This window comes from Castanea sativa, chromosome 11 (assembly GCF_040712315.1).
Source record: "Castanea sativa cultivar Marrone di Chiusa Pesio chromosome 11, ASM4071231v1".
NCBI classification, from domain to species: Eukaryota; Viridiplantae; Streptophyta; class Magnoliopsida; order Fagales; family Fagaceae; genus Castanea; species Castanea sativa.
Window position 1 is genome coordinate 62,460,878 of NC_134023.1, and position 72,089 is coordinate 62,532,966.

The 72,089-nt window shown below is 32.5% G+C and overlaps 4 protein-coding genes and 2 long non-coding RNA genes across 6 annotated transcripts; 4 read left to right on the top strand and 2 right to left on the bottom strand.

Annotated features, from left to right (window-relative positions):
- Positions 1-4,444: 4,444 nt before the first annotated feature.
- Positions 4,445-11,217, bottom strand: LOC142614536 (uncharacterized). Its single transcript, XR_012840469.1, has 3 exons — positions 10,659-11,217; positions 6,210-6,288; positions 4,445-4,589 (listed from the first exon to the last, which is right to left on the bottom strand). It is a non-coding gene; the product is annotated as an uncharacterized LOC142614536 (long non-coding RNA).
- Positions 11,218-15,858: 4,641 nt separating this feature from the next.
- Positions 15,859-16,972, top strand: LOC142616888 (uncharacterized). Its single transcript, XM_075789642.1, has 2 exons — positions 15,859-16,189; positions 16,929-16,972. Exons 1-2 carry the CDS (start codon positions 15,859-15,861, stop codon positions 16,970-16,972), a joined length of 375 nt encoding a protein of 124 aa, XP_075645757.1.
- A 6,730-nt stretch (positions 16,973-23,702) lies between these two features.
- Positions 23,703-26,079, top strand: LOC142614953 (uncharacterized). The gene is made up of 3 exons (XR_012840613.1): positions 23,703-23,902; positions 24,826-24,893; positions 25,746-26,079. It is a non-coding gene; the product is annotated as an uncharacterized LOC142614953 (long non-coding RNA).
- A 5,205-nt stretch (positions 26,080-31,284) lies between these two features.
- LOC142616889 (uncharacterized) lies at positions 31,285-32,076 on the bottom strand. Its single transcript, XM_075789644.1, has one exon. The coding sequence runs from the start codon at positions 32,074-32,076 to the stop codon at positions 31,285-31,287; it is 792 nt and encodes a 263-aa protein (XP_075645759.1).
- A 17,514-nt stretch (positions 32,077-49,590) lies between these two features.
- LOC142616890 (uncharacterized) lies at positions 49,591-51,510 on the top strand. The gene is made up of 2 exons (XM_075789645.1): positions 49,591-49,915; positions 51,476-51,510. Exons 1-2 carry the CDS (start codon positions 49,591-49,593, stop codon positions 51,508-51,510), a joined length of 360 nt encoding a protein of 119 aa, XP_075645760.1.
- Positions 51,511-58,281: 6,771 nt separating this feature from the next.
- LOC142616891 (uncharacterized) lies at positions 58,282-59,017 on the top strand. The gene is made up of 2 exons (XM_075789646.1): positions 58,282-58,609; positions 58,983-59,017. The coding sequence occupies exons 1-2, from the start codon at positions 58,282-58,284 to the stop codon at positions 59,015-59,017; spliced, it is 363 nt and encodes a 120-aa protein (XP_075645761.1).
- Positions 59,018-72,089: the final 13,072 nt, after the last annotated feature.

Sequence of the window (72,089 nt, forward strand, 5' to 3'; positions counted from 1 at the left end):
ATCATCGATTTGGTACGTAATCGCATAGCTCCGATTAGGTACGAGATCATCTCGGTTTTGTGACTCTTCATCTCTCTACCGATTTAGACGATCACCGTTTCTCAGCTCCGATTAGGTACGAATCACAAACCCTAATTTCGTCTTTGATTTTTTTGTTTTTTTGGTTTACCCACACTTTTTCATCGATTTCCCCATGGTTTACCCAACCCTCCTCATATTTCATAACTTGTTTTTTATCGTTTTTGTAAGATTTTCTATTCGGAACCGATTGCGATGTTATTTTTCAGTATGTCTATGATTGCTTTCAGAGATTCAGGTTTTCTTTGTTACGAATCTGAGATTTGCTTTCTTTGTTACGAATCAGAGATTCAGGTTTTCTTTGTTACGAATCGGATATGATTTATACGTCCATGATTGCTTTCAGAGATTCAGGTTTTCTTTGTTACAAATCGGATATGATTTTGTTGATGCTACCTTGTAGAAAAGAGCTTTAAGCTTTCAGAGTTACATGGATTTATGTTTATACTTGCAAATTAGGGTTTTGATTTTTTCAATACCTGGCGATTTTCTAGGTTTTCTTTCAATAAATTGCAAAGGGATTTCAGACTTATATGGATTTATCTTGTATATGTTCGCAATCAGTGATTGCTCTGTTTTTCTTTGCTTTGGTTTTATAGGGCTTACCTTGGTTTCATTCAAGAAGTTGGTCATCATTTTTTTGAGAATTTTCAGAGGGAGACGGTATTGATTTATTTGCTTTATTGTGTATGACTCTTGTGGAAGGGAGTTTTCCTTTCAGAACCATATGGATTTATCTCCTATTCTGAGTTCAAGTTAAAAATTTCAACTGCAAGAAAATTTCTGAGTCTGTGGCAGGGGTTTGATTTGGCGATAAGCTTCTTTTTTTGTTATTATGGTATAATATTATTGATATGTATATTAACCTTTGATGATGCTTAATTAGTTTTTAAATTTTGATCATTTTGTGTATTTGGATGGATTGCAAAATGGTAACTTGATTGTTACTCCGTATGCGTTGTCAAAATGGGAATTGATGCTACGTTTTGTTCTAGAATTTGAATCTTTAAAAAGTTATGACAAATGACAATTCATTGATAGTAGCATATCCGGGGTTTTACGGAGCTGGAGTGCATTGACAAAACTGTTGTGGAAAATTTCACTAAATTAATTTAAATTTTGTCAAAAGGAAAAAAAAAATCCAAGAAAGGTATAATAAAATATGGCACTGTTGTAGCAACTTAAAAAGAAAATATTATGAAATTTATTTGGATATATGAATTTTGATGATTGGATCTCGCAAATTGTCACTTGAAATTATAATTTAAATAAAATCTTGATAACCATTAGTTTTTAATTTCATGCAAGCTTTGAGGTTGATAAAATATATGAAAACCTTATGTGAAGTTCAAGAGAGAAATGCAGAGACATTCATTGGCCATTTTCCAATTATTTTACTAAGACTTTGTAGGACACTACTCATGCACTTCATAAGACTTTGTATGAAATATGTGGTGATAAGAATGATATTTTATTACAGTATTCTATACATGTTTTATGTTGAATGAATATATGATTCTTTATTTTCATTGGAAATGTGCAGTATCATGTACTTTATTTATACTGCAAATGTGTTTTATTATTTTCTCTACTATTTTGAGTCATAGCAAAAGAAGTTAATTTTGATAACGGTAAGACTACTTTATTTTATTCATTTATGATAAAAACAAGCTCCAGAATCCAGATCTCTATTGCAACTTGTTTATTTGCCGTATACATGTATCATATATGAGATATAAGGTGTAACTATGAAAATATTTTCATTTTCAATGGGCCTATGGTAGTGGTAGTAATCTTTTGTGCATGTATGTATTTTCATGAAGCTACTGTATAGATTACTCTATCTCTTATATTTTAATTTTCATTTTGGCATAAGCATACTGTATCCTAAGTTTGACAGTCGTGTTTAATATTTGAATTTTACATGAACTCATACTTATTTTGTTATCAATATTGATTAAAATTTTTAAGATTAATTTTATTTTTAATTTCCCCCCCCCTAAATTGAAGTCTAGGATTCTGGCACCGTGTAATAATAGTAACTTTACTTCACCAACTGCTACAGCAGTTAGAATTGTTTGGTTAAAAAGCACTGATTTATGTCTATAATGGGCTATAATAACAGCGGACGAAGGTGTTAGATTTTGGGTTTTGAAGCATAAATAAAATTGTCGTTGTCTAGTTTCCTTTTGGTGTTCATTTGGCTCCATGTGGTGTTGATCCCTGCTAAAAGTATAAACCAAACAGTGATGATATAGTATTTTTAATTTCTTATCCTTTTGGCAGTTGACTAGATTCTATTATTTCTTCTTTTGCAGCTTGCTTGGACCTGCTACAACTTCTATCAGTCAACACCAACAAAATTGGCCGGGAAGAATCATTTCTTTCATTTTGGGTAGGTGAGTTTCTTGACAACCTGATAACAGAATTACACATGCCATTCCCTACTAAATACAATAGGTTCTGAAAGATCCATACCAAAAATGAAAAAGTCCAGGCTCTTATTTGGCATGAATTCATACACTAGCTTTGATCAAATTAGTAGTATTTAGCAGTTTGCAATGAATTTTTCTTTTGTAGCAAATATGCCTGTGTTTCTGATATTCATTGTGGTTGTGATGCATAAGCCTTTTTGGGTAAAAGTTTCTTTAGTATCACTAATTTTTGTATCACCAAGCTCGTTTGTGTTATTTGAAATCTCTGTTCATCATACCAGGTAACTTTAATCATGTTTGTGTGGCTGATGATGCTGACATAAAAATTTAATGTGGCCTGGTGGTTTAAAGAGGGTTTCATTTAGTCTTGATTCTATCTGCTTGCACATCTAGTTTGATGTTTGAATCCTTTTCATGAAAGGATTCAAAATGGCAAATCTGATTATATGACTTGTCAAAATGGCAAAACTTGTTCATTTACTATGTTAGTATTGGTGGGCAGCAGTAGCTATTTTGCATCATGGGGAGGTTTATGTTCAAAATTCGAAGACATGGTTGTATATGGTGTTATCTTTTTTAATTACAATTAAATTTAATTCAATTATGTGTTGAATTTAATGAATTTAATTGTGAAACCCAATGTACTAACCTAACTTTTATTCTTACCATGTCCATCTGTTTGCTTTAATTTAATCAATCTTTTTATCTGCTTTGAAGTTGGAAACATAGAAAACAGAGCACTCTTTTGCATTGACTCTGGCAGTTTGCAATGGATCTCTTTGTAAATGTGGAGAATGGTGAATTCAACTGAACTCTACGGATCTATAAATGTAGTGTGATATTTCTTATTTAAGTTTCTAATGGCTTTTTAGCTGTTAATGCTGCAATGACTGTCCATTTTTTGGGATTAATGTGTATATGCACATTGACATGCATTGCATTTGCATGTTCACTTTCATATATGAGTTTTTCTTGCTGATCGATTTGCACAGTATTGGAGTAGTTTTACGCTATGGTCATCTTTTTCACATTCATATGGTTTTCTTCAAGGGCATTCTTGTTTTGAAAGAAACTTTCATTTTGGATTTTAATGTGTTTTTTTTTTTTTTCCTGAATGTGTATGCAGGTTTCATCTTGTACATTGTGAAATTGCATTTGGATCTTAAAAATCTGTTGGTAAGTTTTTTTTTTTTTTTTTTTTTTTTTTGATGTTTGTGATTGTGAAAGCAAATTTTTTGGTTTCATAAGAGTAAATAAGTGTTTTGTGGAATTTTGTTTCAGAGTGAAGAGGTCTGTGATGCAACTTTTCGACGAATTAACTATTGCCTTTGAATAAGTAAAATTACATTTGAAAGCTCTAATTACTGAGGTTGATTTTGGGATTAGAAATTTTTCATTTGGAGAAAAAAAAACACATATGAGCTAAAGAATTTTGATAATTTATATATATATTACAAATGACTACATATGAGCAAGATCTTGAGTAAGGATAAAGCAAGTCACTTCTTGAAAAGTTTCTGCTCAGCTTGTTGGAACTTTGGGTTTCCACAAAGACTTCCAAGGAAAAGATAACTGAGTTGTAGAATGCACACCTTATAATAGGAGTTAACTTCAAAGATCCCCCATGAGGGAGGCTTCCAATATAGCTACTCCACTCCACCTGGATTCAATGAAGTTGAATAAGTCAGGTCCATAAAGGAGGGAACCGACTCTAATTCCCAATCTTGCACTGATCTATTAAAACTGAGATTTTGTTAAGATTATTGATGAGAATTAGCTATAACTTGTTCTACATTGTCCAAAGGTTTTTTTAAAACTCTGGTTATCTATGTTTATTGCTTCCTCTATTGGATGATAGGATAAGTGCTAATCTGATGGAATTGTTGAATACAGTGGTGAGTACCTTTTTCCCCCAATCAGGTTCAACTTCACCGATCATGTCCCTTCACTTGTCTTAACCAGTGTTGATAAATTTTCTTCATCATCCACAGTCCACATGAATGAGTTATGTCTTGAAGTTGTAACTTATTTGGTGACGCTGCTTTGAAATTATTTCTTTGGACTTTGAAAGGAACTCTACAAATTAAGAAAAAAAAGAAAGATAAATGATTTATTGGAATTGTGCCAGATATATTTGTTTCTGCATTACTCTATTAATGATTGAGAAATAATGATCATCTATCATATGCTTAATGACTTAATCACATAATTTTTAAAGTTTTTTGTAAAAATCTGACTTCTTTCTTTTTCTTTTTTTGAATTCCCGTATTCATATTGTAGCTGGTTAGAGAGTAGAAGATTTTTTTAAGTTGCTAATAAAGTATCTTCTTTTGATTTATTTTTTTTTTCCCCTTTTGCAGCATGGTCATTTTCAAGGCCATACTTATGATATTGTATCTGCCTTTCAGGTATGCACACTAATTTACTGTTATTTATTTTCTTTTTTCTGCCTTTTGTGAAACCTTTAGCACCTATAAAAGAACCAACGGAGAGTTTTGACATTGCCACTTTAGTCCAATAGATATATGGAATGCTTTATTCTTTTGTCATTCTGGTATGCTGATGATGAAGCTTGGGACTACAACTCTTGTTGAACAAGATTTTCACTTTTCACATAAACAAATAGACCAAAACACATACAAATGCTCTTCTTTTCCTTTTATGAGCATCTGAATATGAATGCAATACTTTCTGTATATGAAAGATTCATGCTCTACTATTAACTTAGATATCATCTCACCCAGTGGCTGGCTGCCATGGTTCCCTAATCAAATCATCATTATATTCAAATTCATATTCATAGATGTGATTTCTTTGCAAATTTAGAAAACAATAACAGAGAGAGAGAACCTCGTGAGGAGGAAGTTGGGGAGCGGCAGAGATGAAAGATTGAGAATGGGAGAAGATGAGACGATGAAGGAGTTGGTGAATGGAGGAGGAGGAGTTTTATTTATGGAATCTTCTTTTGTATTGTCAATATAGCTGTTGTAAGTTCTGTTTGTATGATCTTCTTTGGTAGTGTCAATCTTCTTTGATAGTCTCAGGATATTGTATATATATAGTCCTTTAATTTCTTGTTTTAAGCTTTCTTAATCAATTGCCAGGTTTATGGTTGGCATCAATTTGCCACCACTTGCTACCATGTCTAACTTCATGAATGTATATATATAGTGCATGATAGTATGGTACATTCCTGTACAGTGACATCTGACATTGAATAATATGGTAGTTTCAACATGAATGTATATATATATATATATATATATAGTGCATGATTGTGGTTTTTTTAAAAAAATAAAATAAAATCTTATTTTGAGGGTCAAGAGACCCCTTAAATAACCTTATTTATCAAGGGTTGTAAATATAAATCTTTTAAACCTTGGTAAAAGGTTATTTAAGGGTCTCTTGACCCTCAAAATAATATTAGAGCACTTATTTTGAGGGGCACGAAGGCTCTCAAAATTTCTTTTTCGACGGTATATGTTTCAAAGGTTATCAATGGTCGGTTGGACTCTTAAAATAACTTCTTTCGAGGTTTTTTAATACTTTTTTTAGGGGTTTTGACCCTTGAAAAAAGTCTGATTTGTTGTAGTGCCATTTGTAGTCCCCCTAACCAAAAAAGTATATATTTCAAAAATTCTGCATCTAGGGGAACAAAATAGACCACCCAAGAAACCAAAATATTATCCAGTTTACCTGTAAAGGGAAATCAACAACACATTTGCCACAAAATTCTTTTCTGCTACATAGCGTTTCATTCCTTCCCTTGTCTTGCCTAAATGAGAATTGAATTGGAGTATCAATGAACTTTTCCATGTACACCAATAAACAAAAATTGTGAAATTCCAAGCATCACTATGGCACAGTGTAAGTCATTCCATAAGTTTTAGGATCCATTTTCCCACACCCCCATGGCACAATGCAAGTCATTCCATAGAAAAATATATATTATACACATAAAATAACAGAAAGAAAATGAAACAAGCTTTTGAAACATTTAATCATTCTTAAAGTTCATAATTTTTATAATTAAAAAAAAAACGAAATTTTAAGTGGGCGAATTTCTTTCTATCTTTACCTTTTTTATTTGGCAAATTTTGTCAGAAACCAAAGTCAAAGGAAACTCAGAACTGTTACTACTCAATATTGACTCAAAATAGAAACTTTTACAATGAGAACTCAAGCCCTTCAGGTCATAAAACTGAAGCCCTTTATGTCATTTTGTTTTAAAGAGGATTCCTAGAAAAAAAATGTAAATCTATTTTCTTATGAATCCAACATCCTGACCTACACCATAATCCATAACATGTCCTCAAATGGTTCAGGGAATTAAAAGCCAAAAAAAAAAAAAAAACTGCAAAATTTAACTTCTTTGCCAAGAAAAACTTACTAATTACTATAGGAACAAATAACCCAACTATACTGGTATTAATTTTTAAATTTTACCAATACAAAAAAACCACAACCACAACCCCCCAAAAAAAAAAAAAATTGAATTTACATCGATGGATATTCAGCAATCAAAAACAAATATTTCCCACATTCATAATTTGCAAAAAGAAAAAAGAAACCGAATTTGAAGCAAATTTTTCCTAGAAAACCTAGTTTAGAATTCCCACTGACGTTAAAGAGTAGTAGTTCTAGGACCACAAATTATTCCACAACTTTTTTATCACAATTCTGATCATGTGGCAGATTATAAGTGGATAAACATTACTTGCACATAAACTCTTCATTTTTTTTCACTAATCACAACCTGCCACATCACAATTGTGACAAGAAGTTGTGAATAATTTTATTGTCTACACTTTTTCCACAATTAAATCCCCCAATTCTCAATTTCTTCACAACAAAAATAGGAAATGTCATTTCAAGCTCAACATTTTCTAGCTAACTCGAAAGTTACATTCCATGAAAACAAAACAGAAACTCATTCGAATTTCTTTCATTGATTGTTTGAAATTTCTATGGGTTTATTTGTTTAGGGTTCTTGATTTTGGCGCCAGGTGAGTGAGTCACTCTGAGTTGTGAATGAAATGATGATTTTGACCTTTTATGTGGGATGATGTGGTAGAAGTTGATCTTGTTAAAACAAAGGCTTGTGAACGACGACGTTTCCAATCGACAACACAAAAGTGTGGACCAAAATGCTGTCGTCTCTCACTTAAAGAAGGAATGTGTATAAGTGCTTGTGAGGTGTGGGGGGTAAGGGCCGGAGTTCAAGTCTCCAGGAGGGAGCTTTACACACATATACACTTAGATTAGGTTAGAGTAAAAATTCTATCTTATATATAAAAAATATAAAAAAATAAAATAAAAAACGAAGAAGGAACGCGTGTTAGTCGCACGTGTTCATAAGGTGCCATTTCGCATGTGTGATCACTAAACGTTGTCGTATGGCTCTTAGCCATTGAGTTCAATTTCCCATATTCTTTTTTGTTAAGAGGGAGTTTCAACCTATGACATCCGTTCTTGATGAACTTCTCATATTCTGTATTTTCTTTTGTTAGAAAAAATATAATTTTGATCCCTAAACATTTCTAAAAATTTGTGATTTATTACCAAACTTTAAAAATTCCATTTTTCATCCTTATTTACTATTGAAAAGTCCATTTTCAATTTCTAAACTATTATAATGTTTTATTTTCTATTCTTTAAATTTTACCAAAAGTTAGTTTTTTGTCCTCAAATTATTGAAAATGTTATTTTTTTTCATCTTTATACATGTGAAGAATGTGATCCAAACAAGTATTATGTTCACCAGTCACCATGATATCATCATTTCAGCAAATCCACATTGTACTGATTGTCTACTTAAAGGTGGAGAAAAAGGTTTGATGTAGACTGATTTTGCTTTTATTTTTCAAGCATGCATGTTCATCCAAAAGCACTGATGCACTTGAATTTCACTCTTGTATTTCATCTACTTTGTTTTACTAATTCCTTCCTATTCTAATAAACACATAGCTATCGCGTTCAATGGGGTTGGTCAGGATTCAAATTCGATAAAAATTCATATCCAATGTTTGTATTTAGACTTGAGCAGATCAAATCTCATCTCCTTTCGCTGTTCTGTAATTACTAATCACACAAGTATGTGCATGGTATAATAAGAAGTCTCTAAATCCCATGCCACACTATTGTTTCTTTTTTTAATCCGAACTTGGTTGGGTCCATCAAATATAGATTTGAGTTTTAATTCCAGTTATATATTTAATCAGTTTTGGACTAAATTATATCTAATCCAGGCTTCTTGACAGCCCTTTCATAGAGCACAAAAAAGAATTTCAGAAATCTTTGAAAATGTTTCCCAATACTTACTCAAATAAATTATAAAAATAATATGATTGATCCGAAGAGAAAACTATTACAAACAATGCAGCATATCAATCATTTTTTTTTTCTTAACATTAGCTTTCTTTTGGATGAAGTTAATCATTCACATCATAAACGATGGTCTTATAGCAACATATTTTACACTCGAAGTGTCACGCCCCAAACCCAAAAAAAGGTCCAAAGCTTGAGGAAACTACAACCCAAAAGTACATGTAAATTTTTTTGCAATTCAATCCAAAGAATTTCCACCAACGTCAAGAAATTTTGATGATAATTTCGTTAAGGGTGCTTCCAAAGTAAGTCAAAGCTTTATAAATATTTATAAGAACCACTAACTACAAAAGAATGGAGGTTTGATAAATTGTAATTACACATCAATAACTTGTCCCACCAAGGATAAAAGTCATCACTACTATTAGTTACAAAAGAATGTGTCAAGTATCCTCTAGAATGTATTACACCTAAGGATCATTACCACAAAAGTCCAGCCACCATTAGTAGTTATCTAACTATTGCTAGCCACAAAAACCTATTACAAAAGGGTCGATGCCTACTTTGAAATGGTTGGTGAAAGAATGGAATGAGACAAAAGCTAGTAAGTAGCATAATTAATGGAAGTGAGTGAAATACAAGTTCCATTATGTTGATCATAGCCACAAAGACGTCATCGTAAAGACAAGGTAATCACACGTCACAAAGACGTCGTTACAAAAACAGGGCAATCACACATTACACAAAAGCTGTCACAAAGACAGGGCAATCACCAATATCATTGTATAATGGAAAAATCACATCAAAAGCTCACAAGTTAAATGTATTCAAAACACATAGTTTACTTCAAGTAATTTCATAAAATTGTCCAATAACCAAGAGATCCATAAAATTCTCAAGGTCTTTAAAACCGTTTATTGTCAATAATATTTTCTATTAATTTCCCAAATATTACTAGTCAAGGTAAAGCATCCTTAGAAATTGTAACAATACAATAATTTCATGAAATCCATTATCAAAAGAATTCAAAGATGCTTGTCTTTGCCATGCCAAATATTCATATATTTCCCTATATGCAATATTAAACATGATGCATTTTTCAAATATAATCATATATAATAAGGTCACAACATGACACTTTTTAGAAAACATAGTTTCACAAATAATTTTCCAAAATTTGTTACCTAAAACCAACGTTTTATACAATATGATTATTTTTCTAAAAAAATCTCATTAAGAAGCCACTTATTTTGTAATTCGCAAAAAACCAAACTTTCAAAGCTTAAAAAAGACAGTCAACTAAGACCTAAACAATGTCAAGCAAACGTCACACGATAAGTATCAAGCTTGAAATGGAAAGTTACTAACTATGGAACTAAGTAAGCAAACCTAAATATTTAAAACGTCTTGGATTCCATCCTACTTACTCCTTTTATAATAAAGTCCTAATACTTTATAAGTTGCTTCCTTAAGATTTACCGAACATAACTAATAGAGAGTTAGAGACCCATGAAACAAGATATATCACAAAATTCACCGTTACAAGCCAAATCTAAACTTTCAACTAGCTCCAAAATAAACTCAATAGAAATAAAAATTAGATTTACCAAATATTTCACTTTAGAAGGCCAAAGTCAAATTTACCATCGGTAAACCTCAACTGGCCACGATTTTCCAAAAAAATATCCACAACCATTCACAAAAAAAGTACACAAAAACAAAATCCTAAATTTAATCACATAGATATTACCTAAGAAGCTCATATTAGAAAGAAATCTAACCACAACGTGAAAATCCACCAAAACGTTCAGAGTTTACCTTAAAAGAAAGAGAGATAGTGGAGCCTAAGAGTTTCCTATATATGGTGTTTTCGGATGAATCCCGTCAGAAAAACAATGGTGGAGTGAGCACCGGTGAGACAGAGGTGTTTGTGTTTGTGTTTGTGCTTAGTTGGCCAGCCAAGAGAGAGATATGAGATGATATTTGTGCGGTGGGGGAAATAGTCAAATATATAGATGGGAGAGGTGGGTCTCCAAAGAAATCTGATGCTTTTTTTTTCAAAGCTCGGTGAAAGTTGTTGGCTCAATGGAACCTTGACCTTCTAACGAAATATGGGATCTTGACATTCTATGTGTGAATTTTAAAATTATTGAAAGAATTTCTTACCTCCACAGGGGCTAGTGGCTTTGCCACGGGACTTCGCTACAAGGACCACTTTGTCTATGTCAATCGTCTCGCTGGCACTAATTAACTTGCACACGCATGAAATGTTCGCTTTCTCGACAACAACATAGCATTGTGGATATGGATTTATCTTTTGGCGTTGAGTATGGATCAACAACTTTTGTCTAAGGTTGCAATAATCAACAGTTTTTGGTTGCAATCTTAGGCAGAAAGTTGTTGATTCTTACTCAACGCCATGTCTTCAATAATATATCTTTCTGAATATTTCCAATATTGTTTTTTAAAGCTCATTGGCTAGCTCTATGAATAATATAGATATTGTCTAATAATGTATAGTGAGAGACAAACGAAGAGAATGCGACTATTATTTATAGGGCAGAGAGGAGCTGGAATCAGAGAAAAGGTAGTAGGAGACCGTGGCAGCTCCAGGAATATTTTTCAGGGTCGTCATTATTGACCAAAATTTAATAAATAAAAAAATAACTTTATATATTGACCAAAAAACACACACAGATACAAATACATAAAGTCTTACCATTTTTTTCTAAAAATTTTATTATTTTACAATCTTTACATGATAGTCTCATTATCAATCTTACAAATTACCTTTCTTTTAAAATTTTAGTTAGATAAAAAATTTATTGGGATTTTTCTTTTTGTTTGTAATGACTTAATATATTGTTAAAGAGGCCAAAATTTAAAGACAAATTTTAGCTACAAACTTAGTTGTAGCCTAAGACTATAACTCTCACTAAACAAATTAACATAGCTACATATTTTGAAAATTTAACCTTTGAATTGCATGTTTTTTATGTTCTTAAAATACATGACAAATTTCATGTTAATCAGATATTATTTACTATTTGATTCATAAACTTAAATTTTCATGTAATTTTAGGCTATAAAAACTCAAAATTTAAAGATTTGATTAATGACATAGTTATTGATCTTTATAAAATTTTTCAAATTTGGAGGATATAAGAAGAAAATGTAATCTAATGGTAAATTTGTTACAATTCACATCCAATATATATATATATATATATATATATATATATATATATATATATATATATATATATTGAGTGGAGTTGTAATCTTAGTCTACAATCAAGTTTGTTACCAAATTTTGTTCAAAAATTAATTAAATTGAGCCTAAAAATTTTATGGTAGTCACAAATATTTTTAAGGATAATAAGATCATCAATATTTTTAATTTATATACAATAATTAATTTTTTGTCAGTTCAGGTGGTCCCGGTGGTAGGAGAGTTTTTAAGTGTTCGTATTGCTCAACGAGCGTAATTGCTTGCGTACTCATGATTGCTTTCGTATCGGCAATCTGTGAAGGTTCCACGAAGTGCCTCATTCTGGGCGATTTTTTGGACTAAATCACACTTAGAAGTTTCACATCAAGTAAGTGAAAAACAAAAGTATTACGTAATTATATTCTCCCTAACCAAACAAACAGGCAATGCTATTTTTTTGTAGTTTAGAGTTAAACATTTAAGCATATATCTTATTCAACACATCCATATAGTTGAGCCTATATTTTCTTTCATTCATGGAAGAATCTGGCGATGTAACTAAACAAGGCTCCTGATCAATAAATATATGGACAAAACTTAGGTGCAGTACCTAAGTATTGTACCTAATTCTTGCTCTAAATATATTATCTTAGCAGATCTATTTAATGTCGAGTACATTTAGACATAAATTAATCTACATAAATTTAAAATAAAGAAATTAATATCAACTCCAACAAGAGAAGGTATCAACTCATATATGTGTCATCACTCTTCCCATGTGTAGGTCCTTAAAAGCTAACAAAAAGTAATGTGCCCTGCTAGCAAATATATTATTTTTCTTGCATTCTTCAACATAAAACATTTTATATTAGAAAAAACTGAAAATAATATATTAGATTACTATATTGTGACAAACTTTGTCGTTGTTACAACTTACATAAAGGAATGGAATAAGTAAATTATTCGACTAGTTTATCTAAGTTGAGAACAAGTTGCCTCAATAATTACTTTAGGTTTAAACCAAATATGATCTTGAAAATAAAAGTTAAGGATAATTACGTACCATCTTTCTATGATTTACGCTCTATCACAATTTAGAACACAAAATCACAAATATTTAATTATTACATTTGTTCCCTAAGATTTAGACTGAAATGAAATCGTTAGAGTTTTCTCCAACTCATCCCTAACAGTTTCATTCAATCCAAACTTTAGGGTCAAGAATCATGTAACTTAGTAGCATAGCATGTTCTTCTTTATTAGGAGAAGTACGATTTAATTCCTCCTCATTTTTGTGAATATTTAAAATAAATTTAAAAAAAAATCAAACTTTAGGGAGTCAACATGTGGCAATTGAGAAAACTTGTGAGGTTAGATTGTATTAGGCCATACCAATTGGGGAAAGTTTTATCCACAACTACAAAATCTAATAATTTGGAGATAACCCAAAAATTTATATTTTGATTCAAATTTTTGAGAGGTCAAATATAACAATTGAAAGTTCAAATATTTATAAATTATGATAAAACCAAACTGAAATAGAGCAATTTGTAATTTTTCCTAAAAGTCATTGTAAACGAAACATTTGGCTAAAACTACATAATAAAAGAATAAGATCAATTACATGTGATCATGATCTCATAACTTATAAATATTTTTTTTTTCTTTTCTCTTTTTCAATAATTCAATTCAGGGACGGGGCCAAGAGATTGATTGAGGGCGGGGGGAGGGGGTGAAGTATTAAAAAAATGATCAAAGAAAGAGTCTTAAAAAGCTACGATGATGATTTGGTTGTTTGAGTATTTTGAATGTTGTAAGAGGAGGTTAGTATGGACCAAACTTTAATGTAATCTTGCTAGATTTCGTCATGTTGAACAACATGATAATCAGATATATGATTACGCAATTTGAGATGCCGTTTCAATGAACTAATATTATTTGAATTATTTATGTAAAAGAATTCAAATATTGTAGTTATTTTTCCCCTAATCTACAAATCAAATAAAAGGTTCAATAATGTTCTAACAAAAATATTAATTGTCATTACTAAGATTAATTATAAAATATGTCTGGACAAATCACAATAAAAAAGAAAAAGAAAAAAAGAGGACAAACAAACAAACAAACAAGATACCCACTCCAACATTATGCAGTATGCACGGCACTACAATCCACACAAACCACACCTCAAATTCTCAATAAATCTAGAGGCACACCAAATCCAAAATTGATTATAAATTTTAGATAAGTGACAAGTTGTTAATGATGAATAATTAAGTAAAATTTGTTATAAAAATTTGTTATAAAAATGATAACTTATCAACTCAACGGGTGTAAAATTTATTATTTAAATGTTGTGTGTAGCATTACTTTTATTTAATTTCAGCGACAAATTAAACCAGCCAAAATTTTCAAACTCAATCAACTTTATAATAACTAAATGTAAAGTCTTTACGTTCAAATAATTAAATAATCATGCATTCAGAGCAATTTAAATAAAGCAACAACCCAACCAAAAAAAAAAAAAAAAAGTTAGACTTTAACAGTACAAATATATATATATATATATATATATATATATATATATATATATATATATATATATATATTGTGTCCTGTACGTTTTTTTTTTTTTTTGAGAATCGTGTCATGTACGTTATTTAGATGGGAACTTTAACTGTATTCAATACACTCAAAAAAAAAAAAAAAAAAAGAGTCAGAGAGAGCGAGAGTTCTAGAATTCTCTTTAGCTTTCTCTATAGAGAGTAAAACAAAAGATTATTGTTTTTGTTTTTTTTGTATACTCAAGGGTTAGTGATCAGACTCCGCTCTTATGATCATGACTATCTATGAGACAGAGAGAGAGAGAGATATATATGCGAAGCGCCAGAGAGATGGAGTTTGAGAAATAGCAGATTGGCTTAATGGTCTAATTCTTTTTTAATTTTTGTTGATCACTTTGGTTAATTGAGCTATTTTTTCTTTTGTTATTGGATTTTTTTTATTAGATTGATAAACTTTTGTTAGTAGGCTAATTTTGTTGTTATTATCTGGGCTCAATTTCTCAAATTAGCCTACCTATATATACTCTTTAGTTCCAGATTCAATTGTTACAATAAGAACAGAAAAAATTATTCATTTTTTTTAGATAGTTTCAATTTATGACGTCTACTTATGATAATAAATTTTTTCTTATCAAATCAAAATACCAATCGATTTTTAGTATAAATGAAAATTGAACCCTAATCTCTTATTCAATTAAAGACTTTACCAATTTTATTAACTAGAATCCACATAAATTAGGTAATATTACTTAGCTATAAGGCTGTAAATTTTAAATATGTTTGTACCTTTTATAAATTCTTCTTATACATCCATTTTATATATTCCTTATTTCCTTTTACAAAATGATGGAGTTTCTATCTTGTTTTTTTTCAGTCCAAAAAAATAAAAAGGAGACAAACAATTTTAAGCTAGCTTTTTACACATCACCGACAGAGAGTTTTGAACGTTATGCATGCATTGCATGCGAAAGGCTCCACCTTCCAAAAAAGGTAACTAAACAAGTAAGCTTTTTGCTTGTATTTTAGTGTGAAGAAATAAGTTTGTTCACATGCATATCAACCCATTGCACCACCAAAACCGTAAGTAACGCATGGTTTTGCATAAAATGAGCCCAATTTCAAGGCTCAAAAGCTAAGTTTTTTATCCTAATCTTTCCCTCAAAACCCCTATGAAAACAAACCATCTCTCACCACCCCAATGAACCAACCAACACACACACACATACAATATTGTAAGAGAGATATGGCAATGTACTTCTATACTAACATCTTGCTCTTGGCTTTCTTCGCCATTACTGGGATTCTGTTCTCTGGTAACAACAACAACATGGTTGTTGGCGACGACTGCCAAGGTGACATGCAGGGTTTGGTAGCTCAGTGTGCTATGTACGTTCAGAAGAGTTTGCCAAAGATGAACCCATCTCAACAATGCTGCAGTGTTATCCAGAAGGCGGACATGCCATGCGTGTGCCAGCACATGACCGAGGATGTTGAGAAGATGGTTGACATGGACAAAGTGATCTTTGTAGCACAGTACTGTGGCAGGCCAGTGGCCTCTGGAACCACCTGTGGAAGTAAGAAACTCTTACAACTCTTTTTATATATATATATATATATATATATGAACCTATTCTCCACAATTTATGTGTTCCTTTTATTCTATATGGTAATTGGAAATGAATTTTGAGTGTGTATGTTTTCTAAGTTTTTTAATTTTGGTTATTTACGACTTTTTAAAGTTTTTGACATTTTTTATAATTTTTTTGGGATTATATATCATAGTTTAGCATTAAAAAAAAAAATAGAATGTGGCTGTTTAAATTTAAAAAATGATAAGAGATAAGGAGGAAAATAAGGTGCATCTATTTAAATTTAAAAATAATAAGAGTTAAGAAGATTGTAAAATACTAAGAACGTGGGTTTTAAATTTTGGACTTTTATTTTACGAATTTGTCTCCCTTAATTGAAAACCTATAAACAAGCAAAGAGGGGATATTTTGAAATATTCAAGACAAAGTTCACAGCTTAAGTAGCTTTAAAAAAAAAAAAAAGTCTTTTAAATGATAGTATAAATAACCAAATAATTGAAATAAACCAATAGACTTTCAACAATAATAAGTTAATTCAAATACACATTTGAACTTATTTTGACTTAGGTAAAAATGAAAATATTCCTTTCGTATTTTCTTTGATCTATGGCTTGAGTTGCTTTACTTTTCTGAAGTAGAAAAAACGAAAAAGGGCTGCTTTGCTTAGTCGTTTATGGAATCGCAATTTGGGTGTTTTGCTTAACTCTTGTTATATCTATTGCAGGTTACACCGTTCCATTAGGACCATCACCACCACCAATAGCATGAAGTTAAATAAAGTGACTGCATGCAAATTTAGGAGCTATGACTTATGTAATGTCAGAGAAGAAAAAATGACATAAATTTGGAAATCATATGCTTCTATGTTTTATTACTAAAAATATCTATCATTACTTGTGTGAATTAAAGTTTGCCAATGGAATGAATTTGTTAGATTAAAATTTTAAATCCATCATTTTTAAATTTTTAAAAATATCCATTTTTTAACTTAACATCGAGAATCTTCATAGCTCTTGGAATAATCGAAAGTTTAATATAATTAATTGTTAAGAACAAATCAATGACATTATTTAAAAGTCTGTGGTTTTTTAGGGTTTTTGTTTAGAAGAAGAAGAGTGGAATAAGGCGCCATGTTTTTCTTTTTGATTTTGGGAGAGTCAGTTATGAGTCAAAATGACGATTTTGACCTTTTTTTTTTTTTTTGGTTGGATGATGTGGTAGGATATGGTTGGGTGGTCGATTATATTTTGATAAAATACTATTTTAATCTTTAAAATGAGAAAATCTAGTATCACAATTTTTCTTACAACTTCTTTGCTACAATTGTGACGTAGAAGAGCGTGAATGATGAAGAAAAAATGGTGGGTTTGTATGTAAGTAATAGACAACCACTCACAATTTGTCACATTAAAGTTATGATACAAAGAGTCCGTTTGGATAGAACTTATTTTGCTGAAACTGAAAACTAAAAACTGAAAACACTGTAGCAAAATAATTTTTAAATGTGTGAATAGTACTGTGGGACCTATTTTTAATGAAAAAGTTGCGGAAAAGTGAAATTTGTGGGACCCATGAACAGTGCATTTGTGCACTGTTCATGGCTGAATAGTCAAATCTTGCGGCTGGGTATAAAAAAAGAAAAAAAAAAAAGGAAGCAAAACTCAGACGCAGAAACGCAGAAAACGCCTATCCAAACGCCCTCAAAGTTGTGAAATAATTTGTTATTCTAGAAAACTAGAACTACTCACCTAAATTTTACCAAAGTTTTTTTTTTTTTTCTTCGGTTCTTAAACTTTAAAAAGTTTTTTTTTTCATACTTAAACTTTGTAATGATTTTTTTATTTAATAATTCAGACTTAAGATAAAAATAGGGATGAAAAGATAACTTTTTCTCAAAGTTTAGGGACAAAAAATAAATTTTCAGTAAAGTTTAAGAAAGTAAAACATTTGTAATTGTTTACAAAAAATGAACTTTACATAATTTATGGATAAAAACAAATTTTTGTAATGTTAGAGACCAAAATAGTATTTTAACTTTTGTTTTTTGTCCCGTTATCAGTGCAATTTTCACGTGTAAATCTTAAAAAATGCATGTGCAACGAGGTGTGTATAACAAATATTTTCCCAACAACAACAGATGGATAAATGACGTTCCCTGTTATCCTATCGCACCGGTTGTCATTAGATAAAAAAATTCATGTGATTTCCAACCAGTGTCTTTTGAGTTTTGATGCTTGGTGAATTCCAACCTGTGATTTCCAGATAGAGAACATGGCTTTCTTGGGGTGCAGACATTTTTTTTATTATAGTCATGTTGGTCTTAAACAGGGACATGCCTAAATATTGCTCCAATACATCTGATCTTCTGTTTGACATGCCTCATTAATCATTAGTGTCTAAAATGTCAATTAAAACTTTCTTATGTTGGAAATCATAAACGTGCCAAGAGATGTTTAAATGGTTTTTTTTAGCCAATTGGTGACCAAGAAAGCCCACTAACTTCAGCTACATCAATAAGCTCCTGTTTACACATAAATTCATTCCCATTTGTAGTCCCCCTAACAAAAAAAGTATATATTTCAAAAGTTCTGCATCAAGGGGAACAAATTGACCCAAGAAACCAAAATATTATCCAGTTTACGATCAGAATTCTTTTGTGGTACATAGCGTTTCATTCCTTCCCTTTACTTGCCTAAATGAGAATTGAATTGGAGTATCAAAGAACTTTTCCATGTACATCAATAAACAAAAATTGTGAAATTCCAAGCATCACTATGGCACAATGTAAGTCATTAAGTTTTAGGATCCATTTTCCCACACCCTTATGGCACAATGCAAGTCATTTCATAGAAAAAATATATATAATATTACACACAAAACAACAGAAAGAAAATGAAACAAGCTTTTGAAACATTATATCATTCTTAAAGTTCATAATTAAAAAAAAAAAAAAATACAAAGAACGAAATGTAATTGGATAGATACTATAGGAACTTTCTCTCTGTCTTTACCTTTTTCAATTTGGCAAATTTTCTCAGAAACCAAAGTCAAAGGAAACTCAGAACTGTTACTACTCATTGACTCAAAACAGAAACTTTTACAGTAAAAGCTCAAGCCCTTCATGTCACTTTGTTTTAAAGAGGGTTCCCATAAAAAAAATAATCAAAAAGAGGTAAAAATACACTTTTGGTCTTTACATTTTGGGACGATTCTCATTTTGGTTTCAATTTTGATTTTGTTACTATTCTAGTCCCTAAAAACATAAAATCAATTCTATTTTGGTGCCTGCCGTTAACCCACTAACAAAAAACTCCTACGTGGCAAATGGATAGCCCAGTTGGCACATTAAATGCTGACGTAGCTATTAAAATAATAATAATAATAATAATAAAATTTATTTGGCATATAAAAATGCCATGTCAGCAAATAAATTATTTAAAAAAATTTTAATTTCTTAATTTTAATTTAAACTAAAAATAAAAATTTGATTTGAAATAAAATTAAAATTTCTCAATTCTCATATTTTCTTGCATTATATTTTTTCTGAACTAAACACAAAAATACAAAAGGTTTGGTTTTCTCTATCTCTACCTCACGATTAGGGTTGTGCAAACCAGTACCGGAGTCGACAAGACCGACCGGCGCCGACCTTTCCGCACTGCCACTGCAACCGACTGACGGAGTCGATGCCGGCGAACGGAATGCGAAGAGAGTTTCGAATCCGGTGCGGTCCAGAACTGAAGCCGAACCGAACCGAACCGAACCGACCCCTGTTTCAGATGTTTGGAACTTCGGATACGGCATCGTTTTACCGAGATTTTGTCTTTAAAAAAGCCAAAAAAAAAAAAAACCTACTAACCCATTAATGGTCTCCACCATGTTGCATGCCGCCGTTCTTCTTCTTCTTCCACTTCTGCACTGGTTCTTCGTTCTGCACTGCACTGGTCTGATCTTTTATTACCCTTGTAATTTTTAGGCTGAGTTTGGATAGGGATTATTGCGTCTGCGTTTTCACGTTTCAGCTTCTTTTTTTTTTTTCCTCTGCCGCGTTTCAGACTGAGGGGAAAAAACGCAGTGCGCGTACTGTGCGCGCACTGTGCAATCACTTTTTCAGCAATTTTTTATTAAAAGTGGATCCTGCAGTACTATTCATACATTTAAAAATTATTTTGCTACAGTATTTTCAGTTTTCAGCTGTATCCAAACGGATCCTTAGTTTCTATTGTCTTCCAGAGAGATTAGTACTCTTTTAGAGTTTTAAGGCTTTTAATGTTTCAACTTTTATGACCCCACACGTGTCTAGCTTTGGAAATGATAAAAGAAAAGTTTAAAAGAAAAATCCAAAAGTATCAGACTTACTCTATTTTCCCACTACTGTGTAGGTCCACTGTATAGGTATAATGATGTATAATATATATTAATATTTATTTATACTTAAAAAAATGGATCATTATTAAGGCTAAGTTTACAATATTTTAACAATAGAAGCTATAAACTAGTAAAAATAGAAGCTATAAACTATAAACTTAGTATTATTTATCATTTTTTTTGAGTAATTTTTTTTTATCAAATTTTCAGCACTTGTTTGGACTTTGTAGCGTTACATTTATACTTTAGTGTTACATTGTTACTTTAGTCCCATTGAACACTAAATAGTTTGAAAGGATTTTTTGTTTATTAAAAAAAGAAATAGAATTTTTAATGTTTCAAACCGACCAAACCGATTAAACCGAGCCAACCAAACCGCACCACTATAGGTCGGAAAACCGACCCTAATTGGTTTTAATTATGAGAAAACCGATCCCTATTGGTTCGGTAACAATTTTGAGAAAAAACCGAGCTGATCGAACCGCGCACACCCTTACTCACAATCTCACTCTCTCTAATCCTTCGATACTCACAAATCGGCAAGGCCTTTACGGTCAAGTGGAGAAAGTAGAGGTGGTGGAGGTGGTGGAGGTTACTATTAGAATTTTATTCACTGGTCAGAGAGTTTCTGCGGTGGGTTGTCGACTTTGTTATCTTTGTTTTCGTCGAGGAGGGAGTTTCTAAAGGGTTTTAGATCGCAGCAGTGTCTTCGGGTTCAGATTGGTTAAGCGTGTTGTCGTGGTGGTGGTTTGACAACAATGGGAATAAGGATTCGATGGTGTTATGTTGTTGTGAAGCCTAGATTGGTGCGTGTGCTGTGATGATGTGAAGCCCAGATCGATTAAGGTGGTGGTTGGTCCTTACGGCGAAGCCTCAAGCAATGGCTCTCAAACCTCTCGCTACCTCACCCTTGCTCTTTTCCTCTCTCGGGCCTGATCCCAGCCATTGATAGGCGGTTGTTTGGGTGATTTGGGTTGTGGGTCTACCTCTTAGGCTTCTCCCTTGATCAACGACAAGCATATCAGCATCTGTGGGGGTCTTGATATTTGAGGTTTTGATCATGGAAGCCATGGGGTCTTAATGCAAAGAAAACAATGAACAACATTTGGGTTTTTTGGATTTTTTTTTTCAATCAATTGCAAATGCAGATCTACCTTTGGGGTTTGTTGCTATCTGTGGTTTATGGTTCGATGATTTTGGCTGGAATTTATGGAGGCACAGAGGTTGGGTTTTGTTGGTCTGATCGGTGATATGTTGTTTTGTTGTTGATTTTGGATGATTTCGATGTTTTGTTGTTGATTTGGTTGGGTTTTGATTTACTGGTTTTAGAGATTTGTTTGGGATGAAATTCTATGCATTTAGTTGAATTTGTGATATGAGAAATGTTGGAAAGAAAATCTTTAAGTACTATGTTCTTGTGATCTAGGTCTGTGTTCTTGTAATCTAGGTTTAAGTTCTTATATATTCATGTTCTTCAACATGATTTGAATATATGTGTTTTTATGATTTTAATTTTGTTTTTATGTTTTATTTTTAATTTTTTTAAAATTGATAAATTAATTTTTAAAAATAAGATGCTAACATGGATGTTGATGTGGTATTTTTTTAATATTATTTTAATGGCCACGTCAGCATTTTGTGACATCTAGGCTTCCGTCTGCCATGTAGAAGTTTTCTATTAGTGAGTTGACGACAGGGACTAAAATAAAATTGATTTTCTGTTTTTAGGAACTAGAATAGTAGCAAAATCAAAATTGGGACCAAAATGAGAATTAGCACAAAAAAAAATGTAGAGACTAAAAGTGTATTTTTGCCAAAAAAAAAAAAAAATTTGAAATCTATTTACTTATGAATCCAACATCCTGACCAACACTATAATCCATAACATGTTCGAGGTTCTGGGAAATTAAAAGCAAAAAATAAAAAATAAAAAACCTGCAAATGTTAACTTCTTTACTAGGAAAAACTTACTAATTACTATAGGAACAAATAAACCCTATTGTACTGGTATTAATTTCCAAATTATACCAATACAAAAAACCCACAAACACAACCCAAAAAAAAAAAATTGAACTTACATTGATGGATATTCAGCAATCAAAAACAAATATTTCCCACATTCTTAAGTTGCAAAAAGAAAAAAGAAACCGAATTTGAAGCTCAAATTTTTCCAGAAAACCCAGTTCAGAATTCCCACTAACACACACCGTTCACACACAATTAAAGAGCAGTTCTAAGATCACAAATTATTCCACAACGTTTTTTTCACAACTCTGATGTGACAGATTGTAAGTGGTTAAACATTATTTACACATAGACTCACCATGTTTTCTTCATCTATCACACTCTACCACATCACAATTATGGCAAGAAGTTGTAAAAAAATTTGTGGTCTAGACTTTTTCCACAATTAAATCCCCTAATTCTCAATTTCTTCGCAACAAAAAATGGAAATGTCATTTCAAGCTCAACATTTTTTAGCTAACTCAAAAGCTACATTCCATGGAAAGAAAACAGAAACTCATTTGAATTTTTTCGATTGATTGTTTGAAATTTCTATGTGATTATTTGTTTAGGGTTCTTGATTTTGGTGCCAGGTGAGTGAAGGGTGCTTGGTTTAGATGTTTTCATCACTCAATTGTGGGCCCCACTTCAAGGATGCTGGTTTTATTTAGCTTTTGTTTTCAATTCTCATAACTAATTCCTTAAAAAAATGAGTTAGAGTTATAGAAATTGAAAACAACTTTTTTGTTTTTTTAGATTATGAGAATTGAGTTACAATGGCAATTTTGTAAGTATAATCAATGAGTGGGGCTGTAACACCCCAACCTAATTGCATAATTAAATTTATGAGTTTATATGTTTGTTATTATCTTAATTAATTTAAGTGCATAAAGTTTTGATATTGTGATATTATAAACCATGTATACTCTTTTGATGTTGTAGAAATGAGTTTTATTAAGGTAAGGATATATATATGTAAAGTTATTTTGGCATTGGGTCTTTCTTGAAATATAAGTTTATAAGGGGTTGAAAGTAAAAAAAAAAAAAAAAAAAAAAGAAGAAGAAGTGAGCAATAGATATTTTTCCTTAGCATCATACGTGCCCCACCTCAAGAAAAGTCCACTTCTCTTATCTTATCTTCTTGGCTGCATCAGAAGTCCAGCCCCCTTGTCTTCTTTTTCTATTCCTTTTTCTTGCTTCTTTGTTTCTTTCTCTCTTTGCTTTCACACGGCAAGAGCTCTCTCTCTCCCTCTCTCACCAAAACAAAATCTCACTCTAAAGAAGGAATTAAGAGCCTAAAATTAAAGCTTCAGCTTCAATTTGTGGGTAAGTAATTAAAAACTTATTTGATTTTAGAGTATTTTGATAGTTTAATTGTTTTCCATTCTTTGTTCTCAAATCTGATTTTAGGGGCTGAACTTGTGATTCTGTTTTGTAAGTTGAAAGTTTGATGGTTTTATGGTCTATTGGATGCTTAATAAGTTATTTTAATGTTTATTGTATTGGTATAAAAATACCCAAATGAATTGAAGACCATTTGCATTTAGTTGATGAATTTTGCATCAATATGCACTGAAGCTGTCACTGTGACAGATTTGATGTTCACTACAAGAAAATTCTGTGTTAAATCATTTGCTGTGAATTATGATGCTAGGAGTAGTTTTTATGAATCCTAAGACACATATGGTTGTATTGGAACTGGTCTCACTGCATTTGGACTAATACAAAAATAATGGTTTAATTTCTAAGTTGTATAAATTTCTGTCAGGACAGATTTGAGCACGTTTCCTTGTACGATTTTTAATAAATTATGGTTTTATGATTTGACTTTGAAATTTATATGGTATATATTAGACATACAGGGGAGTAGTTTTGTAAAATTTCATGACAATTGGATGTGTTTTGACAGCCCATTCGTATTTTACAAATGGGGAATTTGCTACTGGAATGATCAGTAAACAGTGAAGGATAACTATGATTTTGAAGATTTAATTTTGAAGTTAGGGTAAAGGTTTTGAGCTATAATTTAATGTGCTTATCTTTTGGTATGTTTAGATCATATATGAATTTTTATGGCTTGCTTTCTCTGTGTTTTGGTATGTTATGAGTTTGGTGATTGTACCTTGTTTTAGGGGAAACTCTATGTGACGGGAATTAAGTTTTTACTAAGTTGAGAGTTAGGTTGTGTTCGAGGTATAAGTTTATTTTTAGGAAGAGTTGTTAGTAATAAGTTTTGGTCTTACATTTAGGTGCCGAGAACGAGAACACGGACACTTGAGCTCCTCTGGTACAAATCTCTCGCGTCATCTGTTTCCAGGTAAGGGATTTGTGACATGTGCGTTTGATAAGCATAAGGACTATTTGGAAAACTATAACGCATTAAAACCTTTTAATTAGAGATATTACATATAAGCATGATTCAAGTAAAGATTTATGTTCGTGACTTATTGAATCTTATATATATGATAATTTTAGTATATTGATGCTATTACTCATATCACGAACATAATGTTTAAAGAAAGAATTGGATATGCTACTGTTATTAAATAGTTATGTAAAAGTATAGTATCTGAAAAGTATAGTTTTTAGTTATTCCATTGTCATGATCTGAACTCAGCCAGTAGGGGTTATAGTACTGGTATTTCCATGGAGATTCTGTTTGGCCATTATAAGTGGGACTGGCTCTGCTGTACCCGCCCTTGTTGGTAACCGCCAACTTGTGGAGGATGTCAACCTACCCCCATGGTTGAAAGTATGTTTTATGATATGATTCCGGAATTACCTAGCATTGTGGGGAATGCTGGATGCCTGGCACTAAGTGCTGGAAGCCTCCCAAAGTTGTGACAGACTTACAATTGGACTAACTAATATGTATTATAAAAGAGCTATTAAGCTATTTGGAAGTTATAAGAAAAGTATGATGATAAGAAAAGTATGTTGAATTATGTTTAAGTTCCTTATCATGTTCTTTTATTATTATATGAAAGGAAAATGAAGTATTTTCATTTGAAAGTTCATAAGTTAATTTAAGAACAATATAAATAGTATGAAGGCTATTTTATCAAAGCTGGCATATCCATAAAGTATTTGATTTACATGCATTCTTATCAAAGGCCCATGGAGCTTAAAAACCTTACTGGGCTTCGCAGCTCACCTTATTATATTTCAGTGCACAGGTTCTTCCTGGAAGCAGCGAGAGTATTAGAGGTGGCAAGATTCTGTGATTCTCTTTTGTTTAGATTGTATAGTCTCTTTTTGTTGTATAGTAGTTTAGCTCTTTTGTTGTATAAGAGGGATCAAGATGTACTTGATCCTTTAAGCACAGATGTAATTTTTGAACTTTAGTTTGGTTTGAACCCCAGTGGTATGTCCTTGGGGTTGGGTTTGTAAATAAGAGTTTTTGCTAAATGTTTAGCTATGTAATATTTGCACGAATACCTGAAGTTTCAGCCAAGTGGCAATCTTGCAAAGTTCAAATGATATGAATTTTCAAGGTTTTCACATTTTTGTATTTTATGGCTTTTATGAAAGAAAATAAGCAGGTGTACAGGAAACAGTTCTTGTTAAGCACCTTCTGTTTAGGTTGGTTCGTGTTAGTATTGAGGTAAACTTGATATTAACATGCCGGTCATGCTCTAAATTCTGAAGTACAGGTTTGGGTCGTGACAAGGGCCCACATGGCTGAGTTGTCTCTATCAACAATAAATGATTTCTCTTTCCTAAGCTTTCTCTCTCTTATCTCTTACTCTAGAACACTCTCATCTCTCTCTCTCTCTCTCTTACATGATTTGCATCTCCTCTAGTTCACCTTCATTGCTCCAACTCAGCAGATCCTCTACCATAAGACTGATCAACAAAGAAGCAAGTTAGATGCGAAGTGGGTTGTGGGTTTTGATGGTGAGGGGTTGGGTATTGTCAGGGGCGGAGCTAGGATTTTTTGTTTTGGGGGGCCAAATTTCGGTATCAATATATTAGTTTCGAGTCAAGATAAACCATCGTATACATGCATAAACGTACATACACAAATATAAACATTAATATTTTGATACTAGAGTAGGTCATAATTTATAAATATATTGTATATAAAATTAACAACTTTCAAATATGTATATTCGTAAGATAATTTTTTAAGGGAACTTATCATCTTTTAAACTCTAATAAGTATACAAAAACTGTACAAAAAACAAATTAGAGAAAACAAAAACTATATATTGTCTTTATAACTACATTGTCTCTATAACTACTAGACCAATTAACAAATTCTATTGGTTTTTAAGAGCATTATTGAACTAACTCAAACATTGGGGGGAGGGGGACTTCTATTTTTGTAGTTAAATATTTGAATTTTTAATACTTAACATAATATAAAATAATTTTTTTAAATTTTGGGGGGGCCATGCCATGCCATAGCTCTGTCCCTAGTTGTCATAAAGACGGGGCAATCACCAATATCATCGTACAATGGCAAAATCACATCAAAAGTTCACAAGTTAAATGTATTCAAAACACATAATTTACTTCAAGTAATTTCATAAAATTGTCCAATAACCAAGACATCCATAAAATTCTCAAGGTCTTTAAAACCATTCATTGTCAATAATATTTTCTATCAATTTTCCAAATAGTACTAGTCAAGGTCAAGGTAAAAGCATATGCATCCTTAGAAATTGCAACAATACGATAATTTCATGAAATCCATTATCAAAAGAATTCATTAAGAAGCCACTTATCTTGTAATCCACAAAAAGCCTAACTTCCAAAGCTCCAAAAAGGGGTCAACTAAGACCTAAACAATGCCAAGCAAACCTATCATGATAAGTATCAAACTTGATAATACGTTTAGCTATGAAATGGAAAGTTACTAAGAGTCCATTTGGGTAAAACTTTTTGCTGAAAACTGAAAACTGAAAACACTGTAGCAAAATAATTTTTAAATGTGTAAATAGTGCTGTGGGAGTCATTTTTAATGAAAAAGTTGGTGAAAAGTGAATTTTATGAATTCGTAAACAGTATCATGAACAGTGAAAATGGTTGAAAAGTCAGAATTATACTGCTACTGTTCACATGAACAGTGAAAACGTCAATATTTAAAACTTTTTTTTTATTTTTTATGAACGTTTAAAACGTCTTGGATTCCATCCCAACCCACTCCTTTTATAATAAAGTCTTAATACTTTATAAGTTGCTCTCTTAAGATTTACCGAACATAACTAATAGAGACCCATGGGCCATGAAACAAGATATATTACAAAATCCACCATTACAAGCCGAATCTAAACTTTCAACTAGCTCCAAAATAAACTCAATAGAAATAAAAACTAGATTTACCAATTATTTCACATTAAAAGGCTAAAGTCAGATTTACCGAACATAACTAATAGAGACCAATGAAACAAGATATATCGCAAAATCCACCATTACAAGCCAAATCTAAACTTTCAACTAGCTTCAAAATAAACTCAATAGAAATAAAAACTAGATTTACCAATTATTTCACATTAAAAGGCTAAAGTCAAATTTACCATTGGTAAACCTCAAATGGCTACCATTTTTCAAAAAAATATCCACAACCATTCACAAAAAAGTACACAAAATCAAAATCCTAAATTTAATCACATAGATATCACCCAAGAAGCTCATGTTAGAAAGAAATCTAACCACAACATGAAAATCCACCAAAACGTTAAGAGTTTACCTTAAAAAAAATATGAGATAGTGGAGCCTAAGAGCTTCCTATGGTGTTTTCGGGTGAATCCCGTCGGAAAAACAATGGTGGAGTGAGCACCGGTGAGAGAGTGAGAGAGTGAGAGAGAGGTGTGAGGAGTGTGTTTGTGTTTGTGCTTAGTTGGCCAGCCAAGAGAGAGATATGAGATCATATTTGTGCGGTAGGGAAATAGTCAAATAGATGGGCTAGGTGGGTCTCCAAAGAAATCTGATGTTTTTTTTTCAAAGCTTGGTGAAAGTTGTTGGCTCAATGGAACCTTCTATCGAAATATGGGATCTTGACATTGTATGTGTGGATTATTGATATTAATCCAACTAGAATATTGATATTTCCTATTACCATATGAAGTAAAAGGGACACATAAATTATGGAGGAAAGACTTTCAATTTATATAAAGAGTTTTATGGCTCAAAGAGTTTCTTTCCTCCACCAGGGCTGGTCGCTTTGCCACATGACTTTGCTACAAATACCACTTTGTCCATGTCAATCGTCTTGTGGGAACTAGCTTGCACACGCTTGGAATGTTCGCTTTCTAGACAATAATACAGCATTGTGGAGATGGATTTATGTTTTGGCGTTGAGTATGAATCAACAACTTTTGTCTAAGATTGCAATCAACAGTTTTTGGTTGCAATCTTAGACAGAAAGTTGTTGATTTTCACTCAACGCCATGTCTTCAATAATATATTGTTTCTTAAAGCTCACTAGCTAGCTCTATGAATAATATGGATATTGTCTAATGATGTACTCGTAGTGAGAGACAAACGAAGAGAATGCGGTTATTATATATAGGGCAGAGAGGAGCTGGAAACAGAGAAAGTCCATTTCAAACTTCAAATACTTGGAAAAAAACGAAAACTAAGAACATAAAAAGGTAGATTAGGAGAGTTTTTAAGTGTTCGTATTGGTCAAAACAAGCGTAATTGGTTGCGTGCGTCAGTGCGTGTTGCTCATGATATCAACCAATAATTCCACTTGAAAAACAGAATTATTACTACGTACTTTTGATAATCAAGTTTTGGGCAAGCATGCTTTTCCTACAATCACGCTATATGTAAAAAATACTTCGTCAATTAATTAAAAAAAAAAAAAAAGCATGTAGTAGTAAGAATTGTTAACATTAAATATAATGTTATCAGAAATAATATTTCCCATTCAAAAATTCCCAAAAAAAAAAAAATCAAATACATTGCACTAAGCTATTTTCTAGCTAGTTCAACTTTGTAAGTGATCGTGACAATTTAGACAACCATGTGCTTGACTTCGTCAGTACAATTAATATGGCTCCTATCCTATTATTTGTAACGATACATGGGCAATTTCTAATGACAACCTATAGTCACTATTTCGGTCCTCCTTGGACTAAAAGTGGGTTTGGATCCAGCGTCTGTCTCTGCGTCTACATTTCAGTATTTTTTTTTCTTTTTCTTTCTGCGCAGCTTTTAAGGGAGACAAAGGCTACTGTTTATGTACTGTGCATGAACAGTAGCCACAAAAGTAGACTTTTTAACTCTTTTTTGTGTATAAGTGGGTCCCGTGCACTGTTCACGGGACTCACAAACTTCACTTTTCAGCATTTTTTTATTAAAAATGGGTCCCACAGTATTATTTACACATTTAAAAATTATTTTGCTACAGTGTTTTCAGTTTTCAGTTTTCAGCAATAAGTTCTATCCAAACGGACTCTAAGTATAATGGCCCTTGGTTTATAGTTAGTTGAAAGTCACATGCTTAGAACCTAGCATGGGTTACTACTGATTTTAAGTGCATCCACAATTGGAAATGTCATCCCATTCTATTTTACCATCCCAAAAAGCTACTTTATCAATTATATTATACTATTTTACAATATACCTAACATCCTAAAACTCTATTATTTTACCATTTTATTAAAATATTATTTTTTAATCTTTCTTTATTATTTCTTTCCAACAGCCATTTTAAAAAAAAAAAAAATTCAACTATTCCAACGGTCACAACCTACCAAATTTTTTTTTTTCAATTTCTTTCCAACTATTTCAACAACTTGCCAATTTTTTTTTTCTCAACAACCTGTCAATTTTTTTTTTCAATTTCTTTCCAACTATTTCAACAACCCGCCTTTTTTTTTTTTTTTTGAGAAAGAACCTACCAAATATCAATGTACTCAAACTTACCAACTTTAAAAATCCACATACAAATAGATTCCATCAAACCTGCCAAATATCAATGTAAAATCCACATACATATTTATAGATGCATCATGTCAAATATTAATGTATTCAACCTACCAATTTTAATGATCCACACACACACACACAAATAGAACCTGCCATTTTTTTTTTTTTTTTTGAGAAAGAACTTGCCAAATATCAATTTACTCAAACTTGCTAACTTTAAAAATCCACGTACGTACATATATATGCAACCTGCCAAATATTAATGTACTCAACCTGCCAACTTAAAAAATCCACATACATATATATACATGCAATCTGCCAAATATCAATATATTCAACTTGCCAATTTTTAAAATCCACATACATACATACATACATACATACATACATATATATATATATATACACACACATGCAACCTGCCAAATTTCAATGTACTCAACCTACCAACTTTAAAAATCTACATACATTTATATAGATACAATCCACGTACATAACTATTAATGTTGTCTTTAGAAGACTCGTACATATATCAAATTTCAATAAAACCCCACATGCATATATCAAATTTCAAATTCCTACAACTCCCCTTGTAATTGCCATAAATGCTCAATGAGGTCTAATTGGAGTTGAGAATGAATTTCATGGTCTCGAATATATCAATGGGTTTCAATGAACTCCATAATTTCATTTGTGTGCTCCCGTGACAGTTGTATAGTAGGATTGTCATCAATTTGCTCATAATCTAATTCCACCGCTTCATTTACATCTTGCTCATCCTCAACAATCATGTTATGAAGAATTACGCATACTTTCATGATATCTTAGAGCGTTTCACAATAGAAAAATCTTGCAGGTCCACGCTCAATTGCGAATGTTGCTTGAAGCACTCCAAATGCACGCTCTACATCCTTTCTATTCGCCTCTTGGGCTTTTGCAAATAATTTTCTTTTTTGTCCTCGTGGAGATGGAACTTTTTTAACAAATGTTGACCACTTTGGATATATGCCATCAGTAAGGTAGTATCCAATTGTATACTCATGGCCCTTGATTGAGTAATTAACTGCAAGAGCACATCCTTGTTCAAGCTCAGAAAATATAGGAGACCGTTCTAATACATTAATGTCATTATTTGACCCAGATAACCCAAAAAATGCATGCCATATCCAAAGATCAAATGATGCCACTGCTTCCAAAACAATGGTTGGCTCACGAATGTAACCAGAGTACTGACCTTTCCATGCAGCCGGACAATTTTTCCATTTCCAATGCATGCAATCAATGCTCCCTAGCATCCTTGGAAATCTACATCTTTCCCCATTGGCTAAAAGTCTAGCAATATCTTCGTTGTTTAGGGACCTCAAGTATTCCTTGGAAAAAATATCAACCATCGCTTTAACAAATTTTTCCAGACTTTCTATTGCAGTGGATTCTCCAATCCGCACATACTCATCCATAAAATTAGTTGTCACTCCATACGCAATCATCCTTAGTGCAGTTGTTATCTTTTGAAGAGAAGATAAACCGAGTCTTTGGGCATTATCTCTTTTTTGGATAAAGTAAGGTTCATAAGTTTCTACCTTGGGTTGAATACGGAGAAAAAGAGACCGACTCATTTGAAATCTCGTCCGAAATAAATTAGGAGGATATACTGGTGTGTCGGCAAAGTAGTCGGGATAAAGTCTTTTATGGCCTACCAAATGATCACGTTCGATATACTAATGATGTTTACGTTGTGATGTTGAACCCTTAAGAACTCGCCTCATTATCTCATCCTCGTCTGAGTCATCAAATAGCAATTTGCAAAAAAGAGAGCGACCCATAGAGACTACCTTGAAGACAACAGTGTTAGGAAATTATCACTATTATTGCAAAACAAGTAGAGATTACATTATGGAAAGGGAACAAGTAGATATATTATTCGAACAAGTAGATAGATTTAGGAAAATGGAGCTTGCCAACAACTTTTTTTCTCCCATCTAGGAGGACCAGGACTATGCAATTTTCCTAACATCTATGGTTAATAGGTTGCACCTTGGGGTGCTAGTCTTTAATATTGAGCTCTGCACCACAGTGTTTCTTCATGAAATAGTGGCTTTGTCAAGTACATAGTAATTATGAAATATATATAGCTTTTTTCCCTTTCCAGTTGTGTCTCTAGCTTTGTCAATAACATAAAGGCTAGAGTTCGTCTATTGCTTGGCCAGGATGTGTTGTATTTCTTCTGTATATAATTTCATACAATTAATGGGTATGCTTGAACTAGAGGTGAGCTACTAGGGGAGTTTACTTAGTTAGAAACTACTACATTCTTACAGACATATACTAGCTCAGCCTAGTTACGGAAGCAATTTCTAGTATCTTAAACTCAATCTCAAAGTTCTTATGATAAGCAATGCAATAGGTATTACAATATTTACTGCATAAGTTTTACAAATTGATTTATCCATCTTATAATACAAAAACAAAAGAAGTAATTCAAAATTTTATTTATTATATTATTGATGTAACACTAATCATATTAATTTATAAACTTTTTATAGTAAAATTAGTATTAGTATTAGCATTTTCTTCTTATGATACAAGAAAAGCTAGTTTGCAGACAACTCAAACAAGTCTCCCCCACCTCCTCCCTAGTTGTCCCTTCACGAGAGGAAAAAAGAAAAAAGAAAAGTTGAACAGTTGACACTAACTTATTATGTAGTACCTAAACTATTTTTCAATCCATTAAAGAAAATGAATATTCTGTGATCTTGGACACACAGAACTATATGCTTTATTTCTTATCAGTTAATGGATTATCTACATAAGATTAAATAGGCTCAGGAGACCCTTCAGACTGTGATGTACTTAAGCTGTTGGGGTCCTACTGTACATATAGTATTTGTGTATGATGTTTAAGAAGTTGGAATCGCATGGATATCTATGTTTCATCTTGTATATAATCAGAAGAATATCAAGCAAAAATGAACTGCAAGATTTTGAACAGAATTTGAACACCTCAATTTCAGCATACAATATAGACTCAAGATTTTCAAAAATTTATTGGAATTCTTATACATTGCTTGACCTACTTCACGTGGGAAGTCTATTGAACTGCAAGTGAAGTTGCTCGCTATGACATGATACATTAAAAAGATAGACTAGAATCAAACATTTGTATGCAATAAACTATGATCCCCTGTTTCCCATCTCGTTAAGAAAGAGGTCAAGGGCTAAAGCATTTATTAAATGGCTAATATCTCTAGCTTTAATTCAAGTATTAAGCTCTTGTTCACAATATAGTAAAGCCTAAATATTCATTCATGTACTAAAATATTAATTAAGAAATTGAAACACTAGCTTGTTCACGAAGATATTACCATTAAATAAGCCAAAAATAGGGAAAGGGCATAAAAAAGTTGTCACTTTCCATTAATTGTGACCATCTAGTTTAGTTAATCAATCTTATTATAAGCAAAAATACATCATCAAACATAGAAAGGACATAAGTTTTTCATATAAGCAAAAATGATGTGATTACATAAGTGGCACAACCTATTGCCAATTGATCAAGTTGGAACAATACTTCATCTACATTTTCCAAACCTACGCTTAAAATAAGCCACTACCAAAATCAGGTTGAAACAAAATATCATCTATATATGCCAAACCCCAACCCTAAAGTAATTTACCACCAAAATAAGGTTACAACAAGACATCATCTCCTTGGGTCAAACCCAACTATTTACTCTAATTGTTGTCTTGCAAGGATTTGATCCATGCTAATGTTAAGCCATGCAGAGACGAGGAGGTTGTCCTTATCTATACTGAAGTTGCCACCACGTTTTGTTGGATTAGAGGTGACAATTTCAACTTCCGGAGACTCTTGGATGGGCATTGAAGTATTTTGAGACCCACTTAAAAATGGTGCCACAAAATCAGAATCCATTTGTAAGATATTAGCATATCGTTTTATGTGTTCTTGTGTATCCATCCCTTTTAAATAGGGAACTTAAAATAGTTAGTATATGAAGTCAATTAGAGCCAACTCACAAAGTCCAAGAGTTCAAGTATTTGTGATAAGTGATTACTACAATTAGAAATACAAACTGAACCAAATCTACAAGAGTTCAGGGCCTTCACATATTATGATTATGCTGAAAACTCAAATCAATTCTTATTTGTATCTTTACAATCAATATAAGCTAATCATAATATTTTGGTGGCAGCTTCTCACGTATAGCAACATCCTACAATATATGTTGACAACTCCTAATCAAAAAAATATATGTTGACAGCTCCTAATCAATCTATTTCGACTATATATACTACAGTAATTTTTTGTTACAGAAATACTAGCCCTTTACACAGCCAAATATTAATAGAATACAGAAGCAAATATAACTCAAAATATACTCTGCACAATATATCTGCAAACATAGCCCATACATAGCCAACATGTACTAATAGAAATCAAATAAAACCTTAGAGTTTAACACAACAAAAACCACTGATAGAACCTTTGCATACAACATATTAATTTGTTGAAGAAAAAATCAGCAAACAAGAACACCGATTATTTAATAAAATTGGAATTTTGGTAATTGAATTTGAATCTGAACAAACTTTCTGAAGATGCTAATCAAATAGAGAGCGAAAACCCCTCGTGATGAAGCTGAATCCCACCTCTGCAAATATCAACAACAATTCTTTGATCAAAACCCAAACACAAACACAAGCTAAATCCCCCTTTTTCTTGCAGAAAGAGAAAAGAAACACAAATACAAAAACTCGACTACATTGATCAAAACCCACCTAGTAAATTGCTTTGAATTTTATTTTGATTTGATTTGAGAGACCGATAGAGCTTCATTTTAAGATTTTGCAAAAAAAATCTTAATCCAAACCCACAAACCCTTAAGAACCCTTGAGAATCTCGGTTTGAAGAGAGAGTGTTGGAGTGAAAAGTTAAATGGGTATCTAGAGTGTTGGGTTTATGAGATGAGTGAATCAGTAAAGGGATTTGGAGATGGGTGAGGGTGAATCGGTATTCGGCAGAGGCTTGGTGACAGGGGCTTGGTGATTCGGAGAGAAAGAGCGAGGCTTGGTGATAGCGGCTTGGTGATTCAGAGAGAAAGAGAGAAGCTTGACAATGGAGAGAGAGAGAGAAAGGGGATGAGAGAGCAAAAACCCGGTACTGTAGTGAGAGATTAAGGAGCTTGAACGGATTAAAATACACTATTTTGTTTTGGCATAGCGGTATAGTACTATTGCACATTTAAGATGGTATTGTAGTACTATGCCAAAAAAATTTGGCCTTTCCCAGTTTTAGCCATCCAGTTGCTAAGCATGTTTTGGGCTTGAATGCCAAATGTACCTTACATTTGGCATTTGGTAGGCCCACTACTGATGCTCTAATGGACAAAGACTTAAACCAAGTAGTTATTTAGTCAATATTAAAAAAAATATAAACTGGATAATTAATATTGTAAACAAATCACCACTGCACGCACATAGAGACTAGCATATACTGACGAAAAAAAAATACAATAGAGAAAAACTCTTCAAGGTCATGTTTAGTGGCGGAGTCTAGAATTTATCTTTGGGGGAGCCAATAATAAATGAGATGGCTAATTTTTTTTTTCTTTGTATAAACTACAAAGACAGTTCAATATAGAAATCTAGTACTTTATAACTTATTGGGTATTCATTACTACTTTTCCCATGTATATGAATCCTCTTTACTTGTCCGGCAAGTTAATTATAGGGTTAGGTATTTCTTTTTGTTGTTCTAATGAGAAACTAGGTTAACACTACTCCATGGAAAATAAAATGCAGGGCAATCTGTGAAGTTTCCAAGAAGTGCCTTATTCTGGACGTTTTTTTAGACTAAATCACACTTAGGATTTTCACTTCAAGTTAGCAAAAAAGCAAAAGTATTATGTAATTGTTAGAAATACTGAATAAGTGTATTGTATTTCTCAAGTTATAGAATATACATAAGTGCCTTTACAAAAGAGGCAGAGTGTGCAGTACAAGTAAGTGTGTTATACAAGTAAACAAGGTGGGCCTAAAGCCCACATACCCTAATACACGTTAACAGCCCCCATCAAACTCAAGGTGGATGTGAGACCGACTTGAGGTTTTCAACCAAAGTACGAAGACGTCCCTTAGGATGTGACTTGGTGAAGATATCTGCAAGTTGATCCTTAGAGGAGATTGGGATCAGCTTGAGAGCACCATGGACAAGATAATAACGAATAAAATGACAATCGATCTCGATGTGTTTAGTTCGTTCATAGAAGACACCATTGTGAGCAATATGAATAGCACTCTGGTTGTCACAATAAAGAGGAGTAACAGAGGACGTGGACACATCTAAGTCTTTGAGAAGCCATCATAGCCAAAGGAACTCAGATGTGGTATCAGCAAGGGCACGATATTCTGCTTCAGTACTGGAGCGGGCCACACGAGTTTGTTTCTTGTTTCACCAATAAATCAGAGAAGAGCTAAGAAGAAAGCAATAACTAGTGTTGGACCTGCGATTAGTGGGATCTCTTGCCCAACCAGCATTAAAAAATGCACTGAGAACAAAAGGAGATTGAGCAGAGTAGAAAAGACCATGGAAGAGAGTGCCCTTTAGGTATTGAAGAATGCGTAGAACAACAACATAGTGGTTGATTGTGGAGCAGACAAATACTGGCTCACTTGGTGAATAGCATAGGAAATTTCTGGATAAGTGACAGTGAGATAAACTAGACTGCCAACCAAGCGTTTGTAAATAGAGGGATTAGACAATGGTTTCTCCCCTGAGGGAGTTAGATGCACATTAAGCTCAACTAGAGTGTCAACAGTCTTACTATCAGTGAGTCCAGCTTGAGACAAAAGTTTAGAGGCATACTTGGCTTGAGTAATATAAAGTTCGTTTGTAGAATGAGTGATTTCAAGACCCAAGAAGTTGTTAGGATTTGTGCCCTTAAATCCTATTATATGATGCTATGTATGACATTATGAATGACTTAATGTTGTGATTAATAAAGTTGTTTTATTATTATCTAAAATAATGGTAACATGAATATTGAGACATTATCGTATAGTCCATAAGATGCATAGTATGTGATTTATGTGATTTAGTCACAGAAGATATAAATCACAAGTTTTTTGTAAACTCAGAATTTTAGTTCGTAGTCGGTGATAAAATTGAGCATTTCATCTGTGAAGACTATAACATATCAACTAAGATGATTTGTCTTGATCATGGAAATGAAGATTTCTAGTTGGTATGTTGATATGTTTTAAGAGTTAAAACATATTGAACTGGACCGCTATGAGGTTTATTATTCTCCTAACGACTGTCCAATGAATAATAAACTTACGACTTCTATTTACATGAATTTTTTATCCTGAGAGGATAATGGACCTGATCATGAGATGTAGGTTACTTTGATATATCAGGAGTGAGATCTAAAGTCACAATCAAAACCTCAGTATGTTAGGCAGCTACATTTAGTGTTGATGGAACATATATTCTCAAGATGGAATTCATAGTCTCTTAACGGAGATACAAAATATTCCCTTGAGATAAGTTTAATGAGTTTGGTTATTCAGAGTGTTAGGCCTAACCACTTTAGTAAGGAATTACTAAAGTATATATTTATGGAATCGGATTTCATAAATATATGATGAATAACTTAAAGGATTAAACCGGGTACTCAAGGAATTAAGATGTAGTACTTTAAAAAGTTGCAGTCTATATTCATGACTTTGTATTACTACAAATATTTTATGAAGGGGTTACATGTATAATAAAGTCTTGGAATATAATTTATAAATAAGGCCTAGAGTGCAACTATATTTATATAGTGGTATTAAATATAGTTAATGGTAACTTTGAACTTATCAAGAGTTGACAGAAAAGCCCAAGGCCCATTGGAACTAGAGTCTTATTGGTCCCTTTTGGTCCTACTCGAAGCCACACATTTAAGCCCAATTGGAAAGGCCCAAAGACCAGCCCAATTAGATAATCAGTTAAATACAAAGGGAGAAACATACAAAATTTTAATATGTGTAAAAGACATTATTATGAAATAGTGTGTATGTGAGTGTGTGACACTTTATCATTCTCCTTTAGAAAATGATTGAGAGACCACACTTCTTGGGCGTAAAGTGGAATTGGAGTGAAGATTAAAAGTATTCCTAAGTGTTTCCGATCTTTTTCTTTTTTGAAATTCACCACACCAAAGTACGTTATCTTGTTCTTGAATTCTGAAATTTACATCGTGGACATTGTCAATTATGAATGAAGTAGATCCGTTTATTTTCTGCTGTGTATATTTTGTATGAGATACAAACCATGGTTATTTCAATAGAAGTAGCTGAGATGTCCAAGATCTGTCATCTCAAACTGCTGACTAAGAAAATCCTTGAGTTCTTGAATGCCACTAAGGTCATCACCAGTTATGATCATATTATCCACATAGAGGAGAAGTAAAATAGTGTCTTTGTCAGTGTGACGAAGAAATAAGGCAGAATAATAATAATTGGTCATGTAACCCAAGCGAGAGATGGTAAAGCTGAATTTGGTAAACCAAACTTATGGAGTTTGTTTAAGGCCATAAAGTACACGTCAAAGGTGACAAACCTTATTTGATTCAACAGAGAGACCAGGAGGAGGTTACGTATAAACTTCTTTACTTAAATCCTCATTAAGGAATGCATTTTTGACATTTATCTGAAAAATGTCTCATTTACTAGCAGCAGCAACAGCTAGGGGTGTGTATAGGTCCAGTTAAGGGGATTTTTGGACCCAACCCACCATGGTAGGTCAAAAAAAAAAATTCAATCCAACTCAACCCATCACATAAGTCCAACCCAACCCATCACATAAGTCCAACTCAACCCATCACATAAGTCCAACCCAACCCAACCCACATGGGTCGGGTTGAACCCATAGGTTGGACAAATTTTATTATTATTATTATTATTATTATTATTATTATTAGTAGAAAAAATATAAATATATTTAAAAAAACCCAAAGATTAATATCAATGTAACTCCTTAAAGGCAAACAACACTAAAGACTAAACAAGAATAGTAATTTACTAGGGTTTGTGTGAACTAATTGGCTTTTATATAGAATCAGCAGAGCTAGTTATTTTAAAAATTTATTAATTATATAACATATTTTAAATATATATATATATATATATTAAATATATAGGTGGGTCGGGTCGGGTTTGGTGGGCTTGGAATTTTATGATCCAAACCCAACCCGACCCGTTATAAAAAAAAAATTGTAACCCAACCCAACAAGCCCTAAAAACCGAGTCAACCCGGCGGGTTGGATTGGGTCGGGTTGGTTTTGGTGGGTTGGTTGCACACCCTTAGTATTAGCTAAGAGGGCACGAACAAATAAGATACGAGCAACTGGAGTAAAGGTCTCTTAATAATCAATCCCATACTCCTGTGTAAAACTTTTTGCAACAAGACGAGTTTTGTAGCGTTCAATGGCCCCATCAGAGCTAGTCTTAATCTTGTAGATCTACTTACAATTAACCACAGATTTCCTAGGTGGGAGAGTCACCAAATCCCAAGAATGGTTTTTAGATAATGCCTAAAGTTCCTCTTTCATTGCAATCTGCCATAAAGGGTTAGTGGAAGCCTCACAATAGGTGTGAGGCTCGTGCCGTGTAGCAAGGACAGTGTAACAATAATATTCAAGTAAGTGTGCAGGAATGGATCTTACCCGAGTTAAGTGACGAGGTGGAATGTCTTGTGCAAGATCTTCAGGCGAAGTAGGAGCAGGGGACCCAAGCTCAGGGTTGGGTAGCTCATCTTCGACCTGTTCATTAAAGGGTGAATTAGGAAATTGATCAAAGGTATCTGGTGGTTGGACAGAGATGTCTATAGGAGAATCCGGATCAACTACAGGAGGATCAAGAGCAACTATAGAAAGAATATGTGACTCATTTGGGAAAAGATCTAAGATAGAGGAGGAAGATAGGGAGGCACAGAAGTGAGAAAGCTCGACAAAGGAGCGATGTTCCCAAAAAACAACATTGCGGGAGATACGAAGACGATGAGAGACAAGATCATAACACTGATACCCCTTTTGAGTTTCGCCATAGCCAAGAAAACAACAAAGCCTTGACCGAGGCTCAAGTTTGTTATGCTCATGTGGCTAAAGAAGAATAAAACAAGTAGAACCGAAGGAGCGAAGGTGGTGATAGTCTAGAGGTGATGATAGTCTGGAGGTGATTTAAAAAGGCGCTCATATGGAGTTTGATTTTAGATAATAGAACTTGGAATGTGATTAATAGCGTGAACATCATAAAGAGCAGTTTCATCCCAAAAAGGAGCAGGAACTTTGGCAGAGAAAAGGAAAGCACAAACAGTGTCAAGAATATGACGAAGTATTTGTTTGGCTCTACCATTTTGCTGAGAGGTACCTAGATAAGTTAATTGATGAACAGTGCCATATGAATCCAAAATAGCTTGGAAAACATATTGAGTGTACTCAAGAGCATTATCAGATCGAAAATTTTTGATACGTTTAGAAAATTGAGTTTCAACTATTTTTACAAAATTAGAATATACTTGCAATAATTCAAAATGATGTTTCATATGAAAAATCCAGCTATAGCGGGAATAATCATCAACAAAGACAACAAAATATCGAGATCCACCAATACTAGAGGCAGAGGAAGGCCCCCAAGCATCAGAGTGAATTAGGTCAAAGATATCAGTGGACATTGAGTCATTAGTATTGAAAGGCAAAGGTGGTTGTTTTCCTAACTGACATGAAACACAATCAAAATTTTCTGTGAATAATGAACCTAACAAACCTCTAAAAGCCAAGTGTTGTACCTGAGAGGAAGATGCGTGACCAAGTCAGGCATGCCAAAGTGCAAGGGAAGAAATAGAAGAAACTGCAGTAGCTGTAGCAATAGAAATAGGAGCAACAAGTGGAAGACGAATGTTGGGCGATAATGCGATAACCCAAACTACACAATACACTCAGAATAATCAAAGATAATGAGATAACCCAACTCAGCTAATTGTCCCACAAAAAATAAATTGTAAGAAAGGTCAGGAACATTAAAGACCCTAGGAACTAAGAGGTTGGAGGTTGAAACGGAACCTATATTATGACTAAACATTGTGGAACCGTTTGGTGTGCGAATATTAAGAGGGTGTGGTGTAGGTTTAAGGTAAAAAAATAAGGATGAGTGAGGTGTCATGTGATTGCAACAATCAAAATCCATAAGCCAAGAGGAAGGAGACATACCAGATAAAGTTGAGAGAGAAGAGGAATAAGATGCATTACCAACTATACGAATGATATTAGCGGTGATTTTTTAAGGTCATTTATGGAAATGGTGAAAGTGGATCAAGAAGACTTAGACTGTGCATAAACGGAAGCCATTGGTTGGACACTCTCAGTGTTAGCAACAATAGCAGTAGAAATTGAAACAATTGATTTGTTGCGATGATAGCAAGCCTCAATATTGTGGCCAAGACGTTTGCAAAAACGTTTGCTGGATTGTCGGCGACGATTATTGAAACAAGAAGAAGACTTTTCCTTAGTCTTCATTTAGAAGCAAAATATGCAAAAATAGACTGCAAAAATAAAATCTACGTGAAAAACTGGGTATGGAGCACTTGGACTGCAAAAAGTCAACTCTGTCAAAAAAGTCAATGGTCAACTTCGCAGAAAAGTCAATGGTCAACGAAGTAGAACGTCAACAGTCAACCACGGTCCAAGTCAACTGAAGATGACATCAGCAATTGACGGATGACGTCAGCAGATGACGTGGCAGATGACGTCAGTAGGTGAGTCAGCTAGGGCTGACGTGGTCGATGACGTCAACAGTGAACCCAGCGGCGCATGAGCACGTGACGTAAATAAACAGAAACTTCAGGCCGCGCGTGGAAGCACATGAGATGTCCGATGTGGCCGATTCTTCGCCGATGATGTAGATTGGGAAAAGAAAATTCTGATGGTAGTGGTGGCGATAAGATCAAAAAAACATTGGTGGCGTGTGAAGAGTGTGAAAGGATTTGGCCGAAACTTTGACCTGAGTGTGGCGGTGCGTGCAATCTTCGATGGCTGCAAGAGTTCCACGGATGAGTAGATCGGGGCAAGATGATCACAGTGGTACTTGCAAAAATGTAATCGGAGCAAGATGCACGGCGGTAACGAGAAGGCAGTGTTCTTTGTGGTGCGAGATGGCGGGGACTGTAGGTCCGAAACTAGAGACGATGATTGAGAGACGTTAGAGATTCAATGGCGAATGGCTGTGGTGGCGGCTGTGACAGCATAAGCAAGGAACACTAAAGAGAGACAAGACTACAAAGAAAATTTTAGAGCAATAGCTTTGATACCATGTTAGAAATACTAAATAAGTGTATTATATTTCTCAAGTAATAGAATATACATGAGTGCCTTTATATAGGAGGCAGAGTGTGCAGTACAAGTAAGTGTGCTATACAAGTAAATAAGGTGGGCTTAAAGCCCACATAACCTAATACACTTTAACTGTAATTAAATTCTCCCTAACCAAACAAACAGGCAATGCTATTTGTAAATAGTTTAGAGTTAAACATTTAAGCATATATCCATATAGTGAGCTTATATTTTCTTTCATGCATGGAAGAGAATTTGACGATGTAACTAAACTACATGGCTCATGATCAATAAATATATTTTCTTAGCACATATGGAGTTTGTTATATGAGATTAAATAATGTTTTTGTCAATATGTTATTTACATATAAACCACAACTGAAGTATTTAATGTCAAGTACATTTAGAAATAAATCTACATAAATTTAAAATAAAGAAAATTTATAAACTCCAACTAGAGAAGGCATAAACTCATATATGTATCATCACTCTTCCCGTGTGTAGGTCCTTTAAAGCTAGACATGGCAAAACGGGCAGGTCGGGTTGGGTCAGGTCAGGTCAATCGGGTTTGCTGGTCAAATGGGTCATGGGTCAAAATGGGTCATTTTAAACGGGTCAATTAAGTTGCGGGTCGGGTCGGGTTGACCCGTATTTTTCAAACAAGTTTTTTTTTTTTTTTTTTCAATTATAAAAATAAATCAACGACAACCTATTTAGAGAGAAAGAATAAAATCAATTAAGCAAATGAATTGCACTTGATGTCACTTGTTATTATCCTTCCAATTCTAATAGTTTTGAGCATGACAAAAATTATTTATAGTCATAAATTTATGATGGAAAAAGTCTTCAATGTTAATAGTTCACTGTTAAAATGCATATAATTACAAGTTTACAGCTTCAAATATTCAACACTACAAATATTCATACTTGAAAATTGTAGCTCAAGTTGGCCAAAATCTAAGACTGAAAGAGTAGAGAAACTAATTGGGAAAGGACGCTTTGTGGTTTGGTTTGACTCAACTTTCAGGTTTGTTGTTTGTGGCTTTGTGCATTGTGCATTGTTCTTTTGTTTAATTTTTTTTTTTTTGATAACCATTGTTCATTTGTTTGTGTTGTGCCTTTGGCTTTGGTCCTTTGGAGTTTGGACAATGGACTACAGCTGCTGAATGAGATATATATATATATATATATATATATATATATATATATATATATATATATATATTAATGGTTATCTTGACTGATGACTCTTGAGAGCCTTGGCCCTTGTGTAACGTGTTGTAGGCAATTGGCAAGCACTGAAGCTAGGCTAGCTAGCTCTTATTGGTTTTGATGATTTTTTTTTTAGGAAGGTTTTGATGAATTAAATAGTCATTCTCTGTGATATATTGATTATTAGTTTTGGTACTTTGTGCTTATGCACCTAGTATCAGGACATAATTAAAATATTTTTTTAGCGAATTTTTTTAACGGGTCGGGTTACGGGTTAACCCGTTTTTGCTTCGGGTCAAAAAAATCGGGTTCGGGTCAGATATTTTTCGGGTCGGGCCTGGTCAGAAAATTCTGACCCATATTGCCATGTCTATTTAAAGCTAACAAAAAGTAATGTGCCCTGCTACCAAATATATTATTTTTCTTGCATTTTTCAACATAAAACATTTTATATTAGAAAAAAACTGAAAAAAAAAAAATTAGATTACTATATTGTGACAAACTTTGCCGTTGTTACAACTTACATAAAGGAATGGAATGAGTAAATTATTAGACAAGTTGATCTAAGTCGAGAACAAGTTGCCTCGATAATTACTTTAGGTTTAAAACAAGTATGATCTTGAAAATAAAAGTTAAAAATAATTGCGTACCATCTTTCTATGATTTGGCTCTATCACAATTTAGAACACAAAATCACAAATATATAACTATTACATTTGATCCCTAAGATTTAGACTAAAATGAAATCATTAGAGTTTTCTCCAAATTATCTCTAACAATTTCATTTCAGTTCAAAATTGAGGGTCAAGAATCATGTAACTTAGTAGCATAGCATGTTCTTCTTTATTTGGAGAAGTACGATTCGAATCTCTCCTCCTCATTATTGTAACTATTGAATAAAAAAAAAATCAAACTTTAAGGAGTCAACATGTAGTAATTGAGAAAACTTGTGAGGCTAGGGAGCCGTTTGGATACTGCTTATTGCTGAAAGCTGAAAATACTGTAACAAAATAATTTTTAAATATGTGAATAGTGCCGTGAGACCTAGTTTTAATGAAAATTTTGTTGAAAAAAGAAGTTTGTGGGTCCCATGAATAGTGCACGGGACCCACACAAAAAAACATGTGAGCTAGAAAACGCATTTCCCAAACTCACACTAAATTGTGATAGGCCATACCAAAAGGAGAAATGTTTATCCTCAACTACAAAATCTAATAATTTGGAGAAAACCCAAACAATTTATATTTTAATTCAAACTTTTGAGAGGTCAAATATAACAATTGAAAGTTCAAATATTTATTAAATTATGATAAAACCAAACTAAAAGGGAGTAATTTGTAATTTTTCCTAAAAGGTCATTGTAAAAGAAACATTTGGCTAAAAGTACACAATAAAAGAATAAGGTCGATTACATGTGATCATGATCTCATAACTTATAAATATTTTTTTCTTTTGTCTTTTTTAATAATTCAATTCAGGGACAGGGCCAGGAGATTGATTGAGGGCGGGGGAGAAGGGGTGAAGTATTTACAAAATTTATGAAAGAAAGAGTCTTAAAAGCTACGATGATGATTTGGTTGTTTGAGTTTTTTGAATGTTGTAAAAGGAGGTTGGTATGGACTAAACCTAATGTAATCTTGCTGAATTTCATCAAGTTGAACAACATGATACTCACATATATGCATACGCAATTTGAGATGCCGTTTCAACGAACTAATATTATTTGAATTATTTTTGTAAAAAAAGTCAAATATTGTAGTTATTTTTCCCCTAATCTACAAATCAAATAAAAGTTTCAATAATATTGTTCTAACAAAAACATTAATTATTATTACTATGATTAATTATAAACATGTCCAGACAAATAACAAACAAACAAACAAAAGGAGGACAAACAAACAGACAAGATATCCACTCCAACACTATGCATTATGCACGACACTACAATTCACACGGACCACACCTCAAATTCTCGATAAGTCTAGAAGCGCACCAAAATTGATAATAAATTTTACATAAGTGGCAAATTGTTAATGTTGAATAAAAAAATAAAATTTGTTATAATAATGATAACTTATCAACTCAATAGATGTAAAATCTATTATTAAATTGTTGTGTGTAGAGTTTTTTTAAATTTCAGCGACAGACCAGTCAAAACATTCAAACTCAATCAACTTTACAGTTAATGTTTTCTCAAAAAACTTTACAATAACTAAATCTAAAGTCTTTACTTTCAAATAATTAATTAATCATGCATTCAAAGCAACTGAAATAAAGCATCAACCCAAAAAAAAAAAAGAAAAAAAAAAGAAAAGAAAAGAAAGATAGACTTTAACAGTACAAATATATATTTTGTCCTGTTATTTAGATGAGAACTTTTACTGTATTCAATAAACTTTTTTTTTTTTTAAAGAAAAAAAGTAGAGTCAGAGAAAGCGAGAGAGTTCTTTAGCTTTCTTTATAGAGAGTAAAACAAAAGATTACTCTTTTTCTCAGTGAGACTGCTCTTATGACGATATATATGAGAGAGAAAGAAAGAGAGAGAGAGAGAGTGACTGAGATATATGCGACGCGACAGAGAGATGGAGTTAGAAAAATAAAAAATCGGCTTAAAGGGCTAATTCTTTTAAAATTTTTGTTGGTAGCTTTTGTTGATTTGGGCTACTTTTTCTTTTGTTGTTGAAATTTTATTTTTTAGATTGATAAACTTTTGTTAGTAGGCTAATTTTGTTTTTACCTATATATACTCCTTAGTCCCTGATTCAATTGCTACAATAAACAGGAGCAGAAGGATCCTGTCCGTCGTTCTCAAGTGCGTTGGTCTTCTCCCACGGTAGCAGGGGCATAGCTAGAAATAATTACTTGAAGGGGCCAGGTTGTAGTAGAGATATACTAAATATAATTCATAAGTCTATTGAATACAAAATTATCAACTTTCATATATCATCATATTCTTATATGTTAATGAACATGAAAAACTGTCTAGTTCAACAAAAAAGAACTAATTTGGGAGAGAGATATAATAAATTATCATATAAAATTTATTCTTACATGAATTATAATATAAATAAACCTTTAGTTAAGTAATGGCCTTTTAGGATAAAAAAATTACATAAACACAAATCAATCAAAAGTATAAACAAACAACATAAACCAAATAAATTAACAACACCCTGCTACCTTGCATAATGTAATGGCTGAAAACAAAATACACAGACTCACAGCCCTCATCCCAATTGCCTTCCATAGATTTTTTATTTTCATTTATAATTTACTTACTTTGCTACCCAACTACACAATGCAAGCCCCATCCTGCCTCCACTTAATAGACAAACAACTTAAAAGCCAAAAGGCTAAGTCATAGAGTCAATGGAGTCAATGGGTCAAAAATAAAGAATACAATAACAATAAACACAAAAAAAACAAAGTCAAATATGCATAAATAACTCTGCTGGCAAAGGGATATCACACATTCACATACAAATATTTGATATTTCTATTCTGCTATTCAAACTTTAGTATTTAGTTCAGTTGTTTCAATAAAAGAGAGAGAAGTGAGATGAGAATAACTGAATGAGATACCCTGAGGAATTGAGGTGAGGGATTGAGGTTGAGGTAATGAACAAGTCAGCGAGCTAGTGGAGGCTATGCCGTAACGGCGAGCAGGTTAGGCAAGAAGAATATTGTCTCCAAGGTAGAGGCGTGACACTATTGGATGCATGGATTGAAAACTGAGAAGGAAAAAAAACCAAGGTGTAGGCGTGACAGTCAGATTGCTCTCTCTTTTTTTCAAACGGTGAAGATGGAAGATGCCTATGTTTTGTTTTGTTAGGTGTTTCAAATTTAGGGTTGGGCTAGGCTGGAAGTGTGTTTAGTTTAGAGGAGAAAATTTTTGTTTTATTAAGGATTTGGGGCTGGCTGGTGGAGTTGGATGTGGGCCAAGGTTTTTCTTTTATTTGAATTTGTATTCGACTACAACTCTATAAGAATTGTTGAAATAATTTTGGGGGGGCCAGATATCAATTTTTGGGGGGCCCAAGTCAATTTTACATATACTCTAAGGGAAATTTAAAAAATTTTGGGGGGGGCCATGGCCCCCCAAGGAGCCAAGTGGCTCCGCCCTTGCACAGTATGTACCTATAAATCTAACTTTGACGCTACGTTGTTTGATGTCTTGGATTGTGTAGGAATTGGTGTTGTTTTCCGAGATCATTCAGGTCATCTTATAGCGGCTCTGAGTCAGAAGGTTGGTCTAACTCGGAGCTATATCTTTTTTATGTTGTTCTTGAGGGCGACTGCCTTTGGGTTATTTAGGCTTTGAACTCTTCAAGACATTGTAATACCTTGTTTGGTCATATTGTTAATGAGACTAAGAGGTTAGGGGTTTTTTTGAGGCAATATAGGTTCCAACACGTTCCTCAGGAAGGAAATAAATTAGTTCATGGTTTAGTTAGGAGAGCAGTTTTATCTGCAGACACTGATGTTTGGGTAGAAGATCTGCCTGGGAATTTGGAGGATGTATTCTAATATGATTTGTCTTAATTTTTTAATAAAATTTTGCTTACCTTTTACTATAAAAAAGAAAAAAAGAACGGAAAAATTATTCAAACTTTTTTTTTTAATGAAATAAATCAGGTAATATTACTTAGCTATAAATTCTTCTTATACACTCTTTTTATATATTCCTCATTTTCTTTTACAAAATAATGGAGTTTCTATCGTGCTCTTTTTCAGTCCAAAAGAATAAAAAGGAAACAAACAATTTTAAGCTAGCTTTTTACACATCAGCGACTGAGAGTTATGAACGTTATGCATGCATTGCACGCGAAAGGCTCCAACTTCCAAAAAAGGTAACCAAACAAGTAAGCTTTTTGCTTGTATTTTAGTGTGAAGAAATAAGTTTGTTCACATGGTTCTCACCACCAAAACCGTAAGTAACGCATGGTTCTTACTTCTTCTTAACTCCCCAAATTACAAGGCTCAAAAGTTAAGAGTATGTTTGGTAATTGTTTTTTTTCTTATTTTTTGATTTAAAAAACAATTTTTATTTTTAAGACTAAAAATTTGTTTGGCAACTCAAAATAGACAGAAAACAAAAACTGTTCTCAAAACTCAATTTGTGAAGAAAACTTAAAACATGCAAAAGACTGTTTTCATTTCAGTTTCTAATTTTTAAAAGCCAATGAAAACTCGCATTTAATTTAATGAATCTGTCTCATTTAATGAGTTAGCATTAGAGTTCAAATTCTAGTAGCAACATATTTTCGTGTTTTCTATTTTTCTTCAAAAAACTATCTTTTTAATTTCAACTGATTAAATATGTTTTTGATTTAAAAAATACAAGAAAATTGTTTTTTCTTTAAATCTCCAAAAACAAGTTTTTGAAAATAGAAAACAAAAACTGTTATCAGATATAACCTAAGTTTTTCATCCTAATCTTTCCCTCAAAACTCCTATTAAAACTCTCTCTCACCACCCCAATGAACCAACCAACACACACACATACAATATTGTAAGAGAGGTTTGGCAATGTACATCAATACTAACATCTTGCTCTTGGCTTTCTTCGCCATTACTGGGATTCTGTTCTCTGGTAATAACAACAACATGGTTGTTGGCGACGATTGCCAAGATGACATACTGGGTTTGCAAGCTCAATGTACAATGTACTTTCAGAAGAGTTTGCCAAAGATGAACCCATCTCAACAATGCTGCAGTGTCATCCGGAAGGCGGACATGCCATGCGTGTGCCACCACATGACCAAGGATGATGAGAAGATACTTGACATGAAGAAAGTGATCTTTGTAGCACAGTACTGTGGCAGGCCAGTGGCCCCTGGGACCATCTGTGGAAGTAAGAAACTCCTAAAACTCTTTATATATATATGAACCTATTCTCCACAATTTATGTGTTCCTTTTATTCCATATGGTAATTGGAAATGAATTTTGTGTGTGTGTGTGTGTGTTTTTTGTTTGGTGATGAGTTGGTAAATTAGCATAAGTTTTTTATTTTGGTTATTTGCTTGTGTACAACTTTTTAAAGTCTTTAACATCTTTTATAATTCTTTCTATTTTTATTTCTTTGGGATTAGTATATCATAGTTTAAAAAATGATAAGAGATAAGGAGGAAAATAAAATGCATCTGTTTAAATTTCAAAACTAATAAGAGATAAGAAGACACTAAACTACTAAGAACATGGGTCTACTGAGAGGTTTTAAATTGTGACCTTTTATTTTATGAATTTTTCCACCTTAATTGAAAACCTATAAGTAAGCGAGGAGGGAATATTTTAAAATATTCAAAATAGAGTTTACGGCATAAGTAGCTTAGAAGTCCTTTAAATGATAGTATAAATAACCAAATAATTGAAATAAACAAATAGACTTTCAACAATAATAAGAAGTTAATTCAAATAAACATATTCGAACTTATTTTGACTTAGGTAAAAATGAAACTATTCCTGTAGGGATACAATTTGTATCTAAGCTCAAAAGAGGAAAGGGAATAGGCCCAAAGAGCTGAACACAATGAATTTATAGAGAGTGAGTTTGAAATCTAGGTTCTAATGAGTTTGTATATCAATTGTAGTGGACCAAAATGACAATAGAATAAAAATGAAGCAATTTTATATAAGGAAAATAGTCCTCAAATTCAATCTGAGGAGGTTGGTTCTTTTTTATATCTCACTTAATGACAGATTACAAATATAGTTATTCAGTCTACAGTGTTTTTCTCTCATTTTTCTTCGATCCCCCTCCTCTAGGTCCTCTCTCTATTTTATACTATCTTCCCCCTCTATCTCTGCCCTCCACGTGTAGATCAGATTGCTAGTGTTGATCCTTATCTCATTAGCACTTTTCTGAAGTTTTTAGGAGTAGCTGTAAGGCTGAAAAAACACTGTTCAGATATCACTTCCTCATTAATCCGTTCAGAGGGTTAGCTACAGAGCATTCAATACGATTTTAGTAGCCTTTTCTTAGATATTTCCTAGTTTTCTTTTGTCCTATATTCTCATAGTGCATATCTTTATCAATAGAATCTCATGGAATGTTGCTTCTGGGTGGCAGACAATACCTTCCGACCTCTACTTAGCTAAGCCGAGGAGACATCTCGCCTCGGGCCACCTCCTCGAATCATTGTAACTTGACTTCTTTCTTTATTCATCAACGTTGACCTCCCTAATAATGTTTACCACGTCCTTGGACAATTAGGTGTTCTCGGACCGGGCCGGAGAACACTATTGAGCCTATTCTCCCTACAATTCCTTTTGAATTTTCTTTGATCTATGGCTTGAGTTGCTTTGCTTTTCTGGAGTAGAAAAAACGAAAAAGGGTTGCTTTGCTTAGTCGTTTATAGAATCGCAATTTGGGTTTATACATGTTTTGCTTAACTCTTGTTATATCTATTGCAGGTTACACTGTTCCACCACCGCCACCAACAGCATGAAGTTAAATAAAGTGACTGCATGCAACTCTAGGAGCTATGACTTATGTAATTTCAGAGAAGAAAAAAACGACAAATTTAGAAATCATATGCTTCTATGTTTTATTACTAAAAATATCTATCGTTACTAGTGTGAATTTAAGTTTGCCAATGGAATGAATTTGTTAGATTAAATTCTTAAATCCATAAATTCCTGACCATTGGGACACAGTGTTAACTTAACATGGAGAATCTTCATAGCTTTTGGAATAATCAGAAATTTAATATAATTAATTATTAAGAACAAATCAATAGCATTATTTAAAAGTCTATAGTTGTCGGATAAGAGTCCTAGGATCAAATTCTACCAACATATATATATATATATAAAAGATGACAATTAGTATAAAAATCGTGTCAATGGGTCAATGGACGTTACGGTTGTACGTCCTTTTTCTTATTAATAGATCCAATAAAATTTTAACACACACACACATTACGTTAACTACAAGATAATTGTTCTTTATGAGCAAGTCAAAATGCCAATTAGTTATTGGTGTAGGTGGTATTTGAATCTCGATATCTTAAATAAAATAAAATAATATAATCATTTCAATGGGTTACCCACTAACCGGTGCTATTGTGTTTACTTGTTAATACTATTTATTAGGATTTTTGTTGAGAGGAGAAGAGCAAAATTATTGCACCGCACTTCTTTTTTATTTTGTTTGTGGTGTGGGTGAGTTTGGGAGACTCACACCCCAAGTTGTGTAGCTTGTGTTTGATAGCACTATTTTTTTTAAGAGTTTCAACTTTTGGTGTCCACTCCTGATAATAACTTTTTATCATCAAATCAAGACACCAATCGGTTATTGGTGTAGGTGGGAATTGAACCTCAGACTCTTATTCAACCATCAGAAACTTTACCGGTTGAGCTAACTGAAACGCATATTTTGATAGCACTATATTTGTGAGAAGTTATGCACCATCCCTTTCATAGTTTGAGAGTTCCACAGGGCTCTAAAGTCAAGAGCAATGATGGACATATTCATGTTAATTTGGAGAGAATGGGGTAAGAGATAATTAAGAAAATGCGAGGTGTAGGGGTTATCACTTATCAATCAAAATCTAATAAAACGAAATTACAAATTTTCCCCTACAATATTTTAGTTCTTAAACATTTAAGTTTTTATCCTTTTTTTGAAAGTTCAATAGTTGGGAGAGGAGAGTTTGAACTATGAATATCTCTACTAAAAATACCCAAAAAAAAAATGCCAATTGAATAAGGCTCTTGTCTTTTAAATGTTATTTTTAACTTCTCTAAAGTATGAGTGAAGAAACAATTAACAGGCTTTCGTTCAAACACTACTAAAAAAATTTATCATAAAAGTCACTCAGGTATATATAAAACTATGGGTCGATAAATAATTAATTTAAATATTATCTTGAAATGTGGGGTGTAGTATGTGAGTGCATTAATTAGTGTGTGTTTGAATAAGATATGGTAGGACTAATATGTTTGTAAATATGATACAAACATACAAGTGTTTTTCTTAAAAATTTAAACAGTGTTAGAGTACCAGATGTGGAGGTGATCATTTCGCAATAGAATGTTCTTCTTTATTTGATCCCCAAGGTTTAGACTAAAGAGAATCGTTAGGGCGTCATCCAAATTATCCTTAACAGTTTTATTTTAATCCAAACTTTAGGGTGAAGAGTCTTGTAGCTTATGATACAATGTTCTTATTTATTAGAATAACAAGCATTTGAATTCTCCTCTTCATTGTTGTAACTATTGAATATTGAAAAAAAAAATCATACTTTAGAGGGGTCAAGATGTAGCATTAATCGAGAAAACTTGTGAGACAAAATTGTGATTAAGCCAAACCAAAAGGGAAATTTTTATATTCACCATTGCAAAATCTATAAATAGAACGGAATCCTAACAATTTTCATTTTAATTCAAACTTCAAGAGAGTCATATATAACAAAAGTTTGTAGACTATTTAAATTGCAATAAAACCAAACTACAAGAAAGCAATTATAGTTTTTCCAAAAAGTTATTGTAAAAGAAACATTTTGCTAATTGTAGTTTTACATAATAAAAAAATTAGATCAATTACATGTGGTAATGCTCTCATAAATTATAAACACGGTTATTTATTTATTTATTCAATTGTAACAAGAAGTAAAAAATGCATAATTTGAATCATGGTTCTCCTTATGAAAAAAAAAAAAAAAACTCATAAAATCCCACTGAGATAGTACCTCTCTTATAAACTCCAATTATACACCCTCCTCAAAAAAAAAAATCCTTTTTATTTTTTCTTTTATTTCATTCTAAAAAATAGAAAGAAAACAAACAAGTTTAAGGTAGCCATTACCAATAACCTTTTTACATCATTAATTACCACAGGTTTTGAACATTATGTTTAGACCTCATGCATTGCATGCCAATGGCTCCAAAATCCAAACTTCCAAAAAGTTACCAAATGTTGAAGCCGGCATTTTCGAATTGCCCATATGATATTCGGGAGGCCAAGACCGAGACTCAAATTTGGGCTTAGAATATGGCCTAAAAGCTATCGGTGAAGTGTGAAAGACCCATTTTTGCTCAAGGTCCAAGTTGCATCCAACAAAGATTATAAGAAGACTTCAAAAGAACCTCTTGCAAAGATAAGCTAGCACAATGAATGACACACAATAATAGGTGCTTAAATAATAGTCTAGCAGTAAACAAGAGAAACGTCCAGCGGTAGATGTCAGGAAAATTAATAAATGTATTCACACAGTAAAAATTATACATTTTCTTTGTAGTCGGTTAATATAAATGTGGGCCCATTATAACAAGTAAACAAGAGGAAAATGGTTCAGTAGGAATATGAGAGACCTCTAATGGTAGACATCTGACAGATTAATAAGTGTGTTTACAAGATAAAAAAATCATATAGTTTCTTCATTATTATTAAGTCAACATGAGAGAAAACTTCCATAGTATCCAAGACATATGGCCTTCATTATAATAGCAATAAAAAAGGATTAAAGGCTTCATAATTATAAGTAGAAAAGGAAAATTAGGATGGAATGAAGGGAGAGAAAGAGTATCAATCTAGTGTAGCAAATGTTTAAACAAGATCTCTATGTGCATATTATGCCCATAATGATGAATATATGTGTATAGTAAGTCATAGGAATGGCTTTATGGAAAGTATGAGTGAATATATGGAAATATGGAAGAGAGATGAAGTAGTGTTTGACCATTTCAGGTATGGTGTAAAAAGGGCTATTTATGGCTATTTCAAGTTGTTGAGATTTTTCTGAGAAGATGAAATGGGATGTTCATGGGTAAGTGTACATGGATATTTATGGATCAAAAGCTGATTTATGAACTAAAGAGTGGAATTATGAATTGAAAATGACATGATAGATGAGAAATTTCAAGATAAGATTTTTTTTTATGAGACGATGGTAGTTCCTTTTATAGTGAAGCTTAAGGGATTGATTAGCGAAATTTAGAGAGGACCAAGTTTGACAATAGCAAAATCATAGAATATCTCTCTTGAGATTTGGCCCAAAATGGAGAGACTTGTTTTTAGAGTGTTTTGCTTATTTGGGTAATGTCGTTGGAGGCTGAGATGCTCCTAATCTAGGCATTAAATGGTGGAATTTGGAGATTAATTTTGTCTAACAGGATTAGAGCAAGTATGAGGACTAGAGATCTTCCTTGCTGCAACTAAGATTATCAGAGCTCAAAAAGGTTGGTTGACACTCCAAGCCAAGTGTCAACCATTGTTGCCTCTACTGGGAGCTTCTGCTGGACAGCCCCTTATGCCCTCTAAACCACTTTTCCCTAATTTTCTCCTTTTAGGATTCATGCGCTTGATTCATGAATCAATTACATATGCTTTTAGTAATAAAAGAAACTATTTGGTTGATGATTTCATGAGCTTGAAAGTCTTGGTTATAGCTTCCTTGAGTTGTGAACAAAACTTGGAGAAGAAGGGTATTTATTACCCATTAGCTTTTAGGTGTTAGCCCAGCCTCTAATATTGTTCACGTTAGAGTTGGCAGTGGCAGAAAGGCTGATGGGACAGGTGGCCAGCACCTAATTTAGTTTGGGAGCTCGGTTGCTTCTTGAAATGCTCTTCAACGGAAGGTATAACTGAATGGAGTTCTCCAACTGGGTCAATTTGCACACATAGGTTGTTTTGGCTGAGATTTCATGTTGGGCTTAGCCATGAGGGTTGAGTATTTTGGTGGGCTTCTAACTTGGTGGTTCTCTCCATTTGGGCCTATCCATTTGCTTTCTCATTGTGAGCCCTACAAAATGGATAAAACTGCTATATATTGCCATAAATTTTTATTCCACATGGGCATTAATTGTTAGTAAAAATGATATGTATTCATGAGCTTTAATAAATATTTATAATAGGTCTTGGGTATTAATTTCCATGGGCTTTAAATAACAATTTGTATAGTTTCTCATAATTTTTTCCATTGATTATTTTGTAAATGATATTATCTTTGGGGCTTTTAAATAATGACCTCCAATGTTTCTTGTGAATAATATTTACCACGGGTTTAAATAAAATATGGTAACAACCACTATAATGGAATAATGTGATATTCTCATGGGCTTTTCTATAGATCATAATGGGCTTGTAAGGTGAATATGTACCGTGAGTTTTGGAAATAAACATTATGTATATTCTAATCTAAGATAAATAGTGACCATAGGCTTTTATATAAATTCCATGGGTTTATAATATGATATGAAATAAATAAATGTCGTGGGTTTAAGATAAATAATCATAATTTTCCATGGGCATTTATATTAGTAACACAAATTCATAATTTTCCATGGGCTTGATATATGTTTGCCATGGCTTTTGGAAAAATGAATAGTGTTACGTAATATAAATAGTTACCAAGGGTTTTATAAGATAGATTCTATGGACTTGCAATATTATAGTAATAGGTTTAAGAACTTAAAGTATTATTCATCATTGGACTTTAAGTGAAATACTTATAATATAGTATTTTGCCAAATATTGATAACCTTGGGTTTTTTACTAAATAGTGCCAAGTAGCTAGCTTGGGCTTTTAATAATGTCAATGTAAATTGGGTTTTTGGTATTACCAATGAGAATTGGGCTTTTGAAATATTGCCTAGTATAAGTAGCCTTGGGTTTTAAAAAGTATGGGATACGTGCATTGGGCTCATGGAGCCGATTTTGGGCTTAGTTACATAATAATAAAAAAAGATATGAGTTTTAGGTTTTTGTGATAGTTTATATCGTGACCCAAATTAAATAATGAGATATGAAATATTTGTGAGCCAATGGGATATAAAATATTCATGGTGACCCAAAATAATTTATGGCTAATATTTTGGTTTCTTTTTTTAGTGAATAAATAAATGTAATTAAAAAGGATTGGGGCACACAGCATGAATGAAAAAAAAAAATGTACCTTAACACAAACAATTAAGCTCTTTGTTTGTCTTTGAGCAGGAAGATATAAGTTGGTTCGCATGTATCAACCCATTTGTACCAAAACCGTAAGTAACGTATGTTTCTGCACAAAATGATTCCACAAAATGATTCCAATTTCAAGGCAATAATGCTAGGGATGCAATGAATATACATATATATAAAATTCACAACATTTTTAATTAACCTACCACCTTACACATGATCCATCACAATGTGCTATTAATTTATTTATTTTCAAGGTTCCAGTTAACTCAATTGGTAACGATTCTTGTTGTTGAAAAAAAGATTTGAAATTCTATCCCACTTATATCAAAAACCAATTAGTTTTTGGTCTAATGATAAATGGCAATTATCAAAAGCAGACATTAGAGGTTGAACTTCTACCTCAAAAAAAAAATTTATTTATTATGATTTTTTATTGTGTTCCTCGAAAGACTTGCTCCTCAAATGGTAAGTAATATAGATTTCTACACAAAATGATTCCAATTTCAAAGCAATAAATGACTCACTCTTCAAATGGTAAGTAACTCAGGTTTTTACACAAAATGATTCCAATTTCAATGCAATAAATGACACGCTCCTCCTCAAATGGTAAGCAACTCAGGTTTCTACACAAATTAATTCAAATTTCAATGCAACAAATGACTTGCTTCTCAAATGGTAAGTAACACAGGTTTCTGCACAAAATCATTCCAAATAGTAAGTAACATAGGATTCTATACAAAATGATTCCAATTTCAATGCAATAAAGCTAGGGACACAATGAAATTTTATTACAAATTCATGACATATTAAAATTGGCCTACCGCCTCACACATGATCCATTGCAATGCGCAATTAATTTAATTATTTTCAATAACCTATGTGTGAGGTAGTATTCTAACTTGAAAATATTGTGGAATCATTATGATTTTTTTGTTGTGTTCCTCGAAAGACTTGCTCCACAAATGGTAAGTAACACAGGTTTCTGGACAAAATGATTCCAATTTCAATGCAAAAAAGCTAGGGACACAATGAAAGCTTATTACAAATTCAAAAAAATTTAAAATTAGCCTACTGCCTTACACATGGTTTATCACAATGTGCAATTGATTTATTTATTTTCAATAATCTATGTGAGAGGTAGTATTCTAATTTGGAAATGTTGTGAAATTTTTATGATTTTCTGTTGTGTTTCTTGAAAGTCTCAACTTCTCAAATGGTAAGTTTCATCCTAATCTTTCCCTCTTATTCCCTATAAAAACCACCTCTCACCAACTCAATGGACCAAACCAGCATACACATACATTCAAAGAGAGAGATGGCAATGCACTTCAATACCAACATCTTCCTTTTGGCTTTCTTTGCCATTACTGGGATTCTCTTTCCCAGTGACAACAACATGGTTGTTGGCCAAGGTTGTAAAGCTGATGTGGTGAATTTGGTAAACAACTGTGGTATGTTCGTTTTAAGGTTAGCGCCAAGGATAGATCCATCTCCACAATGCTGCGCTGCTGTCCAAAAAGCAAACATTCCTTGTGCATGCAGCCGAGTAACCAGTGAGACTGTGAAGGCACTTGACATGGACAAAGTGGTCTTTGTAGCAAAGTTCTGTGGCAGGCCATTGCCCCCTGGGTCTAAGTGTGGAGGTAAGAAACTCTTTATATATGAAGCATTTTTTAAACAATAGTTTTCAGTGTTTAAACAACATTACACATATTTTTACGTATTTTTTCACTCACACGTATTTCTAAAAAATACAAATAACGTTACTAGAACAACATTACCAAACGCCCCTATGTTTTCTACAAATGTTAATCCAAACACGCATAGTTCAACATATTTTAGACCTAAATAAAACGGAAATTATTCCTTTTTGTTTTTATAGTTTTGATTTGTAATGGTTCACTGGAGGTCACTGTGACCTATGGCTTAAGTAGTTAAGTTGCTTACAGTCGTTTATTATGAACCGCAATTTGGATTTATACATGTTTTGCTTATCTCTGATTACATCTATTACAGCGTACAATGTCCCACCAGCAGCGTATCTTGGATGAAGAGACTGCTTGGAAATCTATAAATTGCGACTTTTGTAATGTTACGGATGAAAAGATGGCATAAATTTGTATCATTAAAATTTTCTGCCGTGACTACATTCTCATATGAATTCTTTAAGTTTACCGTCATTGATATATTAAATCTCTCTAAATGGGAATAACCCACTCTCTTTTAAAGGAAATTTAATATATCACTGTGTAAGGCCACTCTCTTGTGAGAGATTTGATATATCACTGTGACATAAAATAAAAAGGCCAAAATGCATAACTTATCGTCTAAGTTTCACTTTTTTTTTTTTTTTTTTTTTTCATTTTAATCCTTTAAGTTTGAGTTTTATCATTTCAGTTTTTTATGGCCTATTTGAATGGAGAGGGGAAAGAGGGGGAGTAAAGTAAAGTTGACTAAAAATAAGTTAATTTTGTGTTAAATCTACTCTACTCTATTCTACTCTACTTCCCCTCAATCCAAACTGACCATTAAGTTCCATTTATTATCAATTGACTCCTCCGTTTCTTGAAGTTTACCGTCATTGATATATTAAACCTCTCTACAAGGGAATAACCCACTCTCTTGTGAGAGAAATTTAATATATCACTGTGTAAGGCAACTCTCTTGTGAGAGATTTGATATATCACCATGACATAAAATAAAAAGGTCAAAATGCATAATTTGTCGTCAAAGTTTCACTTTTTTTTTTCATTTTAATCTTCTAAGTTTGGGTTTTATCATTTCAGTCCTTTAAGTTATATTTATTACCAATTGACTCCTCTGTTAGTATTGTATTACTTTCTGCCATCCACTAATCAAAACGACGCAATTATGGAATTTTTTTTTTTATTTCTTAATTTCAAAAAACTGAAAAATGTTAATTAAAAAAAAAACCATAAACTAAAGGGTTCAGGGAACGACCTCGTTCCTAGCCCATTGAGAGACCCTATGCTATTAGAGCTTTGATTCTTGGTGAGCCAAAGATGGAATAGGTCTTGTGCATTTCTGGGATGGTGATGATTGAGAGCTGTGATCAGACATTAGATATTGCTTGCTGGTGACTGCTTTTGATTTCTCACTGCCAATCATGAAACAAGAATTACATGTAAAGTTTCAGTCTTTCGCACCAAAGAAATTAAAGTGATGCAGAGAACAATATCAGAGATACATAACTGAGAGCTATCCTGTACTAAATAAGCGTAATTTACTCAGAAATACCATGAGTTGCTGCAGCCTGCAGGTGACTGTCTCAAAGGTTAGAAGCAAAAAGTTTTTTTTTTCCTAGAAAAGTACTACTGTAATGCTCTTAGCTTCATTTTGGTTAATGGTCGATAGTAACTAACAGAACACCAATGGAAGACTTAATTGAGGAATGAATAAAACTTAGAGAATTGAAATGGCAAAACTTAAATTTAGAAAACTAAAATGTGAAACTTAAAAAGTGAATTTCGCATTTTGGCCAAATAAAAACTAATGATTTAGGTGGTAATTTCGGTCCCATTGGGGCCCTTTTTTTTTATTTGTCAAAATCCTAGACTAGAATAGACCGAAAAGGTGGAGTGAACAAGTTTGTCCGATTGAATTCAGTTCAATCAATTGCAGTTTGGATAAACAATTAAGGCGCACTATTGGGCTTGTAGTTTTGGGCCTTTATCCAATCAATTTTGAATCCTTTTTATGAAAAAATCAACACATTTGACATTTGTAACCATTAGAAATATCAGATTTGTAACCAATATAAATTCAATGGCAATTTGGAGTTTTTTCCAATTGGTTTTTTTTTTTTTTTTTTTAAATAAAAATAAAAATAAACCAATTTGGAAAATTATTATTAATGAACTAATTATAAAGATCAAATCAATGATAATATTATTCTATATCTCGTTGTCAAAAAAGATCCGGGATCACATTCCTTCTACATAAAAATAAGTAAACAAATAAATAATAATTATTGGTTTACATGTTTTTTTTTTATAAGGGTTTACATGTTTTACTCTTACCAAAGAATATAACAAAACTAAAAAACTTCTATGCTTTAGACTTGCAAGTTACAATATAGACCACCGAACAAGAGCCTTGTAAATTAATTGGCAACTTCTTATGCACAAAGTGCTTAGAGGTCTAGAGAAAAAAGGATTCAAGCTACTAATTAAATATCTATAAAAAAAATACACCACCATATAAATTCCAAATTTTTGAGAAGATTACTCGCAGGGCAATGCCCCTTTTTTCTTAAAAATACAGACTCCTTATGTCAAAATCAGAAACCTCTTGCTTAACAATAATCAAAACCTCATTCATCCTCCAATCTAATAACATCAAGAGATGGATTGAGGAGTCTTTTGCTTGATATAATTTCAAAATCGTTGATGGACCCCGGGATCAGATAATGTGTCCCATACCTGCCAATTCTAATTGATATTAATCATTATCATCATCAATTACACAACTTCCAGAAAAACAAAATTCAACTAGGTAAACAAAATATTGAATTTTTTTATACTCACTTCCAAAACAGGTCACGAAAATTGTATATGTTAGGGTCTTATTTTATATGTAATTGGCTAATCCTTTGTCAAAATGCAGTTTACTTGTAAATTAGGTAGATCTAAGTTGGGTGTAATACACAATAGTGGTTGTATTAAAAATGTTAAGTTATGGTTTTTCACATAACATTTGTGTTGGCTTTATTCCATGATAAAGAGTGTTGTAATTGCCTTAATTTATTTCCTTATATTTTGTGGGATTTAATTGTATTAGGTTTAGTATTAAGTTGGTGAAGATTGCTTAAGAAGTTAATCTCACGACTTGACTCGCGAGTGGTGTAGCCAACGAAGGTCACATGAGCACATGTCAGAACCTAAAAAGTCAAGTGTCAGGCTGCATTTCATGAGTCACTTCGCGACTCAGGCCAAGTTACAAGTGACCCGCGAAAATCTTTGCCTGGAGGATTTTAAGTGTGACTCTTATACCTTTCACCCATACTATATGTATCCTCATTACCCACAAAATTGTAAGGAGACTATTCAGTAGAAAACCTTAGATAGGTTCCTACAACGCACTTACCATTTTAGAGAGAGCTACTCATCCTAAAGTGAGAATTCCTTTGTAATCTCTTCTCCTTTCCCTTTCTCATTGTTATACCTTGAGAGGAGATTTATACTCAAACACAACCCACACAAATTCAGAGTGTAGAGAGTGTTTTGGAGTTTGGGAAGCATTGGGGATTTGCCAAAAGAAGCCGATGAGGCTTGGCGGATGCAATCAGGCAGTATTGCGAGATCCGAATAACTAGTGAAGACAATACTCCAAGAAGTCCATTGGTAACAAGAGCTTAGAGGGCTCAAATACATTAGGTAGATTAGGCTTGGAGGGTCTTTTTGATATTCATGTACTCCAACTTATTCACTAGTAGATCAATTTCGACTTGAAGGGGCGCGGAGAGGTTTTTCGCCGAGTTCTTCGGTTTCATCTTCGATAACACATCGTCGTGTTATCTTGTATTTGCCTCTCTTCCCTTACTCTTTAAGCTTTATATTTATTGTTGCTTGGTTGTGGTTATGGCTTAGTTCCGATTATTGTGTATCATTTACTTTTGTTCCCCACTTAGATAAGTTAAAGTAAAAGCAATTAAGTTGTGTTTTTAAAATTGGGGGTCTAAACAAATATTAGTGTTTTCAAAAGACATGTAGTTTGATCCATGAAACAAGTGAAAAAAAGCCTTTTTATTAAAACTTGACAGATAGCTCAATAGATGGCATCGATTGAGACTTACTGGGCAAGCTTGACACCAGCTCGATCTATCGAGCTTTACGAATTTAAAATTACCAAATCTGAATTTCGGCCCATGATGATGTATTTTTTTAGGTTTCTTTTTTCACAACCCTAGACATATATAAGTCTTAATTTTAAAAGTCATCATGACACGGAAACAAAGACCAAGAGCTTTATTTTCTCTGTGAGAAACTATTGCATTTGTATGCCATAGAGTTTTGTAACCAAGAGTTTCCTGATCTTCATTGTTGATGAAGTGAAGAATTTTACAGCCAACAACATCTATTCAAGTTGCTGAAGTTAGTCACATACTGGGATCCGTGTAAAATGGTTAGTCACAGATTGGAGATTTGTGTATTAAAGGAAAGAAGGCTCCTACAAGATCAAGTCCAATTGGGTATTAGAGTAAGGGTTCAACTGTAGGTTGACATTTCGAGATAGGCCAGAGTAGTGGTAAGATTATTTATACTTGTAACCACTTGATTGTTGATTAGTAAAGTCTTAGGAGTGGTAAAATGGTTTCAAGTAAGAAGATGAAATACTCACTATAAAAATGAGTGCTCAGTGTGTGAATCCCATGCCAAGATTTCTACATTTGTAATGCACAAACATGATATAATACATCAAGTCACTTTATCTTCAAAGCAAGAAAAGGTTATTCATGGCACAAGTTTTGAAACCAAACAAGTGAGCTCTTTGCTTGTATTTTAGCAAGAAGAAATAAGTTTGTTCACATGCCTCAACCCATTGGAACCAAAATTAACGTATGTGTTTTTTATTTTATTTTTTTTGAGAAATAATTACAACATGCTGCTAACCTCGCAGTTCAAACCCTCTCCCCTAGACCCCTAAGCACTTTGTACATGGGGAGGTGTTAATTCAGTTACAAGGCTTTTGGCAATTAACGTATGTTTTTGGCACAAGCATGGTTGTCAAAATTGTGATCTAGATCGTAGGATCACACGATTTTACGATTCCACCACACCAAAACATTTAGGATTGCACTAGGATCATAAAATGATAGGATCGTACGTAGGATCGAATGGGATCCTACCAAAAACATAAATTTTTGGTTTTTTTTTTTGTTTTTTGTTTTTTTGTTTTGGGATAAATTTTTTGTTTTGATGAAGCTTTAAGGGTTTTTTCATGTTGTGATGGCATGACTTTTCATTTTATTTTTATAAAATTATGTTAACCCAAGCAAATGCTTTTTAGTTTCTAGTTCAATTGTAATCAAAATGAAGGAATGCTTCTAAATAAAGAATTTGATGTTGGCTTTGCTGCTTTTTAAGCTATAATATTGTTAAATTTTTTTAATCAATATACTCATTTGTGTTCTAATATTACTAAAATATATTTTTTATATATAATTTTATCAATTATGTTTGTATTTGTATATTAATTGATTGATTTTTTTTAGCATGCCCTTTAATTGTTGCTGAGTGGTATAACTTGAATAGTTGAGTGTGAAATTGTATCTTGATATCTTTTGCAACTCTAGTATACAAATATATAATGTCTACATAGATTATAAAATGGATGATGATGATTAAGAATTTAGAACGGTGGCTATAAGAACCTTAGAATGAGAATAATTAAATGTCCACTTCACCTTAATATTCATTTTACTTTTGGATTTTATATTGTAGTTAGACAATTTCAATTTGATTACTTATTTTGGATTTCAAACTTGGAACTTAGAACTTGGAAAATATTTTCCATATGTTTTGATAAATATTTTGGTATTTAGTTGCTAATTAAACATTTATTGAACTTTTTAGATACATTGGATCAAAACTTAAATATACTTGTTTTGTTAATATAAACTTAGTAATGTATGACATGCAAATTACATCATATGATGCAAATCTTAATTTTTTATGGATGAATTTATAATTTACGTGATTATTCAATACACAAAGTTATTATCAATATGTTTTTTGCTTTAAATCTAAAAATATGTAAGATCTTACGATTCACGGTTTAATTCTACAATTTACAATCCCACTTACCTTTAACGATTTTACGTAAGATCCCGATTTTAATAACTTTCGACACAAGTTTTGAATGTTATGTTTAGACCTTATGCATTGCATGCCAATGGCTCCAAGTTCCAAAAAACTACCAAACAAGTGAGCTCTTTTCTTGTATTTTAGCGGGAAGAAATAAGTCTGTTCACATGCACCAACCCATTGGTACCAACAGTAACGCATGTTTCTGCACAAAACGAGCCCAATTTTCATGGCTCAAATGCTAAGTTTCATCCTAATCCTTCACTCCAAACCCCTATAAAAGCCATCTCTTACCACCCCAATGAACGGAACCAAACTAGCATACACATACTTTCAAAGAGAGATATGGCAATGTACTTCAATACTACATTTTCCTTTTGGCTTTCTTTGCCATTGCTGTGATTCTATTCTCTGGTAACAACAACAACATGGTTGTTGGCCATGGCAAAAGTTGCCAAGCTGAGTACTTGCAGGGTTTGATATCACAATGCACTAATCACGTTAAAAAGAATGTGGCAAAGACAAATCCATCTGCACATTGCTGCGCTGTTATCAGTAAGATGGACCTTCCATGCCTATGCAAGCAATTGCTCAAGGAGATTAAGGAGATGATTGACATGGACAAAGTGGACTTTGTAACAAAGTCCTGTTGTAAACCCGGCCATGGCCATGGCCCCGCAGGCCAGGCCCGGGACTAAGTGTGGAGGTAAGAAACTCTTTATATATGTCTTTTCTAAACAATTTATGTGTCCCTTTTACTCCATGTGGTAATTGAAAACGAATCTTGAGTGTATGTGTGTGTGTTTTTTTAATGGTAAGGAGTTGGTAGATTAGCATAACTAAGCTGTTTATGTACAACTTTTTCAAGCTTTAAAAAAAAAAAAAAAATCAATGTATAACCATACCTTTTTACACTTCTAACAAATAAACAAACAAACTTTCAACAAAAAATTTATCCAAATGCACATAATCAAACATATTCTGAATTAGGTAGAAATGAAATTATTCCTTTTGTTTTTTTAATTTTGATATTTAATATTTTTCATTGGAAGTCACTTTAATCTATGACTTTAAGTGTCTCTTTTTTTTTGGCTTAAAGATCTATGGTTTAAGTTGGTTTGCTTTTTTGAAGACAAAAAAAAAAAAGTTGCTTTACTTATACTCAATTTGGATTATATATGTTTTACTCCTCAACCCCTACTGCCAAAACATAGATCATCTCCTTAGTAACCCAAACCAACTGTTGTCTAGCCAAGGAGACGACTTTTGGATACGATTCATGAACAACCTTGACAACCAAAAGGACGATTTTTGGATGCTATTCATAGACAACCATCTCTCACCACCCCAATGAACCAACCAACACACACACGCACAATATTGTAAGAGAATATGGCAATGTACTTCAATACTAACATCTTGCTCTTGGCTTTCTTCGCCATTACAGGGATTCTGTTCTCTAGTAACAACAACAACATGGTTGTTGGCGACGATTGCCAAGGTGACATGCAGGGTTTGGTAGCTCAATGTGCTATGTACGTTCAAAAGAGTATGCCAAAGATGAACCCATCTCAACAATGCTGCAGTGTTATCCAGAGGGCAGACATGCCCTGCGTGTGCCAGCACATGACCAAGGATGTTGTGAAGATGGTTGACATGAAGAAAGTGATCTTTGTAGTACAGTACTGTGGCAGGCCAGTGGCCCCTGGAACCACCTGTGGAAGTAAGAAACTCTTACATATATGTGTGTGCGTATGTATATACTTATGTATTTATGTAATGAATCTATACTCCATATGGTAATTGGAAATGAATTTTGTGTGTGTATGTTTTTTGTTTGGTGGTGAGTTGGTAAATTAGCATAAGTTTGGATTAGTTTTTTTATTTAGGTTAATTTGGTTATTTGCTTATGTACTAGTACTACTTTTAAAGTTTTTAAAATCTTTATAATGTTTTCTATTTTTTTTTTTTTTTTTGGGATTAGAATCATAGTTTAACACTAAAAAATTAGTGTCCGTTTAAATTTAAAAAATGATAAGAGATAAGGAGAAACATATGGTGTATCTGTGTAAATTTAAAAAATAATACAGTAAAAGATAAGAAGATAGTAAACTATTAAGAATGTGGGTTTAGTGAGAGGTTTTAAATTGTGAGCTTTTATTTTACGAATTTGTCCACCTTAATTAAAAGTAGAGTTCTCGGCTTAAGTAGCTTGGAAGTCTTTTAAATGATAGTATAGATAACCAAATAAACAAATAGATTTTCGACAATAATAAGTTAATTCAAATACACATAGTTGAACTTATTTTGACTTAGGTAAAAATGAAATTATTCCTTTTGTATTGTCTTTGATATATGACTTGGATTGCTTTACTTTTGTGGAGTAGAAAAACCAAAAAAGGGTTGCTTTTCTTAGTCGTTTATGAAATTGCAAATTGGGGTTTATGCATGTTTTGCTTAACTCTTGTTGTAGCTATTGCAGGTTACACTGTTCCATCACCACCACCAATTGCATGAAGTTGAATAAAGTGATTGCGCGCAAATTTAGGAGCTATGACTTATGTAATGTCAGAGAATAAAAAATGAAATAAATTTGGAAATCATATGCTTCTGTGTTTTATTACTAAAAATATCTATCATTACTAATGTGAATTTAAGTTTGCCAATGGAATGAATTTGTTAGATTAAATTTTAAATTCATCATTTCTTGACCATTGGGACAACGTTCATTTAACATGGAAAATCCTTCCTTTATTAGTTTTTGGAATAATTGGAAAATTAACACAATTAATTGTTAAGAACAAAACAATGGTATTGATTAAAAGTCTATGGTTGTGAAATAAGACACCTAGAATCAAATTCCACCAATATTACGGTTGTACATCCCTTTTAACTCCATGATAATTGTTCTTTATAAACAAGTCAAAAAAACAATTAGTTATTGGTGTAGATAGTGTTTGAACTTTAAACCCCAGTATACTAAATAAAATAAAATAATATAATCTGCTATTGTGTTTTAGTATTTGTTTGGATTTCTATTGAGAGAACAAGAGCAAAAATATGGCCCACACTTCTTTTTGATTTTGTTTATTGTGCGGACGAGGTTTGGGAGACTCATACCCCAAGTTGTGTAACTTGTGTTTGTTAGCACTATGTTTGTGAGAAGTTTTGCACCATCTCTTTCATAGTTTGGGAGTTCCATAGGGCTCTAAAGTCACAGTACTAGAGCAATGATACATTTTTTTTTTAGAGAGAGTTTCAACTTATGGCGTCCACTCCTGATAATAGCTCTTTATCATTAAACCAAGACGCCAATCAGTTTTTGGTGTAAGCGAGAATTGAACCCCAGATCTCTTATTTAACCATCAGAGACTTTACCAGTTGAGCTAACTAGAACCCATAGAGCAATGATACATATATTCATGTTTGGAGAGCTTGGCATAAGAAATAATAAAAGGTGAGGTCAAGGGGTTATCACTTATAAGAATCTAATAAAAAGAAATTAAGATTTTTCCACTATTATAATTTGGTTTGTAAAATTTTAAGTTTTTATTCTTTTCTTTTTCTTTTTCTTTTTTTTTTCTTTTTAATTTGATAGTTGTGTGAGGGGGGTTTGAAGTTCAAACCATGAATGTCTCTGCTAGAAATGTTACTAAGTGTTAATTGAGTTATAAGGTTTTTTATTTTTAAATATTATTTTTAACTTCTTTAAAGTATGAGTTAAGAAACAATATATCAACAGTTTTTGATTCGAATACTACTTAACGAATTTATCATAAAAGTCACTTAGGTATATATAAAGCTATGTGTCAATAACTAATTTAAATATTATCTTGATAAGTGGGGTGTAACATGTGAGTGCATTAATTAGTGTGTGTGTGTGTGTGTTTTATTTATTTATTTCTAAAGATATGGTAGAATGTTTGTAAATATGATACAAACATACACGTGTTTTTCTTAAAACTAATGATAATTGAAAAAAAAAATTAAAAGAGAGAAAAAAAAAAAAAAAAAAAAAAAACAAATGCATGATGCTACAATGTTGCTTTAAATTTGATGATATTGTAGCTTGTTGTAAAAATTTAAACAGTGTTAGAGTACCAGATGATATTGGAGGTGATTTTGCAATATTTTGGTGAACGGTATTTTCTTTTTCTTTTTTCATTTCAAAGGGTTTTAGATGACCGGATAGGAATGTTTCAATTAATTTAGGCTAGATACAAGTATGATTGTGAAAATAAAAGTCAAGGATAATTACAAAATCTCTCTGTGATGCACTATCACAATTATTAGATTTGATCCCCAAGGTTTAGACTAAAGAGAATTGTTAGGGTGTCATTCAAAGTATCCCTAAATTTTAGTCCAAACTTTAACAAGCATTTGAATTCTCTCCTTCATTGTTGTAACTATCAAATATTGGGGAAAAAAAATCATACTTTAGTGGGGTCAAAATGTAGCAATCAAGATAACTTGTGAGAATAAATTGTGATTAGGCCATACCAAAAGGGGAATTTTCATATTCACCATTGCAAAATCTATAAATTGAACGGAATCCTAATGGTTTTCATTTTAATTCAGACTTTAAGAGAGTCATATATAACAATTGAAATTTTGTGGATTGTTTCAATTGCAATAAACCAAACTACAAGAAAGCAATTATAATTTGAGCAATGCTATAGTTATAAACTATTTTACAATATTTTTATAAAATGTTGATGTGATCAACCTTTTATTGGTTTTCATTTAGGCCCATCATTAATATCACATTTTCATTTACCAATAATCACTCACCACATAAGCACTTTGTAAAAAAATTTGTAAAATATTTTGTATCTCTAGCATTATTCTTATAATTTTTCCAAAAAGTTATATTAAAAGAAACATTTTGCTAATTGTATTTTTACATAATAAAAACTTTAGATCAATTACATGTGATTATGCTCTCATATATTATGAATACAGTTATTTATTTATTTATTTATTCAATTATTACAACAAGTGAAAGATGCATAATTTGAATAATAGTTCTCCTTATGAAAAAAAAATCCTTATTTCCTTTAATTTCAGGCTTAAAAATAAAAAGAAAGCAAACAAGTTTAAGGTAGCCATTACCAGTAACTTTTTCACATCATTAATTAGCACATGTTTTGAACGTTATTTTCAAACCTCATGCATTGCATGCCAGTGGCTCCAAATTTCAAAGTTCCAAAAAGTTAGCAAACAAGTAAGCTCTTTGTTTGTCTTTTAGCAGGAGCATATAAGTTGGTTCACATGTATCAACCCTAGACACGACAAAATGAGCGAGGTGGAGTTCAGGTTCGGGTCAATCGGGTTGTTGTCAAATAAGTTGCGGGTCAAAAACGGATCATTTCAAGCGGGTTAAAAATGGGTTCGAGTCAATTAGGTTGCGGGTCGGGTCAGGTTGAGTCGGGTTGGCCGGTATTTTTCACATGAATTTCTTTTTATAAAGAAAACAACATGTATCTGCCATTTGAAAAGTCATGCAACAAATTACTTTATGTAAAATACATTACTTTGAATTCACCACTTATATCAAGAATGAACTACACTTATCAATACTTATTCAATAATTTTAAAATTATACAAATCCTAACATTGCTATCTAAAACAAAATAACACAAAGATAAGTAAAACAAATACACAAGTTTTATTTCTACACAATATCAACATCCCAAAATATAAAACAAAATTACAAATGACTTATTAGATAATTCTTTTGACAAAGAATAAAAACATATAAGAAATTTACAATCTTGAAAATTAATTTTATAATTTATTGTTAGTTGTGGTTGGCACTTTATTTCAATTTAAGATATACATTAAAGTTTGATTGTTTAATTATTTAAACATTGTCTCTTTTATGCATATCATTGTTAAGCAACACACACTATATTTTGAAAAGCCGTTTATTTTGGACATAAACTGTTAAAAAATAGGTCTAAGCATTCATAATTTATGTTAATTTTATACTTTGGCTTCACTATTTTCACACTTGAGAATGTTTCTCACACATGCCTACAATTTTAAATTTATGTTTTAACTGTACTCTAAACAAATTATCTTGGCATGTACTTAGCTATTTGATATCTAAAAATCTTTACTCATTACAGAATGCTTAATCATTCATCTTTTAATTAATTTACATATAGTTATGTAAATATCTCAATTGTTTCCTTAAAACTCACAACAAAGAATTAAACCAATATTGTCTTAATTTTTTTTTTTTACCAAAAAAAAAAAGTTTTAAAAAATGGTTCAGGTTCGGGTCAGGTTGAGGATTGGGTAAGGTTGACCCACAAAAAACACGGGTCGGGTCACAAGTTAACCCGTTTGTGCTTCGGGTAAAAAAAAAATCGAGTTTGGGTCATTAATTTTTTGGATCAAGTCAAAAAATTCTAACCTGTTTTCCCATGTCTAATCAACCCATTTGTTAACGTAGGTTTCCATACATAATGATTCCAATTTCAAGGCAATAATGATAGGGATGCTATGAATTATATATATATATATATATATATATATATATATATATATATATATATATATATCACAACATTTTTAATTAACCTACCACCTTACACATGCTCAATCACAATGTACAATTAATTTATTTATTTTTGTGAGTTTCAATTAACTCAATTAATAAAGTCTCTGGTCGTCAAAAAAAATATCTGAGGTTCTATCCCACCTATATCAAAAACCAATTGGTTTCTTGGTCAGATGATAAAAGGCAATTTCAGAAGCAGACGTCATAGATTGAAACTCTACCTCAAAAAATTTATTTATTTCAATAACCTTGTGTGAGGTAGTATACTAATTTGGAAATGTTGTGAAATTATTATGATTTTTTATTATGCTCCTCAAAAGGCTCACTCCTTAAATGGTAAGTAACACAAGTTTCTACGCAAAATGATTCCAATTTCAATGCAATAATGACTCACTATTCAAATGGTAATGAGTCACTATTCAAATGACTCACTATGTGTAATTTAAGTTTCTACACAAAGGGTCCGTTTGGATGGAAGGGTAGAAAAGTGGGAGGATAGAAAATATTTTAATTTCTCTCCTTTTTGTTTGGTTGGGAGTGAAAAAAAATGAGTTTGAATAAATTTACACATATACTCTTGTTAAAGAGTGATGCCCAATCAAAACAAAAAAGTGGCAAATAAAAAATAAACAATTAGCCAAATTTATTAAAAATAAAATAAAAACCATGTCCCAAAAAAATCATGTCTAGTTATTTATTATTTTTTTTTTTTTAAACTATCATGCCCAA

Coding starts and splice junctions, on each gene's coding strand:
- LOC142616888 (XM_075789642.1), top strand. CDS start 15,859: ATGGCAATGTACTTCTATACTAACATCTTGCTCTTGGCTTTCTTCGCC. Junction 16,190..16,928: donor CTCTGGAACCACCTGTGGAA/GTAAGAAACTCT, acceptor TATCTATTGCAG/GTTACACCGTTCCATTAGGA.
- LOC142616889 (XM_075789644.1), bottom strand. CDS start 32,076: ATGAGTCGGTCTCTTTTTCTCCGTATTCAACCCAAGGTAGAAACTTAT.
- LOC142616890 (XM_075789645.1), top strand. CDS start 49,591: ATGTACATCAATACTAACATCTTGCTCTTGGCTTTCTTCGCCATTACT. Junction 49,916..51,475: donor CCCTGGGACCATCTGTGGAA/GTAAGAAACTCC, acceptor TATCTATTGCAG/GTTACACTGTTCCACCACCG.
- LOC142616891 (XM_075789646.1), top strand. CDS start 58,282: ATGGCAATGCACTTCAATACCAACATCTTCCTTTTGGCTTTCTTTGCC. Junction 58,610..58,982: donor CCCTGGGTCTAAGTGTGGAG/GTAAGAAACTCT, acceptor CATCTATTACAG/CGTACAATGTCCCACCAGCA.